Source organism: Gobio gobio (genome assembly GCF_949357685.1).
Source record: "Gobio gobio genome assembly, chromosome: 17".
Taxonomy (NCBI): Eukaryota; Metazoa; Chordata; class Actinopteri; order Cypriniformes; family Gobionidae; genus Gobio; species Gobio gobio.
Genome location: NC_137110.1, coordinates 28,088,703 through 28,160,791, shown reverse-complemented (window position 1 = coordinate 28,160,791; position 72,089 = coordinate 28,088,703). Strand labels below are relative to the sequence as shown.

At 41.8% G+C, this 72,089-nt stretch overlaps 3 protein-coding genes across 6 annotated transcripts; 1 reads left to right on the top strand and 2 right to left on the bottom strand.

Moving 5' to 3' along the window:
* Positions 1-6,712: 6,712 nt before the first annotated feature.
* Positions 6,713-7,552, top strand: LOC307140467 (uncharacterized protein; the record flags this gene model as incomplete). Its single annotated transcript, XM_079840024.1, has 1 exon — positions 6,713-7,552. One exon carries the CDS (start codon positions 6,713-6,715, stop codon positions 7,550-7,552), a length of 840 nt encoding a protein of 279 aa, XP_079696150.1.
* Positions 7,553-17,015: 9,463 nt separating this feature from the next.
* LOC307140597 (uncharacterized protein) lies at positions 17,016-20,986 on the bottom strand. The gene is made up of 4 exons (XM_079840207.1): positions 20,886-20,986; positions 20,271-20,627; positions 18,453-18,559; positions 17,016-18,007 (listed from the first exon to the last, which is right to left on the bottom strand). The coding sequence occupies exons 1-4, from the start codon at positions 20,938-20,940 to the stop codon at positions 17,831-17,833; spliced, it is 696 nt and encodes a 231-aa protein (XP_079696333.1). The 5' UTR covers positions 20,941-20,986; the 3' UTR covers positions 17,016-17,830.
* A 15,730-nt stretch (positions 20,987-36,716) lies between these two features.
* On the bottom strand, positions 36,717-55,432 carry znf207b (zinc finger protein 207, b). Of its 4 annotated transcripts, none has more exons than XM_079840734.1 (12): positions 55,256-55,432; positions 54,756-54,882; positions 54,524-54,662; positions 54,242-54,433; positions 54,089-54,164; positions 53,935-54,005; positions 49,030-49,172; positions 47,875-47,967; positions 45,065-45,277; positions 44,711-44,876; positions 38,215-38,405; positions 36,719-38,009 (listed from the first exon to the last, which is right to left on the bottom strand). In XM_079840734.1, exons 1-11 carry the CDS (start codon positions 55,294-55,296, stop codon positions 38,245-38,247), a joined length of 1,422 nt encoding a protein of 473 aa, XP_079696860.1. In that variant the 5' UTR covers positions 55,297-55,432; the 3' UTR covers positions 36,719-38,009; positions 38,215-38,244. The 4 variants fall into 4 exon arrangements, with proteins under 4 accessions (XP_079696858.1, XP_079696860.1, XP_079696861.1 ...); XM_079840733.1 differs by having other exon boundaries at positions 36,723-38,009; positions 38,223-38,405; XM_079840732.1 differs by having other exon boundaries at positions 36,717-38,405.
* Positions 55,433-72,089: the final 16,657 nt, after the last annotated feature.

Sequence of the window (72,089 nt, the reverse complement as noted above, 5' to 3'; positions counted from 1 at the left end):
CCAGGGGGTTCAGATCTTGCCCCAGGTTTGTTGCTGTCACCATCTCTAGTGACAGTGGTAAATGCTGTGACTTATGTACCAGTAGTGAATGTAGGTGTCACAGGGGCTACAGTTCATGCAAAACAGGTCTTGGGTAAGCTGCATCAGGTTGAGGAAATTGAAGGACAGCAGTTGGACTTTGTTGGGGAGGGAGAAGAGGTTGCGCATGTGGCTGTAGTTAATGCCCATACAGTTATGGGGTCCCAGGTGCCTATATTAGAAACTATTTCAAAGGAGAAGTACCATCAGGTTTTTGCTAAAAATGAAAGGGACCTTGGGTGTACTGATGAGATTGAACATGAAATATCACTTACTGATAATGTCCCCGTACGTCAGAGGTACAGGAGAATACCTCCTACACAGTGGCAGGCTATGAAAAACCATATTAAGCAGCTCTTGGACAGTAAGGCAATTCGAGAAAGCAGTAGTCCTATGCGTCACCTATTGTTTTGGTACAGAAAAAGAATGGTGAATTAAGAATGTGTGTGGACTATCGACAATTGAACGCCAAAACGCGTAAGGATGCTTACCCACTCCCCCGTATTGAAGAGTCCCTAGATGCCCTGACAGGAGCACAGTGGTTTTCTACCCTGGATCTGGCGAGCGGCTATAACCAGGTCCCAGTGGCGGAAAAGGATAAAGCAAAGACGGCCTTTTGTACACCTTTTGGTCTGTTTGAGTTTGAGAGAATGCCATTTGGACTGTGTAATGCACCAGGGACTTTCCAACGGCTCATGGAAAGAATATTTGGCGATCAGAGCCTACACTCTGTCCTTTTGTATCTTGATGACGTTATTGTCTTTTCTTCTTCCATTGAACAGCATTTGCAGAGACTGGAGGTGGTCCTTAGCCGACTGAAGAAGAGAGGATTAAAAGCAAAGTTAAGTAAATGCCATTTCTTTAAACAAGAAGTGCAGTACCTGGGGCATCGTGTGTCCAGAGAAGGGGTGGCAACTGATCCAGAAAAAACATCATCTGTGGCAAACTGGAGGCAGCCCCGTGATGTGACAGAGGTCAGGTCTTTTCTTGGCTTCTGTAGTTACTATCATCGTTTTGTGAAGGGTTTTGCCCAATTAGCTGCCCCCCTCCACCAGCTGGTTGCAAATGTTCTTAAAACTGCAAAGAAAGGCAAGGCCAAACCAGGTATGTTTTTACCTGATATGTGGACTGATGAGTGTGAGCAAAGTTTTAGCGAATTGAAGAGGATGCTCACATGTACCCCTGTTTTGGCCTTTGCTGACTTTACTAAGCCATTTGTCCTGGAAGTTGATGCGAGTCATCAGGGCTTAGGGGCCATCCTGTCTCAAGAAAATGAGGGCAGATTAAAGCCAGTAGCTTATGCTAGTCGTTCACTGCGGAGGTCAGAGAGAAACATGGAGAATTATAGCTCTATGAAATTGGAGCTTTTGGCACTTAAGTGGGCTATATCAGAAAAATTCAGAGAGTACCTGCTGGGAAGTAAATGCACTGTGTATACTGATAATAATCCTCTCAGCCATTTTCAGTCTATTAAGTTGGGCGCCACTGAACAACAATGGGTTGCACAATTAGCAGCTTTTGATTTTACAGTGAAATATCGCCCAGGGCGTGTCAACGGCAATGCTGACTCTCTTTCTCGCCAATACAGTGCCCAGGCCAGTGAAGACCGTGGTGATGAAAATGTTCTGCATGATGAATGCCCTCTAAATATAACCCAAAGTGATGGAGATGATGTAGTGCTGTTACAACAGATTGGGGTGTTTCCCAGTCGTTCCAGAGCTGACTTGATGGCACTGCAAGGTGCCGATTCTCTTTTGAAGTCATTCCTCTCATTCTGGAGGTTGGGGCAGCAACCAAATAAAGAACAACGGGTTCAACTTTCGAGGGACCTACAGTGTCTGCTCCGGCAGTGGGACAGGATCACAGAGAAAAGTGGCTTGTTGTATAGACGTGCAATGACGTCTCACGGTGAGGAGTTTTTCCAGTTACTTTTGCCTTCTTGTCTTCATCAGGAAGTTCTGCATAACCTTCATGATGGGCACGGACACCAGGGGGTGCGACGGACTACTGATTTGATCAGGCAAAGGTGTTACTGGCCAGGAATGGGAGTGGAGATAGAGAAGTACTGCCAGCATTGTCAACGTTGTATACTCTTTAAAGCCATTCAGCCAGGAGTGAAGACATATCAAGGTGTTCTTCTTGCCAGTCAGCCCTTAGAGGTTCTTGCAATGGACTTTACTCTTTTGGAACCGGCTACTGACCGGCGAGAAAACGTGTTAATCATGACTGATGTCTTTTCCAAGTATACACAGGCAGTGCCTACTAAAGATCAAAGTGCCATTACCATCGCAAGAACTTTGGTTGAGAGCTGGTTTTATCGTTTCGGAGTGCCTAAACGAATACACTCTGATCAGGGGAGAAATTTTGAAAGCGCCCTTATTCGACAGCTCTGCAGCCTCTACGGGATAGAAAAATCACGGGACATTCACCATATTCTTTGATGTTTGGAGTGTCCCCTCGACTTCCTGTTGACTCCCTGTTGGGGATGGATGTCTCAGAAGCTGAGAAGGAGGTAATAAACTCCTGGGAAGAATGGGTTCAGCACCATCAAGAGCTGCTTCGGGTGACTCAGAATATCGACAACAAGTTCATAATAACCAGGTACATGATCTTGGGTTGAGCAGAGGGCAACTGATTTATCTAAAAGATCATCGCCATTGTAAGGTGGTGCCGATCGGTCTGGGCCGAGAGATGCCGTTCAGTCTGAACAGAGAGACCGTGATTTCCCGGAAACAAAGGACTTTTCCAAAGATTACCATTTGAACACTTCCCCAAATACACAACAGCCCCACCCGAGACGCATCACACTGAGACACACACACCACACATCCACACCCTGCACAGCACCCTCTGTATAACTCACTCTCACCCACACTGAAAACTCATTCAAAATCTATGCAACGTTAAATGTATACAATGTGTAACTATGCATGTTTAGTATCATTTGAAACGTATCAGTGCGTCTGGTAAAATGGTCTCATTCTCATAATCATAATGCAAACCTCCAAGAAGTTATGTAAGTTGATAAAAATACTATGTCTCACCAAAAGGTGACCCCCCACAGATCATCTACTCAAGTGCCTCCTGTATGTAAATAAATGCCCTCCTTTGCAGATGTCTAGAACCCATTCAAACACAGATCCTGATTGCCCATTTGTGACCCCCCTGGATGAGGGACCAAAATCTAATTATAACCTCAAACACCACCATTTGTGGTCTTATTGAATTATCTGGGTATTTAAGGGAAGGTGATACAAGAATCGTGGAGTCTGTATTGAGATTTCCCACACTGCTTGTGTGTAGTTTTTCATGACCAGGTAAAGATTTCTAGAATCCTTGATTCTTGAATTATTGTTTCTGTATATGATTGATTGATGCTTTTTTACTCTTTGAGTTGACTTTTGATTGATGTTTCTTTCCTGGTTAATAAATCGTTATGCTTTAAACTTACTGCAACGCATTTTGTGTTATTAACTCAGTATTTCATGTTATAACCATAACAGTACGGATATCTGCTCAGGTTAGTTTAACACGGACTAAGACACGGTTTTGGTGAAGCTTAAAGAGCACACCGGATCGATGCTTTAGAGCTCCGACTAACACATTGGCACTAGGTAACGTATACTTGGACTGTAGAGGTTGATAGGCTAAACAAGTCTTTCCGTTTAGAACAATAGTAAATTGTTAGACCAATCTAAATAGGGCAACCTCAATTCCTGATTATTGCAATATTGTTCTAATTAACGTATACGTGGGAAACCACGGCATGATTATAGAAAGTTATCATCAGAATTAGCAAGTTGGTCGCTTGATTCTGTGATAATGGTCATGGCCTCTGATTAGAAACAGTTTTGCATTAATTAAGTGAATTCAGATCTAAGGGAACTGAATAAAAATATTCTGGAATGATCAACGTATTGCACGGGCATCCAGAATATCAGTGTGTCGCCTCTGCCTTGATGACCAAGACTGACTAGTCCGTATCAGAGATCGTAAACCCGGCCGGTGCGAAACTCTAAACCGTTACTGGAATCTTGAATGCTGAGTATAACATAAGATAAACGATTTAAATTGAAAGACAAAGTATAAATCTAAAGTTAATGGTTAACAAAATCATTTAACACCTTTTCATTTAATGGAGTCAGATGAAACAACAAGGTAAATACATACAAAAGAATGTGTTTAAATTGAACTGTTTTATTGTGTAAAAGGAAAGACAGCGATACGCAGAAACACCTTCTCCCTGCCATTGGACACCGAGAATTGGACCAGTGGGCGGGGTTTTACAGGTGGTGAACTCGACGTGATCTTGTCAACATTGAGACAAGGAACGTCTTTCCAGCGAGAAATTCAGTTTACATGTAGCCTATACGGACCATGAGGTTTGAACTTCTCCTCTCTCTTCAAATGCTGTGGAAAGTAAACTTTATTTGCCTTTTAGAATTGTTGAGGGAAAGTTATTTAGAACTCACACATATAGACACATTTCTAGAACGGAAATCCGATATTGTCTAAGAATTAGACGTGAAACATGACTTTTCAGGGAAATAACAGCAGCAGTGCAGATGAGGAAATTATGGCAATCTTAGGCGTACAATTACTCCTCATTCGATTAAGCGATAAAGGATTGAACCTGAAATGGAGTAACAACGAAATGATATCCTGGTATTCTGCTAAAGGCGCACAACTAAAATCTGAATCAAAATACAAGAAAATCCCCGCTGCAATTGTTTATCTGCTTCGTCGTAACGATCTCAAGACAATGGTCGAGAACGAACGAACGATAGCAAATATCAAAGAAATTGAAAGATTGCGATCTGACGAATTACAAAAGTTAAGATCAAAAGTCGAAGCGGTCTCATATGAGCAACTAGACTGGGCTAGACAGCGTGACGAAATGGCGACAAAAATCGATCAGTTACAAAGAAAACTTCAAACCGGCAGTAATCACATATCTGCTCTCGAAGATTGTTGTGATAATGCAGGATTTCCAGTGGCCGCAGTAAAACAAGCAGCACTGGATGAAACTTTTGAGCTAACTGCAGTGTTCATGCAAGGGCTTCAGCTATTAACTTCACTTGCGAGCAGGCTAGCAGCCTCTCAGCAAGGAGTTTAATAGTAAAACATCCAGATTGCAATGATCCTGTTTGTAATTTCAAATTTGTAATTGTATAACACATTGTGCGCATTGATTACACATTATGGTTGTTTGTGCTACAAGATACACATAGACTAGTCAAGTTTATTCTTTAAAACACATGATTGCTTTACTGTAAGTGATGAAACACTTAGGATAAAGGCTGTAGATGCAGCGCATTCTAGGCCATGTATCTTGTGTAAATTGGAATAACTTTAATACTGGAATTGTACAGCAATTTCAAGTTGCATGTGTCGATGTTGAATTTGTTTGTCTCCTATAGTGGAAGCTCTGCTATTTACAATATAGCTGTAGTAAACCATAAACAGGAACATAGAATTGCCATGTGGCTACAGTGTGAATTACAATTGCATTAACCATGAAAATGTCTTCATCACAACAGGACTCAATAACTCTGACCTTTGCTATTTCTAATTTGAGCAAGTTCTAATACTCTTCATTGGTTCAATTCCCAGTGCCAAAAAGGAGGGGAATTGTGCTGTTAAATGTGGCACAGATAATAGAAAACCAATTCATAGTTAAATGTGGCACAGATAATAGAAAACCAATTCATAACCAATGCATCCTTCACTCAAAATGACTGTAATGAAGTCTCAGATTGTGAAGGCTCGACTGCCAGAACAGTCTTAATTGTTAATACACAGAAACTACAGCAGCAATTAACTGTGTTTCTCTCTAAATTTGTTTCTCTTTAAATTTGTAATTTGTTTCTATCTCAGGATGACAATTGCAATTCCTTGGAGGACGGACGGCCAAAAGGCCCCCCTCCCCCTGCATCTCAAAACTTGAGATGTGAGAGATGGGTGCGAATATCTTTATATATATTTGATGGGGTCAATCACACCTCACAATATGTCTACATGACCTCCCAGTGAAAAAACTGGAATTAAATTATGCAACACAGATTAATATTGATTAGATTCCACCCATCTCCAAAACATTAACACAGAACACACCCTACACTCACGACAACATCACCTGGAATAGACCAAATCTATTCAGGCTGAACACTACACATCATAAACGACAAAGATGACAGAGTCTAAAAGTGTTACTTCACTAAAGATCTATTGCTCATCTTTTCACACTAACAGATCCAGATAGCTACACACACACACACACTCACACACGCACACACACGCACTCACACACACACACACACGCACTCACACACACACACACACACACACACACACACACACACACACACACACACACACACACACACACACACACACACACACACACACACACACACACACACACACACACACACACACACACACACACACACACACACACACACACACACACACACACACACACTCTGTTACCAGGAAAACCCATTATTGTATGACTACACATATTTAGATCTACATTAATTACATTGGAAGATTCCTGAACAAACACAGTGGTTATTATATATATGCCTTCATAAATGTGATTGATTTGTTGTTTTTCTTTTATGATTTATTGATGCGTACCATTTTTTTTAATGTATCAATTGCACTGAATTTTGCTACCTTTCCTTTGATCCACCCAGACCAAGTTTTTCAAAATTCCACTACTATTCGCTCCATCGGTATGGTCGTTAAAGATCAGGTAATTAAATGGGACCACCTCACTGGTTATATGACTTTGAAGGGTACTGAGACCTTATTTACCAGCCGCACTTGTTGTCAAGAAACTCACAATTATGTTGTCTGTACATGTAACACATTACAACCTTTCTCTCCCAATGATAACAAGCTTGTAAATGTTCAGTCGTTACATGGTCATTCGAATGCTGTTCAAGTGTCTCATACACAGTGGTGCATCATCAGCGAGATGAACTCCTTCACATATGGGGGGCTAACCTGCCCTGCCAATCATTCCTTCTGCTTGGAAGTGACAGAGGACTTTTCTATGGGTCAGATCAACATCCTTGGAAGAATGCCACAGGATGCAGAGGTCGCCCCCTGGTGGGATGACACCTTTTATGAACATGGAACAAAGGCATTGATCGAAACGATGGACTTGGTACAGAAAGTTATTCTTCAAACCGAGTATCACCTCTCCCAAGCGCAAGTAGAAACAAACTTGGCGCGAAAGACTGCACAGATTCTGTCTAGCACATCCACCAGATCGGCACAGAGTGCATATTCCTGGTGGGACTGGATACTTCGAGGATGTGCTGCTGGAAGCGCACTCATCTTCCTCTTCACGGTATTCCAATGCTGCTACTTCAGACACCTCATCAAGTCTGTGAAAACATCCACCAACACGATCTTAGCCCTCAGCCCACTACGGCTACCCACCTTGCAAAGACTGAAATGACACCGTCGAAACCTTGTGAATGGCTCACGGTGCCAAAAGGGACAAACTGTAAGGTGGTGCCGATCGGTCTGGGCAGAGAGATGCCGTTCAGTCTGAACAGAGAGACCGTGATTTCCCGGAAACAAAGGACTTTTCCAAAGATTACCATTTGAACACTTCCCCAAATACACAACAGCCCCACCCAAGACGCATCACACTGAGACACACACACCACACATCCACACCCTGCACAGCACCCTCTGTATAACTCACTCTCACCCACACTGAAAACTCATTCAAAATCTATGCAACGTTAAATGTATACAATGTGTAACTATGCATGTTTAGTATCATTTGAAACATATCAGTGCGTCTGGTAAAATGGTCTCATTCTCATAATCATAATGCAAACCTCCAAGAAGTTATGTAAGTTGATAAAAATACTATGTCTCACCAAAAGGTGACCCCCCACAGATCATCTACTCAAGTGCCTCCTGTATGTAAATAAATGCCCTCCTTTGCAGATGTCTAGAACCCATTCAAACACAGATCCTGATTGCCCATTTGTGACCCCCCTGGATGAGGGACCAAAATCTAATTATAACCTCAAACACCACCATTTGTGGTCTTATTGAATTATCTGGGTATTTAAGGGAAGGTGATACAAGAATCGTGGAGTCTGTATTGAGATTTCCCACACTGCTTGTGTGTAGTTTTTCATGACCAGGTAAAGATTTCTAGAATCCTTGATTCTTGAATTATTGTTTCTGTATATGATTGATTGATGCTTTTTTACTCTTTGAGTTGACTTTTGATTGATGTTTCTTTCCTGGTTAATAAATCGTTATGCTTTAAACTTACTGCAACGCATTTTGTGTTATTAACTCAGTATTTCATGTTATAACCATAACAGTACGGATATCTGCTCAGGTTAGTTTAACACAGACTAAGACACGGTTTTGGTGAAGCTTAAAGAGCACACCGGATCGATGCTTTAGAGCTCCGACTAACACTTTGGCACTAGGTAACGTATACTTGGACTGTAGAGGTTGATAGGCTAAACAAGTCTTTCCGTTTAGAACAATAGTAAATTGTTAGACCAATCTAAATAGGGCAACCTCAATTCCTGATTATTGCAATATTGTTCTAATTAACGTATACGTGGGAAACCACGGCATGATTATAGAAAGTTATCATCAGAATTAGCAAGTTGGTCGCTTGATTCTGTGATAATGGTCATGGCCTCTGATTAGAAACAGTTTTGCATTAATTAAGTGAATTCAGATCTAAGGGAACTGAATAAAAATATTCTGGAATGATCAACGTATTGCACGGGCGTCCAGAATATCAGTGTGTCGCCTCTGCCTTGATGACCAAGACTGACTAGTCCGTATCAGAGATCATAAACCTGGCCGGTGCGAAACTCTAAACCGTTACTGGAATCTTGAATGCTGAGTATAACATAAGATAAACGATTTAAATTGAAAGACAAAGTATAAATCTAAAGTTAATGGTTAACAAAATCATTTAACACCTTTTCATTTAATGGAGTCAGATGAAACAACAAGGTAAATACATACAAAAGAATGTGTTTAAATTGAACTGTTTTATTGTGTAAAAGGAAAGACAGCGATACGCAGAAACACCTTCTCCCTGCCATTGGACGCCGAGAATTGGACCAGTGGGCGGGGTTTTACACCATCAAGGTCGTCATAAGATTAAAGATGTGTGGTCACCTGTGCTGTATCAAGTGGTTAATGTGCCAGACAAAGCCGGTGCCCCATATACAGTTACACCAGCTGATGGCACTGGTAATATGCGCCGGGTACATAGGACTGAGATGAGGGCAGCTCTGCTTGAAAATCAGCATGGCGAACCAATAATATCTCACCCCTGCCTGCAGTCTGGTGTTCAAGAAGGCGAACTTGATAATGAAGAGGAGCATTGTTGGGCGTGGCCTGTCAACGAAAATTCTATTCTGTCTGTGGATAGTTTTCCAGAGGGGGCATACCAGGTGTTAACACCAGGTAAAGGTGGTCGGGAAGTAGACTCCGATACTCTGGGACAAGATATCAGTCCTGTCAGCGATGGCTTGGGCCAGGGGATGTTGCAAACTCCTACCCCTTTAGCCAGTGGCCCGCAGGAGAGGCTACAACCTCAAGGTGAGATGCTGACCCTTCGACGCACTTCAAGGCCAACGGCTGGTCAACATCCAAATCCTCACCGCCTGCCACATTCTGCAGTGACGAGCGTTTATGTTGGGGCTGTAGGGGCTGCTGCTTTTACTGATCTAAATCGAGCCAACCATTTTAGACCCTGGCAATAAATTAGCTTTTGCCGTCGGGGCGACGACATCCTTTTTGGGGGGGTGAATGTGGGAGGAGACTGTCCAGCAATGAGTTTCAGGTGCGGGTGTCTAATCATATGACTAAGGAAGCATAAATAGTTGTTGCAGCAACAGATGGTTAGACTGGTATTGTGTTGAAGTTGTGCTCGACGTGCAGCCTCTTTACCCTTTCATAGAGGTATGTTGAATTAAACATGAAGTTTGCTTGCGTTGAATGCTCGCGCTTTGATTGCACCATTTCATTCTTAAATGATCCCTTTCTTCTTTTAGGCTGACTTGAAGTTTTGCACTCTGTTTGGGAAGCGGGTCAAACATTTATTGCTGTAGTACCTTCAATGGGCTGACGGCTGTGCTAGAACCTTGAATAACTGCATCTTTTGTATCATGTTTGGGGATTGAGCGCTGAGATTGGATAACTGTGCTGCAGTTGTACTTTCGCTAAAGGGCAGACCAGCCACTGTTTCTTGTGTATTTAAGTTTTCATTTTTTTGGGTTGTATTTTATCTTGATTCAATATTGAGTTATATAAAAGATTGTTCTTTTTGTTATTTGCTTTTTTTGTGTGTGGAATTGCTCTCCTTTTTTCTGTTACAGTGCTAGTGGCTTTGTACAGGGCCGGGCCTGCATTTACACCTAACCTCCCTTGGTGTGGCTGATCTGGGTGGTGTGTGGCACTGCTGTGTGGTGTGTATTAGACGGTTGGCACTGAAACGGTGATTTAAAGATTACTTATTTGCGGTGTATGCTGTGGGTCTCTTCCGTTTTCTTCTTCTGTTTCTTACAGGTGGCAGGTGGTGCATGAGAGTAGGCCCGACCCTTCTTGCATTCTAGAGGAGAGCAAATTTCCAGATTCTATGGATTTTACTACAGACACATTTTAACTGGTTTTAACCCTTTTTGATATCACAATGTTATAATGAGAATAAAACTGTGATTATTGCCAAACTAGCGTTGTTGTTTATAATCCAATTATCTGTGAAAAAGGCTCCTCCTGCCTTAAATAAGGAGGTGGCGTAGTCAGTTCTATATTTACTACACTACACATGGACAGTAAGACTCCATGTATGTTGATTGCCGAGTCTTCAGTTGCCCTCTGCATACAGCAATAATGTATGACTCCACTGGAATTCTGCCGCAAGCACAAGATGCCTCCGCCTCAGTCCTATACCTGTAACACAGCTGCGGCTCCTAGCAAATACATCTTTATCAAACTCACCACCATGGCCGTGTACCCGTAAGTGTGTTTACATTATCCACAATTAAAATATTTATAGGGTACTTTAACACATTTGAAAGACCGTGGAGTTTGCCTCTGCTTGGGTGTTTTAAGACAAATTAATTATTTTATAATTCTCTCTGTTAATATCTCTGTTAACTCTTTCCCCGCCATTGACAACATTTTTCGTTATACGTTAGGGTGTGCTATTGGCATCCTCTGAAAAAGTACTGAATCTCCAGATCAAAAGACATGTGAAGAAGAAGCAGAAACAATCAATAGCATATGTAAGCTGATGCACATGTAAAATAACGCAAACATAAACATTAAACGGCATATAAATCAAAACCGCCAAATGTTACTGAATGTTTATAACTATTAAGGCATAAAAATAGTAGCTTCTTATTGCGTATAATAAAAGTGGTGCAGGGGTATATAAGATTTTTATTTAAAACCTAGACGGAGAAACACTGTTTAAATATTCATTACCAACAGCAGTAAACTATGAGCACTATGAGCAAAGAACAAAAAAATTATTTTGTCTTTCACCTTTTCAATACCATACCGCACGTGTTTGACATGCATATAATACGCACTTTTCGTGCACATATGATACGCAATTTGTTGCCGTGCATATGATGCGCACTTTTGCCGTACATATAGTACGCCCCTATCCCACACCACTAATCCTTCCCATTGCGTATCATATGCACGCAAAAAGTAATTTCAGCATATAAATAGTAGTACTATCAATAGAAATAGATCATATACCAGCCATTTTCGACCTGACTTCCAGAAAGCGAGCAAAGAACACCCTTACAGAAAAAACACATGAACTTCACGTGCAAAAACAGGGTCTGAAGAATTCATTCTGCGAGAACGCACTGAATAAAACTCCTGCACTTCAGCAATGACTACTCTGAACGTCTCTGATTGGCCATTGCATTCATAAGCTCAACAGAATCGTATGTGATTGGGTATTATGCGCAACGCTGTAATTTGTGGTGGCGTAGAGTCAGAGGCTAAAATTAAATTCAACCCGCTATAGAGGCTAGTGGGAGTGACTGTGTTACACGCCACTGCTTAAATCAAATCAAATCAAATCAAATCAAATCACTTTATTGTCACACAGCCATGTACACAAGTGCAACAGCAGGTGAAATTCTTGGTGCAGTTCCGAGCAACATAGCAGTCATGACATGTACAACATTTAAAGCAGCATCAGATTACACATCTGATGCGCCCACAATTACTCACAGCACAGTAAAACACTACAATAAATGATTTACACAATGTGAGTGTAGTTCTCACAGCTTTAACCAATATACACATACTTACAATATACATATACTTTAAACAATATACACTAAACATACATTAAACAGTATACATTAAGCTATAATAATAATAATATACAATGTACAGTATCCATTATTATTCACAGTAGAGATCCAATGTACAATAGGTGCTATATGATAAATGATAAATAATAAATTATAATAAATGTGTATATAATGTGTGTGTATCTACAGTGGGTTGTGCTGAGTGATATTCTGTCCAGTGTGTGTTATGATCCTGATGGGTCAAGAGTTAAGGAGTCTGATTGTTTGTGGGAAGAAGCTGTTCTGGAGTCGGCTGGTGCGTGTTCTGATGCTGCGGTACCGTCTGCCTGATGGCAGCAGTGAGAGCAGCCCATGGCTCGGGTGGCTAGAGTCTCTGATGATCCTCTGAGCTCTCTTCACACATCGCCTGGCGTAAATGTCCTGGAGGGAGGGAAGCTCACCTCCGATGATGCAGCTGGCCGTGCGCACTACCCTTTGCAGGGCTTTGCGGCTGCGGGCGGTACTGTTGCCGTACCAGGTGGTGATGCAGCCAGTCAGCAGGCTCTCTATGGTGCTGCTGTAGAACCGTGTGAGGATGTGGCGGCTCATTCCAAACCTCCTCAGCCGTCGCAGAAAGAAAAGGCGCTGATGAGCCTTCTTCACAACGGCCTCGGAGTGGACGGACCATGAGAGTTCCTCTGTGATGTGGACACCGAGGAACTTGAAGCTGCTGACTCTCTCCACCGGTGCTCCATCGATGGTGATGGGGCGGTGTTCTCTCTCATTCCTCCTGAAGTCGACCACCAGCTCCTTGGTCTTGCTGACGTTGAGGGAGAGGTTGTGCTCCTGACACCACCGTGTCAGAGTGTGCACCTCCTCTCTGTAGGCCGTTTCATCATTGTCAGTGATGAGACCTACCACCGTCGTATCGTCAGCAAACTTGATGATGGTGTTGGAGCTGTGGGTTGCCACACAGTCATGTGTGTACAAGGAGTACAGGAGTGGGCTGAGAACACAGCCCTGAGGGGCTCCAGTGTTGAGAGTCAGTGGTGAGGAGATGTTACTGCCCATTCTGACCACCTGGCGTCTGTTTGACAGGAAGTCCAGGATCCAGCTGCATAACAGGCTGTTTAAGCCGAGAGCCCGGAGTTTCATGTCAAGTATGGAGGGCACAATGGTGTTGAATGCTGAGCTGTAGTCTACAAACAGCATTCTCACATATGTGTTCCTCTTTTCCAGGTGGGAGAGAGCAGTGTGAATTGTTGATGAAATGGCATCATCAGTGGAGCGGTTTTTGCGGTATGCAAACTGCAGTGGGTCCAGTGAGGGGGGGAGAACAGAGCAGATGTGGTCTCTGACTAGTCTCTCAAAGCATTTGCTGATGATGGGGGTCAGAGCAACAGGACGCCAGTCGTTTAAGCAGAGTGTTTTTGACTGCTTAGGTACAGGAACAATGGTGGACGTTTTGAAGCATGTGGGGACCACAGACAGGGAGAGGGACAGGTTGAAAATGTCCGTGAAAACTCCAGCCAGTTGGCGCGCGCACGCTCTGATGACGCGGCCGGGAATCCCGTCTGGACCCGCAGCTTTACGGACGTTCACCCGCCGGAAGGATCGGGTTACATCCGCTTCAGATACGGAGAGTGCACTAACCTCTGTATCTTCAGCCGCGAGCTCTCTCTCCGCGAGGGCGGTGTTTGTTCCCTCAAAGCGAGCATAAAAGGTGTTGAGCTCGTCCGGGAGAGAGGCAGCGGTGTTCACGGTGGAGTTTGAGTTCCTTTTATAGTCTGTGATGATGTTAATTCCCCGCCACATGCTTCTGGAGTCGGTGGTGTTGAACTGTCCTTCAATCTTGTCCCTGTACTGGCGTTTTGCTGCTTTGATTGTTTTCCGGAGGGCATAACTTGCTTGTTTATGCTCCTCCGCATTACCGGAGTTAAAGGTGAGGGACCGCGCATTGAACATCCCCATTTATCCACGGCTTCTGGTTTGGGTACAGCCGAATTGTTTTGGTCGGAACAACGTCATCTACGCACTTCCTGATGAAACACGTTACGCTATCAGCGTAGACCTCGATGTCGTCATCAGAGGCCGACCGGAACATCTCCCAGTCCGCGTGATCAAAACAGTCCTGTAGCATAGAGTCCGATTGGTCCGACCAGCACTGGATGGTTCTGAGGGCTGGTGCTTCCTGTTTCAGTCTCTGCCTGTAAGCGGGAAAGTAGAATGGACGCGTGATCTGATTTGCCGAATGGTGGGCGAGGGAGGGACTTGTAACCCTCCTTGAAGGGGGAGTAGCAGTGGTCTAAAACACGGTTCCCTCGCGTGTTGATGCTAACATGTTGGTGGTATTTGGGTGCGATGCGCTTGAAGTTGGCTTTGTTAAAGTCCCCGGTCACAATAAACGCAGCCTCAGGATGCGCGGTTTCCTGCTCACTCACTGACCTATACAGTTCCTTTAGTGCCCGGTCTGTGTCGGCTTGTGGGGGAATATACACCGCTGTGATGATGACCACGGTGAATTCCCTCGGTAGCCAGAATGGTCGGCACAGAACCATGAGAAATTCCAGATCAGGAGAGCAGAAAGACTTGATAGAGTGTACGTTCCTCTGGTCACACCAGGATCGGTTGATCATAAAACACACACCCCCGCCTTTGCTTTTCCCGGAGAGATCTTTTTCTCTGTCCATCCGATGCACGGAGAACCCCGTGGTTTCGATGGCTGAGTCTGGAATCTCAGCGGACATCCAAGTTTCTGTAAGGCAGATAATGCAGCAGTCCCTCGTGTCTCGTTGGAAAGAGATCCGCGCTCTCAGCTCGCAGAGTTTATTGTCCAGAGACTGAACATTTGCCAGTAAAATACTGGGAAGCGGGGGTCGGTTTGCGCGGCGTCTTACTCTGACGAGTACGCCAGCTCTACAGCCCCTTCTCCGGCCGCGTCTCCGCGGCCGGGCCACCCAGACAAAGGGTTCCGCTGCTGTGTTTGTAAACGGCGTGTCGTCGTTGATGAATTTAAAGTCCGGTTTTCGGTGTGCGATTGCCGAACCAATGTCCAAAAGTGTCTGTCTGTCGTACGTAGTAAGGCAGACAACATCCAAGACAAAAAACACAAAAACTATAAACAGAACAAACAAAAAACTACAATGCTTCAGCAGAGCTCGCGACGTTGCGGCCGTCCTCGGCGCCATCTCAACTCATGCATTGTGCATTGTGGAAATGCATTGTGGAGAGGCCTTAGGCAATGGAGCTGCTGCAGTTATGTTCTGTGGACTTTTGCCTCTTTTCAGAGTTGGGCTATACATTTTTGGATGAGTCACCAAGCCTTTTTGTATACTTTTTTCAATTCAGTCCAGGTTATTTGTGTAGCACTTTTCACAAAATATAGTTCCAAAGGAGCTTTACAAAGAAATAGTGCCTCACGAATCCCCCCCAATGAACAAGTGAAATGACAAGGAAAAAAACTCCCTAAGATATTTAGGAAGATGAGAATAAATCCTTTGTTGGAACCAAGAATCTGGGGACTCTCACATAGGGGAAGCCCACCTCCTCATGATTTATACAAACATATATGCCTGCATACAAACACAAATGTTCATTTGAGGATTAGCAGTATTAATTGACAGTTTTTGAGTGTGTATGTGTGTAATTAGACTTAATGATTATAATGTCTTCTAAATAAACAACAAACCATGCAATATGCAAATAGGAGGGATATACCCTTCACATGTACCACATATGACGAAAAGAGGTTACGGCTGGTCTTGAGAATGTCATGGCGAAGGGGACATGCTTGTGGATTTTGGGTTGATTGAGTGATTTAAACATTTCCCTGCACATTCTACATGTTTCTTAAATGTAATATCTTATCATCCTCATCTGACTTGCAACTTGTGACATGCAGCCATTCAGTTTCTCATTCTCACACAAGTTTTAAGTTACAACACAGTGATCCATTTTTCTTTCTATTTCCTTTTCTTAAAGTTTCTTTGTGTGCTACATCTGTCAGTCTGAAATTGTCATCTTTCTTCATCTTTCATCTTCGATTGAGTTTTATAACATTTTAGTGTCAAGCTTTTCTTCATTTCCTTTTAATAACACTGATTGTGTATCCCACATTTGTTCTTGTAATTTTTTTATATCTATTTGAATTATTTGGTTTGTCACTTTTCAGGCATCATTGTCCACTAAACTTGTTTCAGTTCAGTTTTAGCTCGGTTTTTAGCTCCACAGAATGTTACTAAATGTTTTATTTGTATTCATCTTAAGTTGCAGCCACATAACTGTATAAATAGTATAGCTATAAATGCAAGCAACTAAACATTAATTTAACCCATTTCTTTTTTCTCTTTCAGGCATATTACCCATGCTGACCTGAAGAGCTCTACATTTTGGCTCAGAGCGAGTGTTGGAGCCACGGTCTGTGCTGTTCTTGGCTTTGCCATGTACAGAGTCCTCCTCAGATCTCGATGAGGAGAGCCTAAAACTTCCTGTCTGCCCTAGCTATCTCCCATTTACAGAAGAATCAATAGAAACAGGAATATTTTGTTTTTAAAAAAGAAAGCATAAAGCAACATAGCTGTTATATTTCTATTTCTATTTAATTATTGTCTTATGTACATTCCCACATCTTGAGACTATTTGAGACAGAAAACTAGAATGTTTTTCTTTGAACATGATACAAGCAAACTGTAAATATGTACATGAGAGAGAATATTTATTTGTTGCCATGTGAATAAAACATTTAGCATTCATATTTAAAGCAGGCAAATGCAACACTTTTGTCTCAAATTGTCAGATAGACTATTAGCGGTCTATGGTCCACTGTTTTTCAACCAAAACCAACCAAGTGGCAGCTAAGAACGGAAGCCATGTTGTCTGCCAGTCTAATGTGAAACACTCAATCGTCTAGACTTTATTTGCATGCTTTAATATTTTACATGTCTGAACAATGATGTGAAAGTCTCATCAAATGGATTTTTCCCCCAACCTTTCAATAAACAGGTCCTGCAACAGTGTATTTTGTGATACAGCAAAAATTGTACATAGTGAATGTGCAGACAAAGGGAAACTACAATTCTGTTCTTATTCAGTTCCTCAAAAGGGATAAAAACAAAAACAGCAAATAAAGATATCGGCAGTGAGTACTTAAGAAATACAAAATACTTTTTATCATTATATATCAATTTTGTACTATAGACAAAAAGGCAATACATTTCTGTATAAAAAGGATGCAAGCTGACATTCTGTTTTTGTAGCAATAAAATTACATGTCTTAAAGTACCTTTTAACAAAGAGATATAGATGAGAGATGAAAAGACCAATGTTATGTTATCAAACAACTTTTAAAGCTGATAGTCAGCTGAAAGTAATGACTTGTGTGCTGGAGCGTCATCATGAACATCAACATTTCTTATTCAATTTACATAGTGGTTTTCGTTGCTGAATAAGGTGGCCACGGAGCTGTTTGCTTCCTCCAGTTTTGCAATATCAGTCTGACAGCCTGTGGGTTTTCTTTTGGCTGGCCGCACCCCAGTCATCTCCTCATAAACAGGAACTACAGGCTGTGGCTTTCTACGGTTGGGCCATTTACACTATGTGAGAAGAAATCGGTAGAAGGGAGGGTTTAACTGAAACTGAATATATAGTAGGGCGTAAACCATATATGGTCAGAAAGATACCACCTTTAAACCACATTTGCTGGCAAATCGCTGTCAACAGTTTAAGGATTTTTTTTTTGATTTTTGATTTTGTTGAACCAATATAACAATAAAACAATATATTGTAAAATAAAGTTGCAATGAAATGTTCACATGAGATTATTACTAAATAGTTACTTTAATAGTTTTTTATTATTTTAATATAATCATTGACATAATAGGGATCACTTTTTTGAGGAGGAAAAAATGTCTATGGACCTATCTATGTTCAGTAAATAGCAGACATCTTGACTATAATTATAGGAGCATTTCATTTAATGTCAAGGTGGCACAGCTTACCCCACTCTCCCCTGTACATTGGATTTATAAACAAACTTACACAGTAAACTGTAGCGAGAGTGAAAACCAGAACACCCAGCAGACATGCTGCTCCAGAGATCACATACAGCAATGGCAGGTAACTTGAACAATTACAAGGCTCACGAGCTGCAAAGTCACAACAAACACAACCACAATAAAGGGAAATAATGCATTGCATTTCCACAGCTCTCATGGTTACTTTCATTTTATTTTAGATACACTGCTGATTTTGTAAAGTAATCTGCCATCAATTAATTGATGTTGTGTATATATATATATATATATATATATATATATATATATATATATATATATATATATATATATATATATTTTTTTTTTTTTTTTTTTTGCAACCACATGATTCCCATATTTGACCTGTATCAAAGATAATTCAGTCAATAAGAAATAGGCTGAACACATGTGAAGTGGGTTATTTAATAGCATTTATTATGCTATTACTATTCGTTCATACTAAACTATTATGGAATTATTGTAGCCATTTGTATCATATACACAAAAAAACTTTTGTTAGTGTTTGAAAATGGACAAACCCAGCAATTGGGTTGTTTTAACCCAGCGGTTGGGTTAAATGTTTGCTTGTAACAACCCAATTGCTGGGTTTGTCCATTTTCAACCCAACTTGGGTTGTTTTTAACCCAGCATTTTTAGAGTGTAAGTATAAACACTAACTGCCCACGTTTTTTAATTTTCAGTCTTCTGAGGTTCTGTAACCATCTGCAAATAAAAAAGAACATTACACAACAGTAAATGTCCTCTAATTTGATTGGTAATGCAGTGTGCAATAGTGCTGCTAAACATTTGGCATATTACTGTATAACTTAAGTTTGCAGACTTTACAGGCCACAATATAAGAATAGTGAATGGGGCCTCATTTATAAAACGTGTGTACGCACATATTTGAACTGAGAGTGTGTGTGCTAAAATCCTAGCCAAAGTGCAGATTTATAAAACGGTCTTAGACGTGGAAAAATGCTTTAGTGCCACGTCAGGGTCAAAGCAGAGGTATTTTTCCTTATGACAGAGGGTCAGTGTACTGCAGGAAGGCCTGTTTGGAAATCTAAGAAATTACCACCCGCTCGCCATTCTCTTTTAAAGCATTGGACGTTTTTATTTGTTAATGACATTAAATAGTCGCCGTTTACAATGCGGAGATCTGAAACCATTCGTCTGCACACAATTTCAAGATCATTTTGCGATTTATAGATTTCACATCTGGAAGAGAGGCGTATGCACGTTTTTTAGGCCTACGTTTGTTGTCTGAATCACACGTAAGGACATTTGAGAAATGGTCGTAAGATCTGCTGTGCTAATATTTAGTAAAACAGCACTCTTGCTGTGGCTCAAAGATCTTTTTTGGAAATTATGAACCATGTAATGTTGAAATGTATTGTGGTTTCTGCTTGAACTTATGAGTAATTTGAGACTTTCTCTGCTTGACTGCATCAGATTTTTTTGTTGTAGATTTGATGGATTTGACCGTTTCAAAATGTTTAAATCCAGTTTAACATGACCAGCATGTTGACTGAAAGATTCGGATAGTATTATACGAATGCACTGAAAAATAACAGTAATCAATCTGTTCCTGTTGAGGTATTAATTGATTATCCTACATTTGTATCCAAAAATATGCACAGAGTTAAATATTAACAGTTGAAAATGACATGCATCTGTATGATTTTGGTGTGTTAAGGTAATGGTATTGAATGCAAGATTAACCTATTTCGGCTATCCACTGTTTTTGGAGGGGACATAGACCTGGATCTAGACTGTTTCATGATACATATTTGAAGTAATATAAATAAAGGTCACCTACATAAGTCTTCGACGTAGATGAAGAACTCCGTCTTGCCAGGGATATTATGAAAGATTGATGAAAGATTTTCATAGTGGAATACACAGAGGTACACGTCTATGTCCCGACCCTGCAGGTTTGAGATTGTCAGATGTACTGTGTGGTTGTCAAACGCATCACGTACAGTGATGCGACCCTTGTCCTCAGGATTTTTGATAAATGGTGTGTGTCCGTAAGAAAGATACAGTACTTCTCTGGACTGCAGCAACCTGCGTTTCAGTGAAAAGGCAAATGGTTTGTCCTCCTTACTTGCCGATTCACAGGAAATGTCAATGGATGAATTTCTTACTCTGTGGATATAAATGATACCTCCATGTGCTGAGGTGAAATGGCTAAAGTTAGTAACATTTTTATTGATAAATCACATGTATCGCAAAATTAATGCAAGTTTCACACACTAAAAGAACTGCTTTACACTGCTAACATCAAGTCTTAAGAGAACACTTTTGTTAAACTTTAAATAAACTTTAGTTAAGCTGCTGAACATTTTATGTAACAATCAATTAGTCAGTGTTCAAATTATCATAAAAAAAACTATGACAAAAAGGTTAGAAACAGTATGAAATATTAACTTACCATTTACAGAAGGGGTGACAAAAAACAAGAGAATAACATGAGCATACTTCAACATTATGGAAGAGGAACTAGTGACAGTGGTAAGAAAGCCAGAAACATCTGAGTGTAACAAATAAATAATTTCAGATGTTGTGTTTTGACTCCACCTTGAAGGGGTGTGGGGTTTGGGTGCCTTTTAAGATCAAGAGGAAAAGGAAACCAGTGGTTTGTCAAGATGGTTTGTCAACTTCGGTTCATCATTGTGAAAATTTACAGATTTTTGCATATAGAGTCATCTTTGTATTTTGTTAAATAACTCAAGAGTGTAATATGTATGATAATAATATGTATACATGGGACCATAAACATAAAAGTACAAATCAATATGTCCATTGGTAAATCAAAATTACACAAATTAAATTGACTGCTTCATTGAAATCTAAAAAGAAAGAGATATGCAGACTCAGCTCTTTTCCCTGCAACTAAATGAATTTGTTTGAATAAAACTGACCATTTACTTTTTCAATGACGAGAACTTTTTTCAGTGCTCATTCACATCACAGAACCACGTTCAAAAAATTATTCTAGCTGTTTGCTCAGTCTATTTAAATAAAACATGTTGAAACAACACAAATATTTAGTTTTTTACTTAATTGTCATGTACACTCAATTGTATTACGTTAAATTAAATTAAATGTGTAAAATGTGATGTTAACATAAACCATTTGTGTTGGGACTACACTATTAATTTCTGTTGCATTGACTGAAACTGGGCAGTAGATTTCTAGTTTCCAGGATGCTTTGCATATAGGGGATGGATAAGGAGAGTAAATGTTGAAAATAAGTGCTGTTTAATGTGATTTTTAGTAAAGGTTAACGTTTGATGTTCAGTTATATTATTACTTAAAGAGTAGACCGTGCGGTTTAGGCTGTGGGTGGCTACATCAAATAAGTCTATGATGTTCCCAATGAGCTGTAACTGTATTAACGCCATTAACGATTTTTTTTACTTGATCATTACTTGCATGCTACACTTGGCATGTGAACAAATGTTGTGTTGTCTATTAGTTTTTATAAAAATAAAATGATTTAGTTTGAGTGTCAGCACATCATTTATACAGTCTATATATAGTCATCAGTTCTACCCCTTGCAATCAATTGATCATGGAACATGTACACTGATAAAAATGAATCTTTGAGGCTGTAAGTGTAACACAAAAAAAGAACTTTGTTTGTTACTTTAATTAAATAATTTGAGTAGCTCACTTAATTTGGATTTATAGCCAAAACATATTTTGTATAATTATATATTGCACTTTTTATCCTGAGTAATCTAGACAAGGCTTTGTCGACGAACATTTCCTACATACTATTTAAGTTACATTTACTTAAAATATTTACTGCTGGATTTGGCTGATGCAATGAACCGTTTTCACATGGTGACAACGCATTTTTCTATATTACAACATAAATCTAGCAATTTCTCTCATATTTCATATTTTAGGGTAATTTTATAACATCATCAGACGTGACCGTTGTTGTTTCAAGCATGTTTGCTGCCTGATCAATATATATTCAAATGAACATTTTGTCACAACTTGTGTACAATCTATTTACTGGGGGAGATTTCTAGTTCCCTGAATGCTTTGCGTGAGATTTAATTGGAAGAGAAAATGTTGAATTTATTTATCTTCATGTGTTTTTAAGCACGATGAATGAAGTAGACTGCTTGTTATTATTGTCTAATGTTCTAGGGATTGTAAGTTGTAAGTTGGGATTTAGAAACGTTTTTGTCATGTTGGAGTTTTGGCGGTTACCGTCATGGTGACGAGTGGAGCCTGATGTTAGGCTGACGACAGCAGTGCATCATGGGAATTGCTTTCCTTAATGAGCAACCATTTAGTGGTTCATCTCTACTGCATACTGCTTTTTGCATACAGTGAAATAGAACTAACGCATGTTGTAAGCCTGTTACACACTAAGCTGACGGTTGGCCGCTGGGCAAGTTTTCTCGATGTGTTCTGCACTGTCGGCTGACATAGGTCCTTATCGGCTATTTTTCAGCCGATTAGACATGTTGAATCGGCGTCGGCGCTTGTCGGTCAGTCGGGCCATCTGATCATTCTGATTGGCTGTTCAGCTAGCGAACCAGTGCACGAGAAAAAAAACACAGAAGTGATCGTCTGTGGGGAGCGAGATTATGAGATGCTTTGTGAGGTGCTTTGTTTATATGTAGTATATGTAAGTTTGTTTATGTAGCTCTTCCAGTTTCCCGCTTTGAATAACGAAAACAGACTACTGCAACCAGCTGTTACAGAAAGCTATTTACTCTTACGCAGGCGCAGAACGGACATGCTTCTTGGCCGTCAAATGTCGAGCGTCTGCTTGGTGTGTCAGGGAAACTTTGGACCCAGACGCTCCCGACGTGAGCCAACTCAGCAGTCTGCTTTTGTTGCCACTACTTGGTCGGCGTCGGTTTGGTGTGTTCCTTGCTTAAGTGTATTCACTTGAGTTATTTTTACATCTAATTTTATTGGTGCTGAATTATGTTTTTGCTACACAAATGAATTGAGTTGTGTTTAAACAATTTAATTAAAATTTCTTAAGGGTGCATAAAGACATGTAAAATCTATTTGGTCAAACACAAATTAGCAGAGTTCAAAATACTTAGAAGTCTGATGCTAATAGTTGCCTCAGTTTTTCTGAGAAAATTGATTGTGTATGTGTGCACGACAGCTACTCACAACCTAACCACAAGCTGAACTTTTCACCACAATGTAACCAAAAAAAAAAAAACTCTAACAGTCTTTCCATTTTCTTAAAAACACAGAACACTCTCGCAACTCTGCACAAGGGCACCAGTCTGAACAGCAACAGCACTGGTTGTATCAACAAGAGTGAATTATGTTCAGGAAACATTCACAGAATACATCAAATGAAACTGGTGTGATCACATTGTCTGGCTATCGCCAGATCAAGCTCAATTTAAAATTGAACATCGGTCTGGGGAGTCTGCTATGTATTTTCTACTGCACAAGAGGCGTGATAAACGAGCATAATTCAAATGACTCTGTACGGAATTGGATAGTCCTTCAACCAATCAGACCACAAGAGGCGTGATAAATGAGCATAATTCAAATGGCTCTGTACGCAATTGGATAGTCTTCAACCAATCAGACCACAAGAGGCGTGATCAACGGTCAAGGACCCATCGCTTCTCTATCCGTCATCATGTTAAACCCGCCAATAGCGTGCCAGGTGGATAAGCCAGTCTGTGATTGGTTCCCGCAAAAGTGTAATAGAAGCAGTAGAAATGAATGTACAGGTTTCCAGACTGAGCTGCTGGGCGAAATCAAATCACCGGCAGTTCAGGCTGGGTTTACCCAGTCTAGTGATCACATTTAATTGGGATGAATTTTACTCATAAGTGCAATTAACCCAGTTTAAGTTCAAATAAATCAGTTCAACTGTGTGGAAATAGGTGTCATAATTTTATTAAGTTAGACCAACAAGCTATTTTTTTGAGTGCAATAGTTATACTGCCTCTTAGTGGGAGTATAGGGAACACAGACACAGGACTAAACAGAATCAGATTTGGTCATGAAAACAGGAGAGCAGGAACTCTGAATTCAGGTTATCAATCTGCATCTGGAGACATGTACATGTTGTTACACCAAGCGGCAACCTCCCGCAGTTTCTCTTGAAGCCAATACGGAAGTGATACTGCAATTCATCGACCGGCTGCTAGGGACAGGCTCCAGAAGGGAGCAGAATCTCATAGAGCCCCATGTTAAAATGCCCAACTTTACAGCAGATTAAAACATGTTTACAGCCTGGTACAAATTGTGGTTTTGGTCTATACGGCTAATTTTGCCCTTCATGACAACTGTGGGGGGGTGAATTTTTTTTATAACTCATTCGTTTACATTATATAACGCATTGAAGTTCTGCATAATTAATGGCGTGGCCACTTCGAGTGACAGGTGGATAGCCATTTATCTGCTGTCTGTTAGTCATCGCGTCACTTCAGCTCCGCCCACGTCCCGCCTTTTTGCCCATTTTCTGTTATCTGGGAGTGATGCGTGATGACGCGCTGCCTAGATGGTAGCGGCCAGCTCGACCCTACTTTGCGCTTCAAAATTGCTCATCAGAATCCTATGGGTGACGTCACTGACATTATGTCCATATTTTTTTACAGTCTATGTTACACATCTGAGATGGAAAGAAAGTAATCTAAAAAAGATGGTCATCTTATATGTAAAACATCCTGATAGAGCCAATGAATATTTAGACCTATCCTTTTCAAAATCAGCTAAATATATTATTTGGCCAAGCAAATAAGGAAAACAAAACAATAGACATCTGGCAAAGAGACTATTGGACTTTGCTCCAATCGTGTCTTTGGGTAGTTCCATCAAAAATGGAGAAGAAAAAAAACCTTGGGAGAAACCAGGTTCAGTTGGGGGACCACTTTTCCTCTGGTCCAGATGAACGAACATGCTGTGAAATTGTGGTGGCAAGGAAGAGTTGTAGTCTGTCCAGCAGGTTAAAACATGAAGGTATAGAGCTGCTGTTGAGCCAGTAGTAGTAGTAGTAGAAGAAGAAGAAGAAGAAGAAGAAGAAGAAGAGGAAGGAGCCTTATTGCCAAGTGTGCTTGCAGACACAAGGAATTTCTCTTGGTGCTGAAGCTTCCACTGCACATATACACTCACCTAAAGGATTATTAGGAACACCATACTAATACTGTGTTTGACCCCCTTTCGCCTTCAGAACTACCTTTATTCTACGTGGCATTGATTCAACAAGGTACTGAAAGCATTCTTTAGAAAGGTTGGCCCATATTGATAGGATAGCATCTTGCAGTTGATGGAGATTTGTGGGATGCACATCCAGGGCACGAAGCTTCCGTTCCACCACATCCCAAAGATGCTCTATTGGGTTGAGATCTGGTGACTGTGGGGGTCATTTTAGTACAGTGAACTCATTGTCATGTTCAAGAAACCCATTTGAAATGATTCGAGCTTTGAGTCATGGTGCATTATCCTGCTGGAAGTAGCCATCAGAGGATGGGTACATGGTGGTCATAAAGGGATGGACCTGGTCAGAAACAATGCTCAGGTAGGCCGTGGCATTTAAACGATGCCCAATTGGCACTAAGGGGCCTAAAGTGTGCCAAGAAAAAATCCCCCACACCATTACACCACCACCACCAGCCTGCACAGTGGTAACAAGGCATGATGGATCCATGTTCTCATTCTGTTTATGCCAAATTCTGACTCTACCATCTGAATGTCTCAACAGAAATCGAGACTAATCAGACCAGGCAACATTTTTCCAGTCTTCAACTGTCCAATTTTGGTGAGCTCGTGCAAATTGTAGCCTCTTTTTCCTATTTGTAGTGGAGATGAGTGGTGCCCGGTGGGGTCTTCTGCTGTTGTAGTCCATCCACCTCAAGGTTGCGTGTTGTGGCTTCACAAATGCTTTGCTGCATACCTCGGTTGTAATGAGTGGTTATTTCAGTCAAAGTTGCTCTTCTATCAGCTTGAATCAGTCGGCCCATTGTCCTCTGACCTCTAGCATCAACAAGGCATTTTCGCCCACAGGACTGCCGTATACTGGATGTTTTTTCCCTTTTCACACTATTCTTTGTAAACCCTAGAAATGGTTGTGCGTGAAAATCCCAGTAACTGAGCAGATTGTGAAATACTCAGACTGGCCCGTCTGGCACCAACAACCATGCCACGCTCAAAATTGCTTAAATCACCTTTCTTTCCCATTCTGACATTCTGTTTGGAGTTCAGGAGATTGTCTTGACCAGGACCACCCCCCTAAATGCATTGAAGCAACTGCCATGTGATTGGTTGATTAGATAATTGCATTAATGAGAAATTGAACAGGTGTTCCTAATAATCCTTTAGGTGAGTGTACAATACAAATACAACAAGAGCATTAGTAATAAAAAAAATTCTAAGAATTAAAATGCGAAAATAAAAATTTGGGTGGGGGGATGGGACTGTCCCTATATGCCTAGATGGGAACAATAGACGACTGGCTTATCAGTGGTCTTAAGTCAAAGAAACATGTCTGATTCCCAAGCATCTCTGTTTGGAGACTATGCAAAAGCCATTTTCCTAATGCTTATCGATAAAATATTTAAAAAAAAATGTTCTCAACTTCACCTTTGTAAGGGGTGGGGGTTTGAGGCTTTTTAAAATGTAAGAGGTAAAAGAAAATGAGAATGTTTTAAAATGTGTTTTTTTGTTTTTGTAGATGAAGTGTTTTCTCAGAAATGTTTTGAACTATGTTCATTAAAATGGTTTAACTGTTACTACTCATGGCTGAACATAAACAAAATTTCTCATGGTCTGGCAATCATCTGATAAATGTGAATATTTACTTTTTGCACATGTATTCACCCTTATACACTCAGAAAATAAGAAAAAAAGGTGTTTGACTGTTGTTCAGTTGAATTAAAAAAAGCTAAAGCAACACACTTTTTAACATTTTGTCACAACTGGAACTTTCAATGCATTCAATCCACCTATTTAAAACTAAAGTTTATCTAGTACATTTTAGTTGACATTACTGTAACTGGGCATTGGATCTGTAGTTCCCAGCATGCTTTGCAAGGGACTGCATTAAATGCATTATTGAGCTGTTTTAACTGAAAGCAATTTGCACTGACATCATCTTAAAATATGTCAGTGCCATTGTTTTGTCTCAAAATGCACACCAATAATGTTTTTTTTAATGTTTGTTTTGAAAAGTGACTTAAATGTCCTAATTAAACTAAGGCCCAATCCTGGCTTAATCTATAGTTTTGCTTCAACCTTAATCAAACACCTGAACAAGCTAATCAAGGGTTACTAGAAAGCTACAGGCAGGTTTTATCAGGGTTGGACCTGAACTCTGCAGGACTAAGCCCTATCTGTCAGGCTTGTGCAAAATTCAGAATTTCAGAATTGGCCTCCATTCAATTCATGAATTTGAATTTGAATTGACTCCGCCCCACAGAAAGTTTGAATTTGAATGACAGAAAGTGGAATTAAATTCATGACAGTTCAAAGAAATTCCACACATTCACACAACAGAAAGAATGTGTTGAATCTCACATACATTCAGTGAGGTTACTTTGGAAATGTAATTGCTTACTGTTATAAGTTACCTATTATAAATGTGGTTTGGATTACTTTATTTGGATTACTTTATCAATGCAAAGCAATTTCCTTTTAATATGATTAGTAACTAATTGAATTACACATTTTACCTCAGTAATACAACTAAATACCATCCATCCATCCATCCATCCATCCATCATCTTCCGCTTATCCGGGGCCGGGTCGCGGGGGCAACAGTCTAAGCAGAGACGCCCAGACTTCCCTCTCCCTAGCCACTTCCTCCAGCTCCTCCCAGGCCAGCCGGGAGACATAATCCCTCCAGCGTGTCCTAGGTCTTCCCCGGGGCCTCCTCCCGGTGGGACGTGCCCGGAACACCTCCCTGGGAAGGCTTCCAGGAGGCATCCGAAATAGATGCTCGAGCCACCTCAGCTGGCTCCTCTCGATGTGGAGGAGCAACGGCTCTACTCTGAGCTTCTTCCGAGTGACCAAGCTTCTCACCCTATCTCTAAGGGAGCGCCCAGCCACCCTGACGGAGAAAGCTAATTTCGGCCGCCTGTATCCGGGATCTTGTCCTTTCGGTCATGAACCACAGCTCATGACCATAGGTGAGAGTAGGAACGTAGATTGACCGGTAAATCGAGAGCTTCGCCTTACAGCTCAGCTCCTTCTTCACCACGACAGACCGGTACAACGACTGCATTACTGCAGAAGCTGCACCGATCCGTCTGTCAATCTCCCGTTCCATCCTTCCCTCACTCGTGAACAAGACCCCAAGATACTTGAACTCCTCCACTTGAGACAAGAACTCTCCACCAACCTGAAGTGGGCAGGCCACCCTTTTCCGACTGAGAACCATGGCCTCGGACTTGGAGGTGCTGATTCTCATCCCAGCCGCTTCACACTTGGCTGCAAACCGTCCCAGTGCACGCTGAAGGTCCTGGTCTGAGGTTGCCAACACGACAACATCATCTGCAAAAAGCAGCGACGAAATCACGTGGTCCCCAAACCGGACACTCTCCGGTCCTTGGCTGCACCTAGAAATTCTGTCCATAAAAATTATGAACAGAACCGGTGACAAAGGGCAGCCCTGCCGGAGTCCAACATGCACTGGGAACAAGTCTGACTTACTGCCAGCAATGCAGATCAAGCTCCTGCTCCGGTCCTACAGGCACCGAACAGCCTGAAGTAGGGGACCCCGGACCCCATACTCCCAGAGCGGACCCCATACTCCCAGAGCACCCCCCATAGGGTGCCACGAGGAACACAGTCGAATGCCTTCTCCAAATCCACAAAACACATGGGTAAACTCCCATGACCCCCCAGCACCCCGGAAAGGGTATAGAGCTGGTCCAGTGTTCCACGACCGGGATGAAAACCACACTGTTCCTCCTGAATCTGAGGTTCCACTATCGGCCGAATTCTCCTCTCCAGTACCCTGGCATAGACTTTCCCGGGGAGGCTGAGAAGTGTGATCCCCCTGTAGTTGGAACACACTCTCCGGTCCCCCTTCTTGAAAAGAGGGACCACCACCCCGGTCTGCCAGTCCAGAGGTACTGTCCCCAACCGCCACGTGATGCTGCAGAGGCGTGTCAGCCAAGACAGCCCCACAACATCCAGAGACTTGAGGTACTCAGGGCGGATCTCATCAACCCCCGGTGCCTTGCCACCGAGGAGCTTAATAACTACCTCAATGACTTCAGCCCGGGTGATGGATGAGTCCACCTCTGAGCCCTCAGCCACTGCTTCCTCAATGGAAGAGGTGTCGGTGGAATTGAGGAGATCCTCAAAGTATTCCTTCCACCGTCCAACGATATCCCCAGTTGAGGTCAACAGCTGCCCATCTCCACTGTAAACAGTGTTGGTAGGGCACTGCTTCCTCGTCCTGAGGCGTCGAACGGTTTGCCAGAATCTCTTCGAGGCCAACCGATAGTCTTTCTCCATGGCCTCACCGAACTCCTCCCAGGCCTGATTTTTTACCTCCACAACTACCCGGGCTGCAGTCCGCTTGGCCTGCCGGTACCTGTCAGCTGCCTCAGGAGCCCCACAAGCCAGCCAGGCCCGATAGGACTCCTTCTTCAGCTTGACGGCATCCCTTACCACCTTGTCCACCACCGGGATCGGGGATTGCCGCCTCGACAGGCACCGGAGACCTTACGGCCACAGCTCCAAGCAGCCGCGTCGACAATGGAGGTGGAGAACATGGTCCACTCAGACTCAATATCTCCAGACTCCCTCGGGATCCGTTCGAAGCTCTGCCGGAGGTGGGAGTTAAAGATCTCTCTGACAGGGGGTTCGGCCAAACGTTCCCAACAGACCCTCACAGTAAGTTGAGGTCTACCGAGTCTGCCCAGCTTCCTCCCCCGCCATCGGATCCAACACACCACCAGGTGGTGATCAGTTGACAGCTCCGCCCCTCTCTTCACCCAAGTGTTCAAGACATACGGCCACCGGTCTAGGGTGTCCTGGTGCCACGTGCACTGATGGACACCCTTATGCTTGAACATGGTGTTTGTTATGGACAAGCCATGACTAGCACAAAAGTCCAATAACAGAACACCGCTTGGGTTCAGATCAGGGGGGCCGTTCCTCCCAATCACGCCCCTCCAGGTGTCACTGTCACTGCCCACGTGGGCGTTGAAGTCTCCCAGTAGAACGATGGAGTCTCCAGTTGGAGCACTTTCCAGCACCCCTCCCAGAGACCCCAAGAGGGCCGGGTACTCAGCACTGCAGTTCGGCCCGTAGGCACAAACGACAGTGAGAGACATATCCCCGACTCGAAGGCGCAGGGAAGCGACCCTCTCGTTCACCGGGGTGAACTCCAACACATGGCAGCTGAGCTGGGGGGCTATAAGCAAACCCACTCCAGCCAGCCGCCTCTCACTATGGGCAACTCCAGAGTGGTAGAGAGTCCAGCCTCTCTCAAGAAGTGTGGTTCCAGAGCCCAAGCTGTGTGTGGAGGTGAGTCCGACTATCTCTAGTCGGTATCTCTCGACCTCCCGCACAAGCTCAGGCTCCTTCCCCACCAGCGAGGTGACATTCCACGTCCCTAAAGCCAGTTTCCGTGTCCAGAGATCGGCTCGTCGGGGGCCTCGCCTTCGACTGTCGCCCGATCCACTATGCACCGGCCCCTTATGATCCCTCCTGTAAGTGGTGAGCCCACGGGAGGGCGGCCCCACGTTGCCCTTTCGGGCTGAGCCCGGCCGGGCCCCATGGGGGAAGGCCCGGCCACCAGGCGCTCGCATACGAGCCCCAACCCTTTGCCTGGCTCCAAGGTGGGGCCCCGGCTGCGCCATGCCGGGCGATGTCTCGGTCCTTGGTTTTTCTATAATCCTACTGGGCTTCTGAACCACTCTTAGTTTGACCCGTCACCAAGGACCTGTTTGCCTTGGGAGACCCTACCAGGGGCATATAGCCCCGGACAACATAGCTCCTAGGATCATTCGGGTACTCAAACCCCTCCACCACGATAAGGTGACAGTTCAAGGAGGGGACAACTAAATACAATGACATTAATTTTGTAATTTAATAACAATTTCATTACACGTAACTACACTGTAAAAAATATTACACACATAATGAAAAATATGGTAACAATATTACACATAATATTTAAGTCGTTTTTATGGTTTGTTTTTTTAGTGGAATCTACCTGAATAAATAATTTAGTCTAAAGCACATGATGAATTTAATATTATTAGTGGAATGTGTTTTTTTCAATTCAAGGTGATTTTTAGAAAAGAGTATAAATTGGAGTAAATAGAAATGGTCTGTTTATATTTGACGGAGCTATACTATACAATTGATAGACGAATCGCTGCACAGAACAATTAGAAACATCTTGTTATTGCACTAACATTAGCAAAGTTATTGATCATTGAAAAAAGCAACATGCTTTATAATAATTATTATTGCAGTTGTTCACATCACAACCTAACCATAAGTTCTACTCTTCTGCACAATGGTAAGGGTCAAAACTTCAACATAACAGAAATTCTTTCAAATGTCAAATATAACTGAACATTAAACATTAACAGATGTTTCCCTTCACTCAAAAACACATTAATTAACACTTAACTTCAACATTAAACATTTCCAGCCATATGCAAAGCATGCTGGGAACTAACAATGGTGTCTTTAAATAAAACGGCACAATTGAGCTAATTAAATAAATAGGTACCCTTTTTTCCTTAATTTTATCAGCTTCATCGGTTCTTTGATTGATGACTCAAAATTGCTACATTTCCTTAAAAAAAATTGGAAAATGTATCTCTTGGTTTTATTAGTGAAATGTTCTCAATATTTTCTATACAACACTGAAACACAATTTTCTTAAGAAAATATACACTATTTTTAATTATCACAATTTTTTTGTGAAAATTACAAGACCCATGATTCATTTTTTAGTGTTGTGTTGTTCTAAAATATAGATAATGATCAAATTATTGAAATAAATTACCCCCTCAATGTTGTTTAATTAGTTTTGTTCCAATGTTATTTTCATTTCAAAGTAATCAAATAACACAACATCGTTGTAAATGCAGTTATCATTTATTCCAATGCAAAACTCACTGAGCAACACTGATGCATCTAATTCTCAATAGCTCCTCAAATGTTTTATCATTGAGTCTGCACCGTTCTGAAGATCTTTCCAACAGGATTCTCTCAACAGGTGCAGATGAAGCTGCTATGGCAAGATGGACATGTATATGAATTTCTTTTAATTTTTATTGAATTTCAATTCTGCTTCCTTTAATTCAAATTCGGATTGTAATTTGAGATCCTGTTTTTGACATCAATTCAAATTCAAGAATTGAATTGGAATTCAGAAGTCATTCTCAATTAAATTCTGAATTGTGCACAAGCTTTCTGTGCACATGCTTTCTGTGAAACTGGGCCGGACTTTTTCAGTAAAGGGAAAGACCTGTTAGGTTTTAATGTTCAGTTATGATACAAATTTAGAAGAGTTTCTGTAATGTTTTTGAATTTTGTGGTTAGCCTAGTGCTTATGCTGTGTGCAGCCCTATGATACTTATGGTGTGAGATTATAGTTAAGATTATAGCTATACATTTCACATAGGCCTACTGATCCATTATACTGCACTCAAACAATTAATTTGTTAAATTAATTTAATGAAGAAAACGTGATCCTGCAGATTTGCCTTATATAACATAAGGAAGATCAGGCCCTTTCTATGCATACACACAACTCCTTGGGTGCTTCAATCTCAATATCCCTCCTCGTTTCCTCGCTCCTCCGTCCTCCCTCCTATAACCCGGAAACCGACCGAGCTCAGCCATCTCGTAGGACATCTCAATTCTCTAATTGTATCGTGAGGAGGCGAGGATCGAGTTGTGAGGACATAGATATCCATAAGTGAGGAGGCTTCCTGAGGAGTCATGAGCGAGGATGGGTGTATCCTTTGCGGAAGTGTATATCGACTAAACGTGACCTCCCACTTCACATCTTGCCACAGTTTATTGACACAATGTATGTCAAATAACAACAACTAACAGTTTCAGAATTATATTAAAGCACAAGAAAATTGAAGAAACCAAATGTAATACTATAAACAACAAATAAAAAGCAGTTAATAGCTGGGAATAAATAATTGTTTTTAATAACTGGTAATATTAAATAAAATATGGACAAATGTGATAGGCCTATTTTGTAGGGGTTGAAACTATTACAATATAAATAGCAGTGGTGGTAAGTAATGAAGTAAAAATACTTTTTTTTACTGCTCATCTACTGGGAGATTTTTTCGGGGATCTGTACTTTACTTGAGTATGTTTTGTTTGCATCTACTTTCACTCTTACTCCACTACAATATTAAAGACAAAGTTTACTTTTTACTCCAATACATTTCCCCATGCCCTCTCCAAGTATTTATTACACTTGCCTTCCAAACCAACAAAAAACGTGGGTGCAGGAGAAAATCAAGCTAGTAAGCTGGTTATCTCCCTGCATGCTCGGTGGATGATCCAGTCGGGGCTAGACTTGGAAAAGCTGACTAGGTTTGCCACACTAATGCTAGTTCAGTGTTTCCCAATTTTTTTTCTTTCGCGGCACAGTATTTACTATGAAAACATCGGTAACACTTTACAATAAGGGGTGCACTAATATGCATTAATTCATACTTGAATAATACACAGATAATCATGAGTTAATGTGTGAATCATGAATAACTAAATCATTTATTAATGATCACTGCATCAGCAACTAATGAACATTATATATGATTAATAGATTAAGTAATGCATGAATTTCTATTAATTAAATATGACAATGTGTTAATTCCCTAATAACATAACATGCAGATTAATTAGTTAATATAATAATCACAATGGGTCAAAGCCATGCATTTCAACTTCCAATTGTCTGCTTTAATTAATCATTAGATAACAATTTGCAAAGGTTTCATTATGTCATGACTTTACTTGTTGAGGCACATGACTAATTGTTAAGTAATATGTCATTGTGGTTATGGCTTTTGAATGAATTTTAAATTAGTTAATAGTATCTTGCACATCTTCTGTTTGATGCAGCTAATGTTATGGAGCATGTCTATTTTAAGTTCAACCCCTATACTGTGTTAAGGTACTTCATTGTCTCTTATGATTGCAAATCTAACAAATTCTTAATTGCAGTATCTAATCTTATCATTTTTTCACTTAAGGCATTGAGTCCCATTGAGGCATATCACTCCCAAAACAATTAATCTGCTTAGTGTTGATATTTAAAGTTAATTTGAATATTTACTTTTTACTTTCGGTACTTGAGTACGTTTTAAATTGGATACTTTTGTACTTTTACTCAAGTGATGTTTGAATGGAGGACTTTCTACTTTTACTGGAGTCATTTTTTATTTAGGTATATATACTTTTACTCGAGTATAACTTTTGAGTACTTTTACCACCCCTGATAAATAGTTATCTCTAATGTTCAAGAATCCCAATGTGCAAACTAAATCCAGCGGTGTAGAGTCATCATTATTTGACGACGATTTGAAGTGACGCTAAAGGGAGCGAGGATATATAATTTCACTTGATTCAATTCCTCCTTCCTCGCGTTTTTTCCTTGTGTCCTTCCCTCGCATCCTGAAGGGGTGGAGATAAGACGCAAGGAAAGGAAGCTAGGAAAGGAAATGAGGATGCACAACTGTCCAAGCTTTTGTTCTACCAGACTTGACTTTTGTAAAGCTCTCTTGGCAGGCCTTCCAGCATGCTCTGTCAAACCTCTGCAACTGATCCAGAATGCAGCAGCGAGAGTTGTCTTTAAAAAGCCAGAGAACGTCTCACCTCTATTAATCAATTTTCACGAGTTGCTAATTGCATCAAATTCAAGGCTCTGATGTTTGACTACAGAACTACTGGCTCTGCACCCCATACCTAAAGTCACTACTTCAGATTATTGCCCTTTAGCCTGCATTCCGCAAGTGAACAGCGCCTTGTGGTGCCATCCCAAAAAAGCACAAAATCACTTTCAATGACCTTTACCTTGACTGTTCCATGCAGGTGGAATGAACTGCCCAAACCCAGGCTGCGGACTGTGCGAAATCTTCAACCATTTTCAAGAAATGCCAAAGACGCACCGTTTTCGTCAACACTTGACCCATTAATACTACCACTTACTATTTATTACTTTTTAAAACCCATGTAGCCTACTAGACTAACTGTGAATAGTCACAGCACTTGCATATTGTTGCCCTATTGTTGGTTTGATTGCTTCGATTGTTCCCCTTATTTGTAAGTCGCTTTGGATAAAAGCGTCTACTATGAAATGTAAATTAAATGTTTCCACATAAATTAGCAGTTTAGGTCGATACTGTATGAATGAAAGAAGTTCTCTGTTTTGTTGAGCCAATTTAATAAGTTATTGGGTCATACTAACCAACAATAGCGCATGTTAGTATGCTAAAGCTATGTCTACGTTTATTAAGTTGACTTGTTTAAATGAACTTGTTTCATTCTTATTGTGCCGACCAAAATTGGTGGAAAAGTTTTACTTGAGTTCATTGATCAAATCTTTGAGTGTATAGGAAGTATACTAAAAATGTAGTATGAGAACTTTTGCCAAAATATATATATATTAATACTACCACTTACTATTTATTACTTTTTAAAACCCATGTAGCCTACTAGACTAACTGTGAATAGTCACAGCACTTGCATATTGTTGCCCTATTGTTGGTTTGATTGCTTCGATTGTTCCCCTTATTTGTAAGTCGCTTTGGATAAAAGCGTCTACTATGAAATGTAAATTAAATGTTTCCACATAAATTAGCAGTTTAGGTCGATACTGTATGAATGAAAGAAGTTCTCTGTTTTGTTGAGCCAATTTAATAAGTTATTGGGTCATACTAACCAACAATAGCGCATGTTAGTATGCTAAAGCTATGTCTACGTTTATTAAGTTGACTTGTTTAAATGAACTTGTTTCATTCTTATTGTGCCGACCAAAATTGGTGGAAAAGTTTTACTTGAGTTCATTGATCAAATCTTTGAGTGTATAGGAAGTATACTAAAAATGTAGTATGAGAACTTTTGCCAAAATATATATATATTTTTTTTGTTGATGTCTCCACTATATACTGAAGCTTATTCAAGACATCTCAACTAGCACCAAATTGCATGACAAGAGTAGGCAAAGCGGTTTTAATGTGTGAAAAATAACATTAAAAACATTTTGACTAGTACTGTATTGCGTATTAAAATCCAAGCAATGAAACAAACTCAAACTAGAAAACAGTTGTTTATTACACATTTGTAACATCAGTCAAAACCCCTACCTTTCTACTTTAAATCAGGAGCAACAATCCTAACAATACTTCTCGGACTTCCAAGTAACACCAAATTAGGAAAGAAAGATTAAAACCTATGGTATTGTGAAATCAAATTTAAAGCAGGGGTAGCCCACGCCGCTCCTGGAGAGCTATATTCCTGTAGAGTTCAGTTATAGCACTGCTCCACCACACCTGGAATTTTCAAGTAATACAACACCATGGTTATAACGTATATGGTTCAAGTGTGTTTGATTGACTTTGCAAGATAGTAGATCACCAGGAGGAGGGTTAGCAACCCTAAAAAAAGGTCAATCTAAATTGTGCGACTACTGACAAACACTTAACTGGCAAATAACTTCAGTCAATTGTTCCTGCTTTCTTGTCACATTCTTCTTGTGATGAATCCCATTACATGAGACTAAAACCCATGGGTGAAATACAAAAACATGCAGTAAATTTGGTTCCTTTGCAATAATTCACACAGCGGGTCTTACCTGCAGACCAGGAAATGCTTCCAAGCCATTGTACCAATTTAATACTGGTAAGTAAGAAATATCACATCAAGCATGTCATGTCAGAAAAATGTGTGGTGCATTTCAAATCCAACTTCTGGAAAGCTCATTCATGCACTAGGTTATGAAGCAAAAATGTGTCATTTGACAGTTAAAAACATTAAGGAGTAATTACAGCTTTAGTCTTTACTATAAATGTAAAATTTTAATGGTGTGTTAGACTAAATACCTATATGAACATTCCAGAACAAAATGGTTATTGACAGAGTGAGTGTATCTGTAACGTCATTATGGCTTTATCAAGAAAACCAACCTGCCTGAAGACTCCACTGTTCAGGAAACACTCACACAAAAACAAAATCAAGAAGAAAAAAAAAAAAATCAAAATTAAAGTATGTTTTATTACAATGCACATAGCAAAAAAAAAAAAAAAAAGTTCAAAAAACAAACAAAAAATACAGAGAGACATTTACCCTTGTGCTATTTAAACCCTGAATAAATGGATGCAAACAGTTAAAATAAAAAAACACCATGACAACAGTGATCTGAAGCCCTCACCAAGCTGATGTTGGGGACATAAAGTCCAACAGCACAGTATGGTGCTGTGAGGGCTTCACTACTAAGATAAAAACAGAAATCTTACTGGGAACTTGCCTTGCGTATGGAGATACTGTTAGGCCAGCGGCTTCAATATATTATGAACCTTTGTCTAATATACTGTACTTGTACAACCTGAATGAAACACAATAGGAAGAAAAGCAATACATGTATCAACTTTAACATTGATACTGCTGTTATCTTCTTAGTCTTTATTTAAGGGCTGAATCCAATACTTTTGTGTGATATTACATTTTAAATGTCCAGTTTTTCTTCAGCAGTGGGTTTAGAGCTCATTGGTTTGGCTACATTAAAAGCACAAGATGAGAAAAGGTTTAACCTCCAAACCTAGTGGGACGACAGCGCTGTTTCAGTATCGGCTGCCTGGGGACATTACGGGTGGCCTTATGCCCATGGGAGGGCCAGGTGGGCCAGGTTGGTATGGGGGCACCATTGAGGCACTCTGTCCATAAGGAGGCATGCCACCAGTCATATAACCAGGCATGCCCTGTGGAGGACCACCATACTGACCTGAAAGCAAAAATACACATATAGTGATTAAGCTAGAGTGAAAGTTTATCAGTTGCATGTTTTTAAGTCCTGTCAGTTGAAATATCAACACAGAAAACTAAGATAGATAAGATAAATGTTTATCATTATATTGGATTTGTGCATTCATCTTAAAGTGACAGCAGCATACCATACCCTTAGCTCCACCAGTGTTAATCAAACAACAAGCTTTAACGAAGATAAATTGTATTAATTAAAACTAGGGATGCACCGAATATTCGGCCACCGAAAATGGCCGGAAAGTGCATTTTCGGTTTTCGGCCGAAAGACTTTTATCACCGAAACAATACGGCGAAATGTTGTGATAACGAAACAGAAACCGCGACCTGCATGTGCTTGTCTGAAGTAACATGTCTGCGGTGTGTACGTATTTCAGTATATCTGAGAAACACCCACGTCTGCTCCATGCACAAGCACTGACAGCTGTTCAGTACAGCTGTTCAGTGCAGCAGTTTATGTTCTCGATGAGAAGAGGACCAGACTTCACTGTGAAACCGAACGGTGTCCGAATGCAATCTTTAACAGAGGGCATGTTTTAAGCGCGGAACACACTTCAATCCGAGTTCCCACACCAACATCGATCAACATGTATCACGAAATTCAAACGATAAATGCCGTTTTGACGCTCTTTAATGCGGCATCACTGATCACATCACAGTTCAAGCGGCGGCGCGCACGCGTGAACGCGATCATCTGTGAGCGCGATCGATCATCTCTTCCTTAAGAATAAACATGAATGAACATCTAAGGTAGTGCTGGGCGGTATACCGGTTCATACCGAATACCGGTATTTATTTTTGTTATGATATGAATTTTGATGATACCGCAATACCGGTATGTGTTGCATTCGGACGCTCGGAACGCGGCGCAGCGCGTCACTGTTCGAGGGGGCACGTTTCACTGATGCACTGTAGTGAGAGCACAGCTGATATTGCATCACAACCTATGGTAAGTCCGAAATCACCCCCTAAAGCCTCATTCACTATTATTCCCTACGTTATCCACTTATATTGTTCACTTAAAAGAGTGAATGAAAACTAGTGAGTGAATGCGGTCAGCCGTTGTGTGTACATCGGCTGTATGCACGTTATTGCGGTGCAATGTGAGATTGAATGAGTGCACTCAACGTCCACTATGGTTTTGGACACCACTACAGATGGCTGTCCCCTCAAATAATGCCCTATTTAAGGTTATAGGGGGCGATTTCGGATTCAGTCCTTGATTACAACGGAGTATTCAAACTACACGCGGGGGAGAGAGAGGTTTCTGCGCGGAGCTGAGATTAACGTTCTCCACATGGATCATATTATAGCACATATAGACCGGAGCGAGCGCATTTAAGTTTTTTATGGACATAAACATAAACCGGCAGCGTGTATGCGCACTTATTTCATAACGTCTTCTTCAAATGAAATGTAACGTTATGCAAAGGACACTGAACTGTCTGATCACGACCGCGATGACACGATGGGTTATTCTGCTACACAGAAGACGATGTAAGTTAATAAATAGGCTGACAATTCAAACAAGAATGGGCAATAATTTTACTTTCTTTCTGTGTTAAACTTACGTGTGCCATTTGTTCAGAGACTGTGCTCTTAAAAGTATTGCAAATATCCTTCAACCTTTTAAATGTTCTTACGCGTTTCCAGAGGTGGGTAGTAACGAATTACATTTACTTCGTTACATTTACTTGAGTACATTTTTTGGGTAACTTGTACTTTTAGAGTAGATTTAAAGATGGGTACTTTTACTCTTACTCAAGTAAATTTCTTGTGAAAAAACTGTACTTTTACTTAGTTACATTCGGTGGCGTTCCTCCGTTACTGTCAAATGGTAATAATTATATTATATATTTTAAAATAAGTTAATATGACTTTCGCAAGTCTCGCGATACGTTGGAGGCTGCTTCGCGAGAGGTTGCTACGCATCACCCGCTTATAATTAGCGCGCGTTTCGTCGGAAGATGATGGCCGAAGCAGAGGAAGATGTGTGTGAGCTACGGGAGGCAGATCACCCGTGGCCTCAAGTTCAGTCTATGATTTCACTCCAAGATGTCAAAAAGAATAGTTTCATAATGCGATGCATGTTGTGTGCACCAAAACGAACTGACATCTCTCAGCATACAAGAATTCCACCCTGAAAAGAACATGTAGCGGTAAGTGTCACAATGATGCCTATATTTGAACACTATTAACGGTCATTTGGTAACTATGGGAAATTTTCCCTTATTATAATACTATTTCACACACTGTCCGAGTGTTTTCCTCATATGCGCTCTTGTGCAAGCAATGACAAATCGTTTGAATCCTCCAAACAACACGTCCACGAACAAACGTTCACATCTTCACATTTACATATAATTTTCTTCACAAAATGAAACAAATTGAATAGCCTAATGTGCTAATGTGACGTCTTGCATTTATACACAAATCCAGACAGACACCTGTCTGAAGTGTAGAAAATACATACAAATAAAAACGGTATTGTATTTTATTCCTAAAGAATAGCCTATATACTTATAAAAATATAAGAACAAAGTATGTTTTAAGAAGAGCTCTAGTTAGCCCAGCACACCAATAATTTACACTGTTTAACCATTAATCACACACACACACACACACACACACACACACACACACACACACACACACACACACACACACACACATATATATATATATATATATATATAAGGTTCATTAGCTTACATTAGTTAACATGAACTAATAATGAACTGCACTTATAGAGCACTTATTTATCTTTATGTTAATTTAAACATTTACTAATGCATTATTCAAATATTGTTAACATTAGTCAATGCACTGTGAACTAACATGAATAAACCATGAACAGCTGGATTTTTATGAACTAACGTTGACAAAGATTAACTAATGCTGAACAGAGGTGTTGTTCATGGTTAGTTCATGTTAACTAATACATTAACTAATGTTAACTAATACAACCTTATTGTAAAGTGTTACAGAGAGGTGTGTGAAAGCTCTCCAAGTAGCCTGAAATTCAGGGTTTTCGCTTCTTATCAATCAGATCGAAAGTAACTAGTAACTAACTACTTGAGTAGTTTTCTCATTGAATACTTTTTTACTCTTACTCAAGTAAATATTACGATTGTTACTTTTACTTTTACTTGAGTAAATATTTCCATAAGTACTTGTACTTTTACTTGAGTACAGATTTTGGCTACTCTACCCACCTCTGCGCGTTTCTCCCTCGTTTTGTCAGTTGTTGTTATAGGTTAGATTTTTAAAATGCTTAAAGTGCCCTCAACTCTTTTTTTTATATCTCCATGGTCATATTTTAATACGTGTCTGTAATGAGTGTGTTGCATGTGTTTTATTGGTTGTTGTCTCCCCACAGCATCATTTTGTGGGGCTTTGTAAACCTGTAGGCCTGTTAATTCTCTTGTGGAATTTTTCTACAATATTCACTCATCATGACCGTAAAATAGGGCATTCTAGTCAATCTACTGCAGTATTTCCTCTCTTCATTAGTAGAAAATGTGGTTAACACCTGGTCATGCATATGGGAAAAAAAATACCGCCATATACCGCAAAACCGATATAATTTTGAAAAATACCGTTATATAAATTTTTTGTCATCCCGCCCAGCACTAATCTAAGGTATGTTGAGGATACAACTTACTGTCATGTATATATATGTGGTGTAATCACTAAATCAGTGTTTCAACGGCGAAAAGACGTCAATATAACTGCTTGTAAACTAAACAATGTCATGTAACTTTAGCATCACATTTACCTCAGGCAGTCATTCAGTGTCCACAGAATTTTATTCACTAGAGTAAATCAAATCTTTCACTAAATATATGACCTAAATCAGCTGTTATATTCATTATTTTAGCCATTATATTAATTATATTCTACTTAACCTGTTAATGATATCTTGATTATTTCATGCATGTTTAAATAAACCTGTCATGAAAATTACAGACACTGTGTATAAATGATTATATTTCAACAACAAATTGGATAAACTATTTTATAATTAGATTTAGAAGTTATTGCAAAAACTGCCGTTTTACATTTTTGTAAGTTTACATGTTTGCTATGTTATTTGAGTGTTGATTATTAGACCTAAAAATAAATAGCAACTGAATTTAGGCTAATAGTTTGGGCTCTTTAATATTAAACCTTTAATATTAATGTGCAAGTAAGGGCTCCCTATATAGTTTACAGCAATATCTTCAATAAACTTTTAGTTATAATTTAATTAATTTAAGGACAGATACCCCCCCCCCCAGTAAACCAATAAAAATAAATAAAAAGCCATTTTGTAAAACTGCTGTACTGAACCGTCAGTTTTGTGTACAGTTACACCCCTATTCTACAGTTAACATATGGGCTATGGCAGTCTTTGTTTTGATACACTATTATGTTGAATGCCTACAGAGAAAATAGTTGTATCTTAAAGCAGTTGCACTTGTTCTGAATGCACTTTCTTGTAGTCCTACAGAGAAAATTTTTAAATGCACTAGACCTAAATGCACTTTGTTTTTATGAGAGAACATTTAATTTTAAAACCTTTCTGTAGGCCTGTACATTATTAATTAATGTACAAATGAGTGGGGTCAAGTTAAACATTTTAGTTTGAATTTTATTTTATACTGTGCATTGTTGCAATGTGCTAAATAAATATTGGCATAATTTGTAATTGATTTATTCTTTGAAACTTTAATATTAATTTATGCAATTGCAATGCCTTGATTTTAGTAAAGTTGGTACACAGTCATAGCCATAAATGCAATGGTACTAATAATTGGCATCATTTCTTTCGGTGTTTCGGTTTTCGGCCTTGGTTTCCTCTTTTTCGGTTTTGGCCAAGAATTTTCATTTCGGTGCATCCCTAATTAAAACTAGATTTAATTTAAACAGTGAAAATTATGCAGTGTTATTTTACATTTTATTATTCAATGTCTATCTGAATAGTTTAATTTACCTGAAAGAAAACCCAATGCTTATTTAATTTGTATCTTTGTTCTATTGTAATTATCTATTCTTGCAATTTGTTTATTTTCTATGCCGATGCACTACACTACAAAATCATTCCAATCATCCTAGAATGATTCATTCTTTACAAATAGAGCTATTCAAATCATCTCGTGAAATCGTTAGCAGAAAAACATTCACAATGTTAATATTAATAGAATAAACAAGACTGGCGGCTAATATTAAGCATACAACTCATTTCAAAGGAGTTAGGCCTGCCAAGCCTAATAAATTGAGCTAATCAAATTATCACTTAAATTCCCTTATTTTAATGCAAACATGATGGAATTAAAGTATGATTCTAATAATAAACAGATAATCACTGTCCTTGATTATTGGCTATGTTCGAATCTATTGTAAAATACTCTTTATGCATACACCTGTGACCTCATTACATCACTATTACAGTGCCACTGCATCTGTTTATTGCTTGGCAACTATTCTGATAAACAGTGACTGATGTTGAAAAGTTAGTAATAAAATAAACAACAAGGTAACATTACACAGAAAAAGTGGCAGGTATATTATTTTGCATTAACACTAACATTTAATGCACAGATCATTTGACCTACAGTATCAGACTGTTTTTTTCCCCCCGGTCCATTGCTATGGTTATCACAGTGTCAATCCAGCACATTTTAATACGGTTGTCAATCCAGAAACTTTGCACTGTGTAGTTAGCAGCACAAAATATATACAACATTCAGACAGCAAGCAAAGATCGCAGCCATTATAAATCACTTAAGCTGTCAATTACAACATGAGGTACACAAAGCTGCACTTGTTATAATCTGTTATAATCAATGAAGGGTCTACACTGTGCAATGCATCTCTTATTGACATCGTGTTTATGCTTTGTTGGTTGTAATGAAAGGATTCACAAGTGTGCAGCACTCAAGCTAAACAAATTCCACCATTTTGGGAGGTGTTGAGCAGATTTTGACTAACCTAAACACATCTGATTGGCCATTGTGTGCACGCTTGCAACATGCATGTCTGTAATTGGCTACAAAGCTCAACGCTGCAAAAACACGTAAATAGAAACCTTTGACACTCATCATAGAGCGCAAACACACACTCACGGGAGCGTTTAAAAGCAGACGTTATCAGTAGGTACTAGTACTGCAAAATGGCACATCAAATTATCAAATAAATCTTTGGCGAGACTAAGCTTAATTTTGATGGAAAAACCCTGTGACTAACCATCAACAGAAATTATATGATCTACCGACACAATCTTACCATGTATGGGATGCCTCATTCCAGGCTGCTGAGGAGGTATAACCTGCTGGGCAGGTATCATTCCTCCCACTGCTCCACTAGGGGGAGCCGAGGCAGCAGCCGCTGCAGTCTGCCCAGGCCGAGGGATTAGCCTCTGGTACCTAGGCAGCTGAGCCCGTCTCTCTTCCTGAATTGGGGCCAAGACAATAACAATGTAATCAGACACTTGCAGTAACAAGAACATATGTTGGACTGCATGTATTCTAACAACATCATTTAATTGTTAACTTTTGCAATATTTCTTTAACACCAGATAATGCATTCACAATTACTTACTGTCAAAAAAAGTAGTTAGAGCAAAACTTGAGCACTCACCAGCGAAATATCCTCATCAGGGTGCATCAACTTACTGGTAGCACTCAAGGTGGTGAGGGTGGCTGGCTTACTTGTGACTGTGGCAGGGGGCTTGGCCACAGTGCTGGGGGAGGCAGCAACAGAAGGAGTGGAGGAAGGCTGGGTGTAGGCTGGGAATGTCACTTTAGGAGAATCAGAGGTGGTTGATGACGGTCCTGATACAGTCTGCTGCGTCTGAAAGGAAAAGCTGACATTTTCAAAACATGCTTGGAAGAAAAGCAAAGGTCTTGCCCAATCACAGCGCACACTAGGGATGGCTCGATACCACAATTTTGGCTTAGGTACCACAATCTAATATCGAAGTACCGATATTAAATCGATACCATACAGGGGCTGAATATTGGCGCGGGTATTGCTTATAATTTTACTCTCGCAAGTTTGGGGTTCATGAAGCAGGAAATTACCGCAAATGTTTATTATTAAATTAATCAACAAAGATTACCACATCAAATCAGGCATTTGGAAACTTTCTTGAGAGAAGTAATTTCAACAATACTGCACGTCTCCCTTCGCTAGCTCTCAAAAGGAGCAAATTGCTCCTGGCTTCAAAAAGACAGACATCGCACCTGCACTATAAAAGCAATCTGCGTGCTCAGATTCGACACTTTCGCTGTCATTTCGGGAGAGCTGACGGAAATCACTTGCCCACGTCTTTTTAAACCTTGCCAATTCGAATATGGAAGCGATTTTATAGCATTTCATAATACAAGGTATGAGCTCTTTGAGAGTTTTCTTTGCGCTCATACCAAAAAAGCACACACAAGCCTAAAGAGCTTGCACATTCCAAATTATGTTGTGTTTCCTTCGTCATATACACACAAAATTATGTCAAAAAGGTCCATCAAGTGAGTAGTCACATAAACGCAGTTGGTTATGTCTTTGGCGAATGTAAATAGTGCAATAGTATACGCTAGGGGTGTAACGATACACAAAACTGACGGTTCGGTATGTACCTCGGTTTTGAAGTCACGGTTCGGTACAGCAGTTTTAAAAAAATGTCTTTATTTTTTTAGTAAACAGTGGTTTACTGAAAAAATTGTCTGTCTCTTAAAGTTTCTTAAAGATAATGCTGTAAACTATATAGGGAGCCCTTACTTGTACATTACTATAATATTAAAGGTTAACAACAGAGCCCAAACTATGAGCCTATATTCAGCTGATATTCATGTTTAGTTATAGGATAAACAACACTCAAATTACACATGTAAATTTCACATAAGGCAGTTTTTGCATTAACTCCTAAATCGAATTATAAAATTATTTTTTTTCTCCAATTAGTTGTTGAAATATAATCTTAGTGACTGTCATTTTCATGACAGATTTATCTAAACATAGCATTAAATAATCAAGACATCACTAACAGGTTAAGTAGAATTAATATATATATAGGCTAATATAGTGCATGTATTTAGTGAAAGAGTTGATTTCTCTAGTGAATTAACAGCGGTGGACGCTGAAGGACTTCAGACTCTGGGGTAAATGATGCTGTGTGACATTGTTTACAAGCTTTTTTACATCTTTCCGCGATTGAAACACTGATTGAGCGATTACACGACATATGATATGTTTCAGTAAGTGTTATCCTCAACATACCTTAAGATATTAATTCCTGTTTATTCTTCTGGAAGAGATGATCGCGTTCACTCGCGCGCACTGCGGCCGCTAGAATTGACGCGCATATACAGTGATCAGTCGTCACATTAAAGAGCGCCAAAACGGCATTTATCGTTTGAATTTCGTGATAAAATGGACTGAATACTTAATATGTTCGAGTGGGAACTAGGATTGAAGTGTTCCGCGCTTAAAACAAGCCGACTGTTAACTGTTAAAGATTGCATTTGTAACCATTCGGTACACACGCGCACCGAACCGAGAGACCTGTACCGAAACGGTTCGGTACGAATACGTGTACTGTTACACCCCTAGTATACGTGCAAATATGATTGAGATTTCGTTATATTTAAACGATACGATCATATGCATGTGCGTTGATCAGTGTTAAAAGAAAATAAATGTCTAAATTAGATCGTTTGAATTATGCACTCACCTGTCAATCTCTTAATGTCTTATACAAGACAGGAATGGCAAGTGACAGATGCTTGGCATGGTTTGATGCAGTTTTATAAGCAAAGTCATCCCAAATTTCACGTCTACTCTCTTTATTAATTAGTTTTGGGCATGTTGAGTGAGATTCAACTGCTGTATTCATTTTGTTCCATGTTGCCACATTTGCCGGTGTCACGTCAGTTTGGGTAGCGCACTGCCACCTAGCAATGAACTTCGGAACAGCAGCATATACCGAAATGAGAAAAATCATGATATTGTACCGTTTGAAATAAAATATACCGGTATTTTCCCAGTACCGGTATACCGCGCATCCCTAGCGCATGCTGAATTATCACAAAAAAAAGGGGGGTCAAGTAGAGCTGTTTTGGATAATTACAGAAAGTGATTTGTTTTGAAAATGATAAAATTCTTACAAATAAAACTTATGGTGCAAAAAAAAAAAAAGGTATGGTTAAGAAAAAGCTACATGGTCGCAAAAATCGCTTCAAAAAGACGATTACATATATTGCACATGTAACATGCCGAACGCAAATAGCATATGCATGCGTCAAAAACCGAATCAAATCACTAAGCAGCTAAATATCAGCCTAAATAATATCAACACCACAGCTTCATATGCATGTGTGCATATATACTAATGACAGAAACAAGCGTGTCTGAACTGCTGTGCTGCAGTAAAGAGAAGCACACAAACTAGTGCGTACTTGGGCAGAGCTAGGGAACAGAGGCTTAGAGGAGGCAGACTGAGTCTCTGCACTTGCAGGGGCGGCGCTGGGGCTCGCAACACCAGTCCCCATCTGAAGCACAGAGAGAAAGGATATCAGTAAAAACCTTTCCTTAGACTCAACTCAGGATTCAACCTCACAAAGTAAACTGGCAATTACTCTAAAAAGCCTTGGGTGTTTGTGCTAAGATTTAAAAAAAAGCCTGTTTAAAGGGAGTTATAGTCTCTTAACGAAAAGATCTGCTTAGCTCTTGTCTTTTACTGTCACCATATTTGTCAAAAAATTTAAAGAAAATGACTTCTCCATTATGCCGGGTTCAGACTACATGATATCAGCCCGCATTTGGTACGATCCTTTTGACGTTGGGTGTCATGGTTATTCACAAACGGCAATGGGCGTCGAGACGCAAGAGTTAGATAATTTTATCTCGCATAGTGTGTCATAGTGGACCGCAACAGTCGCTGCATCTGCAATGCTTCACGACGTCCCAACAGGAAGACTAGCATGTTTTTTTTTTCAGTCCTCCAAGGTGGGTTCTGTGGCAACTGTGACACTGACCAATAGAAGCACAAGCTCTTCTGTACACCGCTTTCAAACATGGCGAAACGAAAGAGACGATGGTACTGCTGCTAGGTGGAGTCACACGAATGGAGGAACGATTCATGGAGCTATGACAACAACACTCCTGCTTGGTCCTTGAGGGACTACAATGACAGTGAAAAAAGAAATGCTGGCGAACGATAGCGGAGGGGCTTCAGCAACCTGGTGAGTACTGGAATTAGCATTAAGCTAGCATGCTGCATTGTTTACACCATTTCTGGAAGTCAGCTTCTCGATGACATCATGCAGGTCTTTAAAGATGGCAAGCGATGATTGGTCGTGAAGCAACGCAAGGTTCAAGACAATAATTTAGGAGTGAAATCACAATCTGACAGTGACTATCGTAACAGAAAAATATTGTGTAGTCTGAACCCACAGCATTACACTTCCCACTGGTTTTTAGTTGTTTCTTTAAATCAATCTATGATCCATTAACTCTCATTTGATGATCCCATACATTTTTCAATTCACAATCACAAACAGTGGCTACATTCTAATCCAGGAATCAAGTCAGTCTGGCCCTACATTCAGTACCTGTACAGCGCTGGGGAAGAGAGGTTTAGAAGCAACAGACTGTGTGGCAGGTACAGCTGGTCTGCTGGCCATTCCAGGAGCAGTGACAGGGGCTGCAGGTGCCATTGGAGGCATGCCAGGCCTTGCAACATGGTGTGGCATTCCTATAAACAAGAAAATTCTCTACTACTACAACCTTTTGACAATTTTTCCAATTGTTGTCCATTATCAATAATATCACTATGCTTGAATATGATTAGATGCACCAACATTGTGGACAAAATATTCAGACAAAACAGCAAAAATAATGCATTTTATTCCAAACCCGTTGACCAAAAACTTAACGTTTAAAGGGATAGTTTGATTAAAGGCGGGTGCGCACGGTGCGATTTTGGCCACGATTTGGCCGTCTGAGACTAAATGTGCAAATCCTAAAAGATTCCTCTGATCCTAGGCTAAAATCTGAAGTCTTTGATCATAGTTTGACATGTTCACCGGCAGCCGATTAATGACTGCTGCGATCCAATTTTACCTCAGACGAAATTCTGGCAGTGTCAAAAGATTTGGCGCACAATCCTGCAGTGTGACTTCTCCTAGGACGACCATCAAATTATCTTCGCTTTTCAAGACAAACTATGACGAAGATGAGCGCTAGAGATTTCTTTGTAGCCACCATTTCAATCCCACGTGTATGCAGCTCACTGTCTCCGAACGGATCATTGATTGACGATATAAAACTCAGACGAGTTTTCTAGCGTGCGTCCACTTTTAGCGCGCCTTGACTATCGTACAGTCGGACATTAATTAACAACTGAGATCTTAGTGTGACATGGCTTACAGCGGGGATCATGTTCGTACAGTCTGACAAGGAACAAACATAAAGGACTATTATAAATTGCACAGTGTGCAGTGCACCCAGCTTTACTCACACGCAGAGATATATCTAGCTGCAGCCCCACAGCACACCAGTTTCAGAACACCATCCACAGAACCAGAAGTAAGCGGCGCTACCCATATACAGGGAGTGCAGAATTATTAGGCACGTTGATTTTCTGATCATATTTTTTTTCCAGGCACATTTGACCAATTCCAAACCTCAGTAATCCTAATAACTACTATTGATTTAGTATTTAATAATGTATAAGTGATATATAATTGTTCATGAAGGCTGGAAATGAAAATCACCTTATATTCAGGTGTGCAGAATTATTAGGCATGTTTTCTTTTACAGATAACTTGAGCCAAAAAAGAGATTTAACTCAGACTGAAAAGTCAAAAAGTATTAAATGCCCATGAGAAGGATGCAATACTAATGCAATACTAGACATTGCAGTTAAGGCGTGACCATTGGACAGTGAAATGCTCGTTGGGTCAGCAGGGTCAGACAAAAACATGTGGCGGAGAAAAGACACCTGTTAACTACAAAAGAATTAAGAATTAAGGTGAAGAATTAAGGGTGAAACCATCAGGAACCCTTTAGTCTCCAGCGCCACCATTTTCCAGAGCTGCAACCTACCTGGAGTCTCCAGAAGTGCAAGGTGTCAGGATCTCAGAGACTTCAGTTAGGTAAAGAATCCTAAAAAATGACCCCCACTAGATAAGAATCACAAGCTGAAGTGTTGTAAAATACATGAAGCCTGCTTTTTTATAGGCTTTATATGTTTTATAGGTTGAGAGTGACTCTTGAAGGACCAGCACCACATCCTCTAGTACCACAGTTTGAAGAATTAATCTTCCAGAATCTGGCAGTACGTTTTGGGAGTTCATTTTAGTCCATCCTGAAGTCTGTTTTGCAGAGATGGACTAAAAATGAACTCCCAAAACGTACTGCCAGATTCTGGAAGATGAATTCTTCAAACAGTGGTACTAGAGGATGTGGTGCTGGTCCTTCAAGAGTCACTCTCAACCTATCTGTCCATAAAGCCTATAAAAAAACCTTCTTCATGTATTTTACAACACTTCAGCTTGTGATTCTTATTTAGTGGGGGTCATTTTTTAGGATTCTTTACCTAAATGAAGTCTCTGAGATCCTGACACTTTGCACTTCTGGAGACTCCAGGTAGGTTGCAGCTTTGGAAAATGGTGGCGCTGGAGACTAAAGGGTTCCTGATGGGTTCACCCTTAATTCTTCACCTTAATTCTTAATTCTTTTGCAGTTAACAGGTGTCTTTTCTTCACCACCTGTTTTTGTCAGATCCTGCTGACCCAACGAGCATTTCACTGTCCAATGGTCATGCCTTAACTGCAATGTCTAGTATTGCATTAGTATTGCATCCTACTCATGGGCATTTAATACTTTTTGACTTTTCAGTCTGAGTTAAATCTCTTTTTTGGCTCAATTTATCTGTAAAAGAAAACATGCCTAATAATTCTGCACACCTGAATATAAGGTGATTTTCATTTCCAGCCTTCATGAACAATTATATAATCACTTATACATTATTAAATACTAAATCAATAGTAGTTATTAGGATTACTGTGGTTTGGAAATGTGCCTGGAAAAAAAATATGATCAGAAAATCAACGTGCCTAATAATTCTGCACTCCCTGTACGTTGTTTTCATATGGATTTTAAAGTTACTTTTCATGCAAGAGAAAAATGAATTTCAAGCCAGTAAGATGTGAACAGAAACATGAAAGAATATGTTGAGTTGTGTGTGATATTTCTGTCATGATACATCTGGTGGTGAACGAATATTGAATCTGTTCACGTCTTTCTCGTTTTATCATTAAAGCTTTTATTGCATTTGTCAAAAGATATTTGTCTTAATATTAAATAATTATGAATTAATAAAACCTATTAATTTTGTTTTCAGGGATGAAAAGGCTTTCATCTTTTCACGTCTTTCACGTTTTATCATTAAAACTTTTTTGCATTTGTCAAAATATATTATTTGTCTTAATATTTAATAATTATTCATTAATAAAACTTATAGCCTACATTTAGTTTTCAGAGATGAAAACACTTACATCTTTTCAAGTATTTCTGCAGAAATGCCATGATATGGGCTTAAGAGTCACAAGTTTTTGTGTTTTAAGTTTTTTTGCATGTTTTTATTTTTTATTATGTGCCGTTTAAATTCGTTTTAAACCTATTATTTTAGAAATATTTGATATATGTCCTATTTGTTTTCTTTCAGAGAAACACGTTTCACTTTAAGGCCTTGTATTAAATGGTTATTTTTATTTGACATTTGAAAAATAGAAATGTCACATTCTCTGTCTATTATTTTCAGTCGAAATAATACGATTGAATATAGTCAAATGGGAAACACTTTATAACATGTTACAAATGTATTAGGCCTAATATATTTTTAAAATAAAAAGTTGTAGTATTGTTAAAGTAACAATAAACTACAGTGTTTGTGTCCATTAACATTAAATCTCATAGGCTATTTTCTGTCAGTATTATTTGGAACAACATGAATGTGAACAAAATAATACTAATATATCTATAGTCAAATGAGAAACACTTTACAACATGTTATACATTTATTAATATTTTTTATTAATATGTTTCCATGAAGTATAAACTACTGTCTTTGTATTCATTGATTGAAGCATGATCAATAGGCTATGTTTTAAAATGTTGATCATTGTACATCATGACATGCATATCATATGAACAGAAAAGTGACTATATTTAAAAGTATTGTTGTTAAATATTGTAGACATCGATCCGATCAAAATCCATGTGAAAACAGCTTATATTTAACAAAAGAAAATTACATATTTGGATAGTGCAACTATGACTGTTTAAGCCCCACCCCTCACTTCCAGCTCTGTGGATGGGGTTCTGAAACTGGTGTTCTGAAACTGGTGTGCTGCGGGGCTGCAGCTGGATACTATTGCACACTCAAGCCATCCTAGGGTGTATATGACAATTGCAGTTATATTAAAAAATTTCCTGGTTAATCCAAGCATTATAATGGCAGCCCAAAATTTGAAGCCCAAAAAAGTGCATCCATCTATTATAAAAGTAATTCACACGGCTCCAGGGGGTTAATAAAAGCCTTCTGAAGCAAATCAATGGGTTTTAGTAAGAAAGCTACCATTCACTGCCATTATAATGCTTGGATTAGCCAGGACACTTTTTTTTTTTAATATGACTCCGATTGTATTCGTCTGAAAGAAGAATGTCATATACACCTAGAATAGCTTGAAAGTGAGTAAATTATGGGATAATTTTCGTTTTTGGGTGAGCTATCAGTTTAATAGGCACTCCTTGGATGAAGCGCTTTGAGTGTTTCGTGTGCACAATATGGATACGATATAACATGAAAAAAAATGTCAGTAGGGTGAAAGCACTTTACAGTCACCAAAAATGATGCAAAGAGAAGAATTCCAGAAATCCCCAAAATTTGTTCAGCTAAAATAGAGTTGCCAAAGAACTTTATTATGACTAGTTTAATTTACCCAAAAACAAAACCCGGAACAGTTTAAAGAGTTTATTTAGCAAATTTTATTTTCAGTTTTTTTTACCAAAGCCAAAATCACTAAAAATGACTTATTTATATTAAATAATCTATTTAAATAATTTAATCGCCAATAGGGTTGGGCGATGTCCCCTAAATTGGCAGTTAATGTTTACAGTAAAACATTGCGATGGACGATGGGAGGGTGTTACGTTGAAGGATATATTTTATGATCTCTTTACATAAATATTTTCTACTTAACTAATTTCGTTATTTTACTAACCCAACTAATGACTCATCTGCACTTTCAAATAGGTTGCACACACTTTTCACAATGCGTAACAGAACTATTAAATTTTTATTTTTTTTAAACGTTCATTCGTGTACTTCATATGACCACTTTACAATATTTCAATAACAATTTATTTTGTAGCCTATGCTATGCTTTGCACGACTATGATATCGTCCATCGGCACAACCCTAATCTCCAATGATTGTCTACAACACTGACCTGGTGGCATGCCATGCATCATTGGAGGCATTGCTGGACCATGAGGCATCATCCCTCCCATTGGCATCATGCTATTCATAACAGAACCATAGATTAATCACATTAGGCCATAATACATTAGGTAGAATTTACATAACTGAACATTGAGACCTACCCCGGTGGCATGGCTGGCATTACTGGTGGCATTCCAGGGATCATTGGTGGGACTCCAGTCAACATAGGTGGCATGCCTTTAGGAAGAGATATGAAGTCTTAATGGGGTACACTTTTGATTGAGCTGTACTCTGTAAACTTTTGTCATACACACCTGCATAACCAACGTGTGGCATGCCTTGGCCCTGAGCTCCAGGATGAAAGCCTGCCTGGGTCATTGGGGGCATGTAGGCTGCCTGAGGCGGAGCAGCAGGCTGCTGAAATGACGAAGGTCCGGCTTCATCATCATCATCATCATCCTCCTCCTCATCAGAATCATCCTGATTCTGTTTCTTCTTCTGACTCTCTGCTCAGACAACACAACGTTATATTTCTGTGAAACATTTTTTGACACTTTACAAACCAATTAGATTGCCTAAGCACTTTTACACTGTACCATGCGACTTTTGTTCAAGTACTTTTCTCCGATCTTGCATGTCTTTATCTGGAATACCCTCCATGCCGTAGATTTCCAGTTCTATGTCTGTTCTTCCTGGTATTGCATTAGGAACTGCGTCTATTGTGTCTTTGTGCACCTTTAAAAACAAAGAGATTTAATTCAACACCCATAGCAAAAGTTAACATTTATAAATAATATATATGTCATAAAACAAAACAACAGTCCATACCTGCATGCAATGTATGGCCAATCCAGGCCCAGTGTACAGCTTCTTGTGACATATATGACATTTGAAATGTTTAGCTTTCTGGTGCTGAATGAGAATCTTTTCATCATCAAAATCTCTGTTGCAGTACCTTAAATTCTGGTTAAGGATCACATTCAGGGATGTGAAATTAAAAAAAAAATGCATTTAACATTAGTTATAGATCACAATTACAGCGCAACATGTTCAGAAAGCGCCTCACGTTAGCTAATTTAACGTTACGTTGTGACAGCTATTGTGTCTAAATTACTCTCTAAACACTAACAAACATGACATTCTAACTAAAATAGCATTAAAACAACAAAACAAACCAATACTAAACATACATTCTTCTGATTTTCTTTTAATATGTAGCAATAAATGTGACTGCAGTGTGAAACTGACTGCATAAGCTCAAATTCATGATCACGCTGCTGCTGCAACAACAGCACTGAACAGGCCGCATCGGGTCATGAAAAGGATACCAGCACCAGGGCTTCATTTGCTTCTTCTTCTTTCTTCCCATTTTAACAACAACTCGTTATCTTCTTCTAATCCGCCAAGGAAAGGATTTAACCCCGTCACTAAACACAGATTATCGACTTCAGGTCGGAACTAACAAAAATGGCGCGGCTCCTCTATTATTTCTTCACCCACAATGCAGCGGCATATGACGCAAACGCGCAGACCCTATTTTTTTGTGACAGCGCCACCTACCGAGTCGGAGAACCACAATCCCAGGACCCTAGTTTTGGAGATCTGAAACAAGTGCCACCAAGGCAGTATTTTAACCCTTTTTTTGTTGAGGTTTTTAAAGGTTTATTACACCCAAATACTGCTTTCTTTATTGCAATTAAATCTGGTTTCTAGGAATGTTGAGTAATTATTTGGTCCAAGTTGCATAATTGAATAACTCATCAAGTAAAATAAACAATGGTATAGCCTTTTCAGTCAATCACATTTTCAAGTACAGAGGGAATACACAAGGATGACTCTGGGGTATATTTAAGATTGTGTAGGCTATATTTTATAAAATAATATATTGCAACAGTTGAATTTGAACACACACAAAAACTAATTTGTTCATGACGTGATCCACATAGGAAGAACTTCATGGACAACGTCTTCACTGACTCCTAAGAGAGAGAAAGATAGAGAAGTTAATGAAATAAGGAACATTGAGTTGAACTTGTTCAACTCTCTAATTTTTAATTTAAATATTTTAATTCAATAATATGACTTTTCCTGTCCTTTAAATATTTAAAGCACACATTGTGATGAATGCAGCAGCACCTACCAACTGCTCTCCCCTCTTTTCAACAAGTTCATTTTATATAAATAAATAGACATAAATTAGGGCTCTAGGACATAGGACCAATTAATTCATCTTTTGTTATATTTCTGCCTGCCCTGAGCTGTGTCCTTGAAAACACTTCATATAGAGTACACAATACATGACACAATCTAAGTGGTATTTTAACAGTCAATTATTATGATGGCCTCTGTTATACCTGACTTTAAAAACGTCATATGTCTCAATCAACATTATAAAACCATGCCAAAATGAAGAGACGTACTCTTAACATGTCATGTATTGTGTGGTAACGTTAATCAGGCTGACTTTTAACTTACTCTTAAAATGAAGAAAAAACAACGAGTAACTAACAAGCTTTCACAACGAACGTAATACAGTTGTCTTAAGACACAATTGTGCTGTCACTGAGTCAACACAAGCTTTCATGCAAGTTTAGTTAAACGAATGTGCTAACAATTCATTTACAGCACTATCTAATATACGTATGATAGCTAAGACTATTTAGCAAATCACGATCACTTTGGCTACGTTAACTTTCCAATGAAATGCATCACGATTGTTTTAATGTTAAAATAAAAACTGATTCACATGTGATACTCACACTCTGATCGTCATCCATCTTTGCTGGTCCTCTAATTCTCTAGGTCAAAAAAAACCTAGGGTCCTAGAAATGCGGTCCTAGGACTGCGTTCCTGAAAATGCAGCCTCCGTTTGTGCAGGCATATGCTACTCTCCCACATGGGAACAAGCGCAACTACACCTAGGGGTGTTCGATACCAGGTTTTTTGGAGTCGACTCTGATTCCCAACTCCCACTGTAGACACGTCTATGGAATCGACTCCTCGACTCCATTTACTTTACATCAAAACAGGGTCAGAAATAAGACAAAATTGCAGTTGTTACACACTTAAATAATTTTTCCCCTGACACAAAGCTATCAGAATCAATCCACAAAATAAGGCAAACTCATTCCGTTGTAGATTTTAAAGGAAAAAATCCTTACAAAATCAAGTTAGGCCACTTTTTACAGTGTAGGCCTACTCTGATAAACTTGGTAAACCCAACTGCATGTTAACTGTTCTAAGATGTAATATAAATCTGAACAAAGCAGCTATATTTGTAAATACTTACAAATATATGATCTTATTCAAAACATCTTATTTAGATGAAGTTCATGTGTCTTATGAGTTTTGAGGATAATAAAAACTGCTCGGGTTATGTATATAACCCTTGTTCCCTGAGAAGGGGAACGAGCACTGCATCGGAACAACGCTTTGGGGATGCTCCCTTAGCATCAGCGAATCTGAAACCAGAATGCCAACTAGGCCAATCCGATTGGCGTGCGTGATGACGTCATTGTGACGGCATACCTGGAAGTATAAAAGGGGAGCTGGAACGTAATGGCGGTAGTAATTGCTCTGAAGCATGCGCTCCAGGCGCGCCGAGGTGTGGCGTCGGGATGCAGAGCTCGTTCCCCTTCTCGGGGAACAAGGGTTATATACATAACCCGAGCAGTTCCCTTTCGAGGGAACTCGCACTGCATCGGAACGACGCTTTGGGGAACAAGTACCCACTAGGCCACACCGAAGGGTAGCACCTGCCCTAGTGTGAAGCCGGAGACCGGGCACAGCTAGGACTGGAGCACCCTAGCACCAGGCGTCGTAGGGAGATCCAGGCTATAGAACCTGATAAAAGTGTGTGGGGTAGCCCACCCGGCCGCCTCGCAGATATCCTGCAAGGGGACCCCAGAAAGAAGGGCCACCGAAGAGGCCATGCCTCTGGTGGAATGAGCCCTCACGGCCACAGGTGAAGGCAAACTGCGCACCTGGTAGGCCATGGTAATCGCCTGGACAATCCAATTACTGATTGTCTGAGTAGACGCAGGCAATCCCTTCTTAGGTGAGCCAAAACACACCAACAGTTGTTGCGATCTCCTCCACTGTGCAGACTTCGCCAGATAAACTCTAAGGGCCATAACCGGGCAGAGTAGGTGAAGCCTCCCCTCTTCCGCCGTCACGTGAGGCGGAGGATGGAATGCCTGCAGGACCAATGACCTGACCACCCTTGAAGGCACCTTAGGCACGTAGCCCGGCCTAGGGTGTAAGATGGATTTTACTCCTCCCGGGGCAAACTCCAGGCAGGTCGGCGTTACCGCCAAGGCCTGGAGATCTCCCACTCTCCTAAGAGAGGTAATGGCAAGGAGAAAAGCCACCTTAAGGGTCAGGTCCTTTGGTCCAGCCGACTCCAATGGTTCGAAGGGGGCCTCAGCCAATCCTTCAAGAACCACTGCCAGGTCCCAGGTTGGAACTCTGGAATGAGCCGCAGGCCTCATCCTCCGAGCCCCACGGAGGAATTGTACAACCAGATGGTGCCTACCCAGAGGCCCATCACCCATAGGAGCGTGGAAAGCCGCAATGGCAGCCACGTACACCTTGAGTGTGGACGGGGTAAGCCCTGCAGAGAAGCGATCTTGGAGGAACTCCAGCACTGAAGCCACCGGGCAGTTAACTGGGTCCACCTCACGCTCCCTGCACCAAGTGGAAAATACATTCCACTTGAGGCTGTACAGTCTCCTCGTAGACGGAGCCCTGGAACTGAGTAAGGTCTCTATCACCTCCGCCGATAGGCCAGCCTCTAGGTACCTGGTCCCCTCAGGGGCCAGACCCACAGGTTCTAAATCTCCGGGTGGGGGTAAAATATCGTACCCGCCGCCTGAGATAGGAGATCCCTCCTCAGAGGAATCTCCCACGGCTGACCTGTTAGCAGAGCTATGATATCCGAGAACCAAACTCGAATCGGCCAACGGGGTGCTACCAGAAGTAGACTGACCCCCTGTCACCTGACCCTCTCCAGGACTCCCGGAAGCAGAGCAATCGGGGGAAATGCGCACAGACACAGCCTCGGCTACGTCTGAACCATGGCATCCAACCCCAGCGAGGCTGGATGCGTGAGGAAAAACCACAGTGGGCAGTGGGTCGTCTCTCGAGACGCAAATAATCCACTTCCACTGGGCCGAACCTCTTGCATATGGCCTCCACCACCTCTGGGTGGAGTCGCCACTCCCCGGGCCTCAGCCCCTGCCTCGGCAGGATGTCTGCTCCCTGATTTTGGACCCCCGGGACATACATTGCCCTGATGGACAACAGTTTCCCTTGGGACCACAGGAGGATGTGATGCGCCAGTCTGCAAAGAGGGCGCAACCTCAAACCCCCCTGCCGTGCCCCAACCAGTGAGGGAGGCGTCTGTTGAAACGGATTCCCGGCAACAGGACGCTCCCAACACTGGCCCTTGGGACAGAAACCAAGGTTTCTTCCATATGACTAGGGAACGAAGGCCACTGCGCGATACCCTGATCATACAGAATGGATTTCCCCTCAAGGAAAGCCACCTGGTTTACTTCCATATCAGGACATGGTGGCCGCGGAGGTCCTGGAAAAAGCTCCTCAGAGCTTTGTAGACCGCCAGCATTTCCAGGCAGTAGATGTGCCAGGAGAAATGCCTGGTCTCCCACAGACCTCTCGCAAAGCGGCCGCCATGACCACGTCCCAGCCAGTGAGGGAGGCGTCTGTTGAAACGGATTCCCGGCAACAGAACGCTCCCAACACTGGCCCTTGGGACAGAAACCAAGGTTTCTTCCATATGACTAGGGAACGAAGGCCACTGCGCGTTACCCTGATCATACAGAATGGATTTCCCCTCAAGGAAAGCCACCTGGTTTACTTCCCATAACCACGTCCCAGCCAGTGAGGGAGGCGCCTGTTGAAACGGATTACCGGCAACAGAACGCTCCCAACACTGGCCCCTGGGACAGAAACCAAGGTTTCTTCCATATGACTAGGGAACGAAGGCATCTGCGCATCACCCTGATCATACAGAATGGTTTTCCCCCCGAGGAAAACCCCTTGATTCCCAGCTACCACTGTAAGGGTCTCATGCAGCAGGCCAAGAGATATTCTGTTGGACGCAGCCACAATGAGCCCCAGCAGACCTTAAACTGCTTCACAGTGATGCTGTGGCCTAGCTTTATTTTAGAGACCACCACCCGTATGGACTCGATACGTTCGGGAGACAATTGTGCCCACAACGTAGAGAATCCCATACGACTCCCAGGAACACAGTTCTCTGAGAAGGCGTCAACACGCTACTGCATGTAGAGTCTCAAAGGGCTAGGCCGCCTGGAAGAACCCGATATTGGTACGCTTTGCCCCAAAAAGCGAACCTAAGGAACTTCCTGTGACACAGAAGGATGGATACAGGGAAGTATGCGTCCTCTTCAGACCCATCGTGACAGACCAGTCCTCAGACTGGATCTGAATCACAATGGAGGAATTGCTAAGCATCTTGAATCTGAATCTCCTCAGAGAACGATTCAAGTACCTCCGGTCTAAAGTTGGATGCAACTCGCCATCCCTCTTAGGAACTATGAAGTACTGGCTGTAGAACCCGGACTCCCTGTCTGGCGGAGGAGCACATTCTGTGGCCTCCTTACCAACAGGGAGTGAACTTCCTGTTCCATTACCCGAACCTGCCCAGGGACCACTGCCGTCCAGACCACCCCACTGAACTTCAGGGGAAGGTAACCGGACTGCAGTCTGTATGCCCCTTCCTACAGTCGCAGGCCCCAAGCTGATATATTCGGAGGCATAACCATGCGCCGAGATAATCTGCTAAGGGAACCAGCCTCTCGAGGCCGGTCTCGGGTGTCAACGGAGCCTCCTCCCCGACCCCCTGAAGCGGCTAACCGGCAGGGCGAAATCGAGGAAGATTTTCGGTGTGCGTACGCGTTTGCTGGACCACCGCAAGTCTTGCTAGAGGCGGCTGGTGCAGCGCGCGTGCACGGGGAAACGATGTGGCCCGAAGCGTACTAGACGGCGGGAACACAGCATCGACTCCCGAAAAACTCCACAGGGGAGACGACCTCGATCGCTCCTACCCGGGAGAGGGGGCTGGCCAGCAGGGGCCTCATCTAAGGGAGCAGCTCAACAGGGCCACAACACTAGAGCGGACACTGCGATTAGCAATTGCCTGAAACTGATGTGTCCCGCAGGCCACAAGGCGGCGAGAACGACATCAACTTCAGGAGGGCTCCATCTTAGATGAATATCCAGTTCACAAGTTAAACACGCTTGGGTGACAGAATTAAAGTATCCAACTTATCAAAGTCGGATAACATGACACTCAATTCCTCGGAATTAAATGCCATCATAATCACCAAACCCGTGCAACCTGATCTGAATAATAGGCTGAATAAAAAATATATCTAACTCCTCAAAGTCAGATAATATTTTAATTTAATTCCTCAGAATTAAATGCAGCCACAATAAGGTGAAACAGTCTGAATGATAGGCTAAATATCTAACTCCTCAAAGTCAGATTATATTTTATTTAATTCCTTAGAATTAAATGTAGCCGTAATTAATCAGACAACACTGTTTTATTTGTATTATACGGACTCATAGACCCCGCGTTGCCTCAGCAACGTGGTTTAAGCCGTCATAATACAATTGGTTTTCATCCCTCGAGAAAAAAGCCAAACAGTGTCACACAATACGGTGAAACATGGTCTGAATGACAGGCTGAATATCTAACTCCTCAGAGTCAGATCATATCTCATTTAAATCCTCAGACTTAAATGCAGCCATATCAGACAATACTGATTTAACGTACTATACGGACTCGCCGTTAAGCCAACCAGTATCTCATGCACACCGATCGCGTGTGTTCACTTTAATTGCAGACCCATAACCTGCGCGCTGCCTTTTTTTCTGCAATCGCGAGATGGAATCTTGCATATTTAAGAAGTGCTTATAACTTCGACTGCCACGATGCTGAGCACGTCTAATTCCTCAGAATCAGACCGCTCACACATCTGGTCCTCTGCCCCGGGGGAAGAAGCCGCAGCGCGGGCTTCCACACGGGGAAGGAGAACATCTGAACTGTCAGATAAAGACTGGGAAGATGCCTCAGCAGTCCCAGTCCCGCTGACAGTCCATCCGTGAGCCCCATGACCAGCCTCGCCGCACCGCCTCGGTGGATGCGTGACCGATCCACGGGGCTCACGAGGCTGGCCGGCCTCATCGAGCACGGCCAGCCGAGAGCGGAGCACCCTGAGCGTCAGCTTCTTGTAATGCTCACAAGCGGCTCCCTCGAGAGCCGCTCGAGCATGCTGAACGCCCAGGCAGTGCACACACTGCAGGTGTGTATCCGAGCCCGACATGAAACGGGGACACGGATGCACACACTGCTTAAACTCTCTCACATTCTCACATTTTTCCATTTTTGCACTTTTTTCTTTTTCTTTTTTATCACACACACTTTCACTGACATACAACAGTAAATAGACAAACAGTTTGACAGATAGCGCTTGCTGAAGAGCAATAACTACCGCCATTACGTTCCAGCTCCCCTTTTATACTTCCGGGTATGCCGTCACAATGACGTCATCACGCACGCCAATCGGATTGGCCTAGTTGGCATTCTGGTTTCAGATTCGCTGATGCTAAGGGAGCATCCCCAAAGCGTTGTTCCGATGCAGTGCGAGTTACCTCGAAAGGGAACACCATAACGCTGGTCCTTGAATAATGTGCCAGGGACTTAGTTGGAGGACATTTTTAAAAGGAACAGTTAAAGGAATGTTTTTAGCAGAATATAGTAGAAGTCAAACAAAATCCCTTTCAAAGGGGTGCCATATGCAGACTGCCTCACCATCCAAAACCAGGGGTCGCTTATTTTTGGGCAATTTTTATTTTCAGACTGGGTTTATTATTTTGGGCTTTTTTTTTTCTTTTCGGAAAGTGCTGGGATAATCCTGTGATAACTGATAAGCTTCTCAAGTACTATTGCAGTACTTTGGAGCATTTGAAAGGGTTATCAGTTAACAGGTTAACTTCTGCAGGAAGATGACAGCCTTGTAGAGTAATTTCCCAAAATCAGGTTGTGCTTATAGCAGCATCTAAATGATAGACCTTGTATGATGATTGACTGAAGATAGCAAGGGGGAACTAAAAGATCAGGAGAACAGTATCCAGGACAGGAGAGCAGAAACATACATGCTGTTCAAAAGTTTTTGATCTGTAAGAATCTTAATGTCTAGAAGTCTCTTATGCTAATCAAGGCTGCATTTATTTAATAAAAAACAAAACAAAACAAAAACAGTAATATTGTGAAATATTATTAAAATGTAAATTAAATATTTTAGAATTCTAATTTATTTCTGTGATGCAAAGTAAAATTTTCAGCAACACTAATCAGTGTTACATGATCAGAGGTGCCGCTAGCAATGTTGGGCCCAATGAAAGAATATGAGGTTGGGCCCCCTACCGCATCCATTCCACACCAAACATACAAGCCAACCTAGCGATCCAAAATCTTTGTCTGCAATGTAATGATATATATGTCAAAAGTTTGGAGACGGTACTATTTTGATTGTTTTTGAAAAAAGTCTCTTTCAAAAGGCTGCATTTATTTGATCCAAAATACAGCAAAAAACTGTATTATTGTGAATTTTTTTTTACATTTTAAAATCACTTTTTTCTATATTTTAAAAAGTAATTTATTTCTGTGATTCAAAGCTGAATTTTCAGCATCATTACTTTAGTCTTTAGAGTCACATGTTCCTTCAGAAATCCTTCTAATATGCCGATTTGCTGCTCAAGAAACATTTATTATTATTATCAGTGTTGAATTTTTTTCCAGGATTATTTAATGAATAATAAGTTCAAAAGAACAGCATTTATCTGAAATATAAAGCTTTCTATACTGTCACTTGATCCATTTAATGCATCCTTGCTGAATAAATGTATACATATCCCCCCCCCAAAAAAAAATTTAAATAATAATAATAATAATAATAATAATATATATATATATATATATATATATATATATATATATATATATATATATATATATATATATATATATATATATATATATATATATATATATATATATATATATATATATATAATCATTACATATTGGCCCAATAAATGACTTCCAAATAATTATCGCCATGCAGAAAGATGCATTGTACTAATCATAGGTTAAGGTCTTCACTCAAAATTAAAATTGTATATTCACCGAACATTCGAATTTAATTGTACTCAGTCAATCTATGAAGTCGAAGTGAAAAATCCATGTTGGCTGAACAAGTCCTCCGTCCGAAAAACGGTATACGCATGCGCAAAATGCGCTTGAAAAAAACCGTTTGTGTGGAGATTTCAAATGCGGAGCAGCAGCGCGAGCGGAGCCGAACCAGCAGGTGCTGAAGACCGAAACAGACATTCCCAAGAGAATAGAGATATTCATCTCACAAAGACGTTGGTGAGTATTTAGCACTGAAATTATTCTCCAGAGTTTTGCTTTATGACAGGGTATGAAGACATTTTGTAGAATCACGAGTTCATGCATTCATTGTTTTCATGAGTGTGTTCTCGTTTACTACATAATTATCTAATGGTAGCCTGTAGCCAATAGTTTTATTTTCCTCACGTCTTATATGTCTAAAACAATAGGTAATAAGGAAATTAAGTCATTTGTGTGATATGTGCGGCATGCGACTGTTGAACACGGTGCGTTTGGCGTCGGCCTCTTGCAGGGCTTAAGTTATTGCCTTTTAATATCAAACACGTCAAGCTCATGATTTTCTGATGTCCATTCATTCGTCTCATCCTCATTATATAATGAAGAAACGTCTCGGTTACGTATGTAACCCTCGTTCCCTGAAGGAGGGAACGGAGACGTACGTCGGAACTGACCGACGAATTGGGATCTGTCTTCAGAGACCAGTCTACTTCGAGTGTATTAGAAACGAGCCAATTGTATTGGCATGCGGTCCACGCACCGCCCCGCACCGCGGGTATAAACACGGAAGTGGAGTACCGCATATTGCTTTTCCAACTGAGGAGCCGAATAAGTGACTCGGCCCTTCAGCGGAAGCACAGCACCTGGCGACGGGACGTACGTCTCCGTTCCCTCCTTCAGGGAACGAGGGTTACATACGTAACCGAGACGTTCCCTTTCAGTCGGTCACGTTCAACGTACGTCGGAACTGACCGACGAATTGGGATCCCTACCAACACGCCAGAGATGCTGGCCCTTCCAGCGCCCTGCCTGAGCTTACTGGACCACTCCTATGTTGGAGTGGGAGTCAGGGCTCCCGGCAGGGAAGGTCAGTCACTGCTGTTCCTGCAAGACCCACTCTGCGTGACTACTGGATAACGCTGGGAAGCGTGCCAGTCTCAGGGAGATGGAACGCTGCGGAGCCGCGTCCTCCAAGGGAGGAGAGGTGGAATACTCATAAGGACTAACCTATCAGGGTAGTGCAACATATGGCAGTCTCTGGGGTGGATCCAACCTGGTCCCAGGGGGGAAAGAACACACCCAGAGACGACAGAGCGGGGCTCTGTCAAGGGAAAGACACGGGGCTAGCCGAGTAGGGTAGCAGGTACCGTGGAAATACACATATGGGGTCGCCGTGAGGGGACCAACACATATGGAACCCAGCCTACACACACGTTCCACAAGCATACGGGTGCAGGCCTGGCGTTAGACGGCCGCAACGTCTGACACCGAAGGGGTGACGGAGGAGCTCGACAGGGTTCACCATTTCTGGGGAACACAACTGGAGAAGATAAACGCACGAATCCGGCCATAGGCGGGAGTGGCGTAGCAAGCCGACACAGGAACGGGCACTTCACGTCTACCGGCCGTTGGAGGCGAGTACACGGGAAGAAACCGGCTCCACACGGAGGCTATAGAATCTAGCGAACGTGTTAGGTGTCGTCCAGCCCGCAGCTCTACAGATGTCTGTCAGCGAGGCGCCTTGAGCCAGCGCCCAGGAGGAGGAGGCAACACTCCTTGTGGAGTGCGCTCGCAACCCGAACGGGCAAGGCACGTCTTGCGATTGGTACGCTAAAGACGATAGCATCCACAATCCAGTGGGCTAACCTCTGCTTGGAGACAGCCTTTCCCTTCTGCTGCCTCCATAACAGACGAAGAGCTGCTCTGAGGTCCTAAAGCTTTGTGTCCGGTCAACGTAAGCGCGAAGAGCGCGGACGGGACATAAAGCCAGGGCTGGGTCTGCCTCCTCCGAGGGCAGCGCTTGCAGGTTCACCACCTGGTCCCGAAAGGGAGTGGTAGGAACCTTGGGCACGTATCCGGGCCGGGGTCTCAGGATGACGTGAGAGTTACCGGGCCCGAATTCTAGGCACGATTCGTAGACCAAAGCGCATGCAGGTCCCCCACCCTCTTGATTGAGGCCAATGCAGTCAGGAGTACCGTCTTTATAGACAGGATTTTTAACTCATTGGACTGCAAAGGCTCAAAAGGAGGGCCCTGAAGTGCTCTGAGCACCAGGGCTAAGTCCCAAGAGGGTAGCGAGATAGAACGAGGAGGATTTAGTCTCCTCACACCTCTGAGGAACCTGACGATTAAGTCGTGCTTCTCTAAGGTTTTACCTTCAACTACATCGTGATACGCCGCTATTGCTGCGACGTACACTTTCAGGGTGGAGGGAGACAGCCTTCGCTCCAACCCATCTTGTAGGAAAGAAAGCACAACATTAATCGAACACTTCCGGGGGTCTTCTGGCGAGAAGAACACCACTCAACGAACAGGTTCCACTTCAGGGCATAGAGGCGCCTCGTAGAGTGGCAAACAGGTCTACCTGTGCGGCTCCGAAAAGGTCCCATATCAGCTGGACGCTCCGGGGGTGGAGTCGCCACTCTCCCGGAAGTGGACACTGACGAGAGAGCTTGTCGGCTGTCTGGTTCAGCACACCTGGGATGTGAATGGCACGAAGCGACCTCAGATGCTTCTGACTCCACAGGAGGAGGTGGCGGGCGAGTTGGAGCATGCGACGGGAGCGCAGACCACCCTGACGGTTGATGTACGCAACGGCCGGAGTGCTGTCCGTGCGGACCAGTACGTGTTTGTGCTGAAGCAGCTTCTTGAAGCGACTTAGCGCAAGACTTACTGCCATTAACTCCAGGCAATTGATATGCCAATGCAGCTGGGGCCCCGTCCACAGACCCGAGACTGCATGCCCGTTGTACGTGGCCCCCCAACCCGTGGCTGAGGCATCTGTGAATCATAAGAACGAGGGGTCGGACCAAGGGTTGAAGGTTTGGCGACAGTACGGGGTAACTGGGACCCGATACTGGCCGCTCTGCCACGCCCACCTCGGGACTCGGTCGTGTAGCCAGCGCTGAAGCGGTCTCATATGAAGCAATACGAGCGGCGTTACCGCGGCTGCAGATGCCATATGCCCCAGGAGCCTCTGAAAGAATTTCAGTGGGACCGCCGTCCTGCTCTTGAATGTATTCAAGCAGTTCAACACTGACTGGACTCGTTCCTCTGTGAGGCGCGCAGTCCGATTGACCGAATCCAGCTCCATGCCGAGATAAGAGATCCTCTGCGTGGGACAGAGTTTGCTCTTCTCTCGGTTGACCCGAAGGCCCAACAGGCTGAGGTGACGGAGCACCAGGTCCCTGTGTTTGCACAACTGCTCCCGAGACTGGGCGAGTATAAGCCAGTCGTCGAGATAGTTGAGAATGTGAACGCCGCGTTCTCGGAGTGGAACAATGGCTGCCTCCACGACTTTCGTAAAGACGCGGGGCGACAGGGACAGCCCGAAGGGCAAGACTTTGTACTGATATGCCTTACCCTCGAACGCAAAGCATAAGAACGGTCTGTGTCGAGGGAGAATAGAGACATGAAAGTACGCGTCCTTCAGGTCGATCGCTGCAAACCAATCTTGGGGACGGATGCATTCGAAAATGCATTTCTGCGTTAGCATTCTGAACGGAAGCTTGTGCAGGGCCCGTTTCAGAACACGCAGGTCCAAGATTGGCCGTAACCCACCGCCTTTCTTGGGTACAATGAAGTAGGGGCTGTAGAACCCCGACTTCATATCGGCTGGAGGAACCGGCTCGACCGCGTCCTTCGCCAGTAGGACATCGATCTCTGACCGCAAGACATGGGCATCACTGCTCCGCACGGAGGTGAAGAGGATGCCCTTGTGCTTGGGAGGCCAGTACGCGAACTGAGTCGCGTAGCCGAGTCTGATAGTACGGATGAGCCAGCGAGACGGTCTGGGGGCTCTCTTAGCCAGGCCCCCAGAAGCCGTGCCCGGAGGCGACCCGGAGTGGGTCTAATCGTTCCAGGGTGGGGCAAGTGTGGGAGAGAGAGGGCCCGGGGGCGTCCTCTAGCCTCACACCACCCCCTGGCGAAGAAGAGAGGGGAAGCCAGGAGTGGCAAGGCCCGGGGGCGTCGCACACAGCCGGCTTGAGCCTCTCTGGGCCCAGGGACAAAGGAAACTGCTCTGAGAACGTGGGTACCGCTGGACTCCGGAGAGCCAGCGGCAGGACCGAAACCGAAAAATATATTCTCCCCCCGGTCCTCCTCCGGGGGAGGGAGGGGTGCGGACACCGACTCCCTGAGCAGTTCCCCTCTTGCTGGGCTGCCCGTTTCAGGGCCGCTTGCCCTTGTGCTTGCCAGCGGACTTTGCGGGACCCTGGACGGGTTGGGCGCCTCCCTTGCGCCCGGCCACCTGCTGCCTGGGTGGAGGCTGCTGCTTGGCTTAGCAGGGGCGGACGCAGGGAGACATCCTCGGCAACAAGCAGATGGAGGTGCTGCGGACAACGACTGGGTGGAGGCAGCAGCTGGTCGTCGTGGCAGGAAGTTTTTTTTTTTTTTTTTAATTATTATTTTTTACCTCCACCTGCTTCTGGGCCACCAAGAACTGCTGGGCACAGTTCTTGATGACGTCGCCGAAGAGGCCAGCCTGACAGACAGGGGCGTTGAGGAACCGAACTTTGTCGGGCTCACGCATATCTGCCAGGTTAGCCCCAGCTTTCTGGACCACTAGTGTGGACATCGCCTGACCCAGGGAGCGTGCAGTGACTTCCGTCACCCGGAGTGCGAGGTCCATCACAACACGCAGTTCCTGCATAACCCCTGGGTCGGGACTACCCTCGTGCATGCAGGACAGAGGGCAGTGAGAGAGGGAAAAAACTTAAACATTATGGCCCTTTTGGCGTTCCATATTTTGGCACCAAATAGTTCCACACTGCTAAGTTTTTCCAATGCACATCCGGGCAGCCACCCCAGAAAGCATGGCTGTCAACTCTGAATCTGATTCAGCATGAGCACACTATTATAGTGGGAAACTCAGCATCATCATTTCCAGCGCATAACAGCCCTCTCTCCGATGCAGCAATTGACATCTGTCCTCCGCCAGAGCCCCAAATGAAACGCTAGGTCCCCCCTTTTTTCAAAAAAGGACCAGCAATCCAAACCGTAAGCTACCAGCAGGCATGTGAGACAATGAGCGTGGCTGTCCAACTTGACGGCACACGGCGCGCTGAACACTCAAGCCTCCAAGAAGAGGCACGGTGAACAAAGCGCCGACGTGGTCATGTTCTCGTAAGGGAACATGAACCACCCACGAACAAAGTCTTAGCATGCTTGTGATGCGATAGAGGAGTGGGGGCCCACGGGGAATGTACCCGGCGGGGAAGCCCCACTATAATCCTCAGGCCACCAAGACTTATTAGCCAAAGTAGACCTTTTCCGGTGCACCAGAAAAGGAACTAGATCGGGGAATAAGCAATGGGACTCAACCCCGTTTGAGGTATCACAGTCTCGACCGCGCACCAGAGGACCGAGTGACGCGCTGGGTTGCCGTGGCAACCCCCGCTGTCAGCCGGCGCCAGACGGCACACGGCGCGCTGAACGCTCGAGCCCGAACAACGCGCCGACGTGACCACGTTCTCCTGGGAGAACGCGGATCACCCACGAACGCAATCTCACATGTTTATATGCGAGAGAGATCGTGGCCGTCAAATGAGGACAGGAAACAACCGCATCCAGAAACACACGGTTTGAATGACATCTTGAAAAAGACGCAGGGTCAAACCGTGTTGCTCTTTTTAGAAGGAAATGCTCTTTTAGAAGTGCTGAAGCGTTCAGGGAGATGACCGCGGCTCACAGCAGTCCGATTGCAAGCCTGCATGTGAGCACTCAAGAACGGAAACGCCCAGCCAACCAACACAGGAACAAGTGTATGTTGCAGCGGCCGCTCGCTGACTCGCGCCGTCACACAAGCACCCAGGTAAGAGAGCGATCCTCCTCGAGACTCGTTTAAACACTCTTCGCAGAAACAGCTTGATACAGCAAACCGTTCGGCTCCGAAGTTAAAAACAATATGCGGTACTCCACTTCCGTGTTTATACCCGCGGTGCGGGGCGGTGCGTGCACCGCATGCCAATACAATTGGCTCGTTTCTAATACACTCGAAGTAGACTGGTCTCTGAAGACAGATCCCAATTCATCGGTCAGTTCCGACGTACGTCGAACGTGACCGACTGAAAGGGAACTTCTGTTCTGTCTCTTGCCAGATGTGATGCAGGGGAGCTTTGTCATTAATGTTAGTTTTTATATTTATTTGCAGGTTTTTAGCTTGCAGTGCCGCGTTTTCTTCACCACAACAAGACATCCTGTTTTGCAGAAGACTTCTTGAATGTATTCAGAGTTTTTCCTTATTGAAAATAAGGTATTTTCACCCAAATATCCTGTGTTGGAATTTACTTGTTAATAAAGTAATGTGATGAAATGTCAACCCTGTTGTCTGTTTCTGTATTTTGCTTATATATATATATTTTTTTTTTTACCCAAAACTTTTGGACGGTACTATGTTACAAAATCTTTATATTTCAGATAAATACTGTTCTTTTGAACTTTCATCAAAGAATCCTGCTTTTTTTTTTACACAACTGTTTTCAACATTGCTAATAATCATAAATGTTTCATGAGCAGCAAATCATCATTAGAATGATTTCTGAATGTGACACAGAGTAGTGATGCTGAAAATTCAGCTTTGCATCACAGAAATAAATGACATTTTACAAATATTCAAATAGAAAACAGTTATTTTACATTTGAATAATATTTCACAATATACCTTTTTTTGTATTTTTAATATAATAAATGCAGCCTTGGTGAGCATAAGAGACTTTTGAGACCTATACTGATCAAAAACTTTTGAACGGCAGTGTACATGCAAGGAAAACTGAGGGGTATAGTGTGTATCTTCAGACATCCTGTTATGCAGAAGACTTCTTGACTTCTTGAATACTCAGAGTTTTTCCTTATTGAAAATAAGGTATTTTCACCAAATATCCTGTGTTGGAATGCACTTGTTAATAAAGTAATGTGATAAAATGTCAACCCTTTTGTCTGTGTTCATTTTGCTTAATATATTTATGTTTTTAGTAATTTTTGTCTTTTGGGACAGTGAGAAATAAACAATTGTTACTACAATTTAAAATATTTAATTGGACCAACCTCACAGTTTCACTGTAAAACATTTCTCCAATTAAATTGTATCAATTCAAAGAAATTTTTCACTTTTTACAGTGTTGGTAAATTAAAATTTTCCATTGGCTCAACATAATTATTTCTAATTGAGCCCATGTTAACAGACTGTTGCCACAATGGATAAAATTCAATTCACAGAAATTAAATTTGGCCAATTGAAGAGGCCTTCAATTTTTTACAGTGTAAACAAGGACATAATTAGTCACTAAGACAACTAAAGCCAGGTACACACTACACGGTTTTAAGTTTTGTGGAAATCGCAGACACATGCCTGAAATCAGAGGCAAATGGGTGCTCGTTCATGTGAGCGACAATCCCATGTATTATCAAAGATGCGATCTGAGAGAAGCACTGATGCGTTGCCAAAGCCTGTGATATATTTAGCATGCTAAATATCTGGACCTGTCTGCGACTCGGAGTACTGCAGTGTGAAATGTGTTTTGACTGGAAATTACATCGGCGACGACCTACACAGTCAACGAGAGAGCAAGATACAGGGCAAGGGAAAGTTCAGAGGGAGAAAGTCCTAGACCTGCCACAGAACATCAGCAAGCATGGCTTCTGCAAGCTACTATTCTCTTCTTCATATTCGTCTTTTTTTCTTTTCTTTTTCTCTGCAAATC

Coding starts and splice junctions, on each gene's coding strand:
- LOC307140597 (XM_079840207.1), bottom strand. CDS start 20,940: ATGTTGAAGTATGCTCATGTTATTCTCTTGTTTTTTGTCACCCCTTCT. Junction 18,560..20,270: donor CATCTACGTCGAAGACTTAT/GTAGGTGACCTT, acceptor GTGACTTTGCAG/CTCGTGAGCCTTGTAATTGT. Junction 18,008..18,452: donor CTCTCGCTACAGTTTACTGT/GTAAGTTTGTTT, acceptor CTTCTCACATAG/TGTAAATGGCCCAACCGTAG.
- znf207b (XM_079840732.1), bottom strand. CDS start 55,296: ATGGGAAGAAAGAAGAAGAAGCAAATGAAGCCCTGGTGCTG. Junction 54,663..54,755: donor TGGCCATACATTGCATGCAG/GTATGGACTGTT, acceptor TTGTTTTTAAAG/GTGCACAAAGACACAATAGA. Junction 54,434..54,523: donor ACTTGAACAAAAGTCGCATG/GTACAGTGTAAA, acceptor TTGTCTGAGCAG/AGAGTCAGAAGAAGAAACAG.